This window comes from Nicotiana tabacum, chromosome 2, assembly GCF_000715075.1.
Source record: "Nicotiana tabacum cultivar K326 chromosome 2, ASM71507v2, whole genome shotgun sequence".
NCBI classification, from domain to species: domain Eukaryota; kingdom Viridiplantae; phylum Streptophyta; class Magnoliopsida; order Solanales; family Solanaceae; genus Nicotiana; species Nicotiana tabacum.
Genome location: NC_134081.1, coordinates 97775180 through 97847268, shown reverse-complemented (window position 1 = coordinate 97847268; position 72089 = coordinate 97775180). Strand labels below are relative to the sequence as shown.

The window sequence follows — 72089 nt, the reverse complement described above, 5'->3', positions numbered from 1 at the left end:
AGTGGCAATGCCACGCACCACTAGTACATCAACCAGCAGAACCACTATATTCAATTACGTCCTCGTGGCCATTCATGGCATGGAGGATCGGCATGTCGGACCGCTACCACCTGCTCAGGTAAAGGTAAGATTTCTTTTAGTTTTTACTGACTATTTTTCCAAATAGTTAGAACAGGTCCTTACCAAATGATTGGAGAACGTGAAGTGGTCGACTTCCGGTGGGAAAATATAATATACAGGTTCGGAATACCGAAGGAGATTGCATGCGACAATGGGCCACAGTTGATCGGCGCAAAAGTTACTAAGCTCCTTGAAAATCTGAAGATAAAAAGGATTACTACTTCACATTACCATCTGAGCACAAACGGACAAACGGAGTAGACAAACAAAACAATTGTGCAAAATCTAAAGAAAGGGCTAGATGCAGCGAAAGGCCGCTGGCCCAAAGATTTACCGGGGTACTATGGGCCTACCAAACAATGGCCAAAACAAGCACAGGAGAAACCCCTTTTTCCCTTGTGTACAGCGCAGAAGCTTTGATACCAGTGGAAATAGGGGAGCCCACTTTAAGGTATTCCCAAGCAAACTAAGAATCAAACAATGAGGCAACGCTAATCAACTTAGAATTGATCGAGGAACGTAGAGACCTGGCACATATAAGAATGGCAACTCAAAAGTAGAAGATGGAGCAGTATTACAATCAAACAACCAACCTTCGTTACATCAAAGTAGGAGACTTGGTCTTGAAGAAGGTGACTCAAAACACCCGAGAACTCAACGCCGGCAAGTTAGCCTCTACATAGTAAGGCCCTTACCGAGTTTCAGCTATCACTAGTAAAGGGTCATACGAGTTGGAAAACCACAACGGAGACAAGTTGCCCATCAACTAGAACGTGGCTCATCTCAAAAAATATTACTGCTAAAAAACAATAGTCAGACGGAAAGCAAGGTTTTTAACGAGGCAACGACCGCAAGCATACTATAAAAAAATATGTAATAAGACCTTTGATGACATGGCAAACAAACAAGTCTCCGCTCGGGGACGATAACATAATCTTTTCTTCGGTAGCAAATTCCCACCAGGAAGTTAAGTTTGCTACCTAACAAAGGTTATACGATCGTTCACGAGCACAAAGCACTAGAGGATTGTCAGGTATCCTTTCGCTTGACAGCACAAATTCCTAAGGGGAAAGAAAAATAGGTTGTCGAGTGAAGGGTTACATAGCAATTAATCAGTGGAACCTTCAAAGATACAAGAATTCCAGTATTCCAACTCACATTCTTCGCATTAGAACATTGGGGGGGATAATGATATGATTACAAGGCAACACTGAATGCCACATCAACCGGGAATGAAAATTCGGCAAGGCAACACCGAATGCCACATCAACCGGGAACGAAAATCCAGCAAGGCAACACTGAATGCCGCGCATCATCAGGACCGGGGACTGCACAGCCAGCCCCTGAAGAAACAAGTTATACAATATGGCCACAAGTCATGGCAACTTCTTTTCTACATAGAAAAATGCCTATGTAAACTATGAAAATAGAAGGAATGAAATGAAATCCTTTTGCTTTTATCTTTTTTCTTGTCTGCACGATGAGCTATTTTTTTCATTTGAAAATTAAATAAGTACTTCAAATGACGTCCTCTTCAAGAGCACCGTAAACATAAGAGGGCCCTCTCTTATAAAAACCTTCCTGTTAAAGGGCTAGTTCCGGAAGAATATATCCCCGAAACCAAAAATGTTATCGGTAAAAATACACCCGAAGCCGCATATGAAAAAGACGCAGAAACCAATCTTGTGCAAACACTTATAAAAACCCTCATGTCAAAGGGTTACTTTCGGAGGAATATATCTTCGGAACCAAAAATATTATCTGAAAAAATACACCCGAAGCCGCATATGAAAAAAACGCAGAAACCAAACTTGTGCAAATACTTATTAAAACCCTCATGTAAAAGGGATAATTCTCGGAGACAGAAGTGTATCGAAGAAAATGCACCCGAGACCACATGCAGAAAAGCAGGAAGATGTGCACAAGGGTTAAAAAACTTGCATAGATATCCAAGCAAAGTAAGACTCAGCCAAATAGTTGAGCAACGATACGTCTTTATTTATAAGAATGTACCAAAAGGAAATACAAATAGGGAAAGGAAGAGTTAAGCTACAACATCACTGGAATCGGGAGGAAGAGAAGTATCCATATCCCTGGGAGCAGTAGCCAGTTCAACCGGTGGCTCAACATATTTCCTAGCTTGATCTTCGGCATCATCGCCTTCTGATTTCTCTTCAATGTCTGAAATATCGAAACCAGAATCAGAAGCACCTGGAGCATCAGACAGCGCTGGGAGTTCTTTATTTGCATCCAATTCAAGCTCACGTGCCTTAGCAATTTCAGTATCAATATAAAAAATGCCAGCTTTGGCTCCTTCCAAGGTCTTCCTCCTCATGTTGTACATGGTGTAAGTGTTTTCAACAATGAGGGAAGCCTCTTGGTGCCTGAGTTCTTCGTTGATTTGAGTGATCTCAAAAGAAATATTGTCCCGGGCGGACCTAGCAGATCGGAGACTGACATCGAGATCATGGACAGTTGAACTATAGACCATGTTAAGCTTGATAGTTTCTTATACTTCTCCTCTAACCGGGCATATCTCGGCTCTGCAGCAGTAAGCTCTCCGGTCTTAGAATTCAAGGTTGCTTCTAAGTTTGTTACCCTTTCAGCAGCAGCAGCCTCTCGGTCACTGGCAGCAAGAATGGCATCCTGGACCTCAGCCCACTTAGCTTTGACTTCATCAAAACTAGTCCTCAATGGCCCAATTTCCTAGCTAAGGATCTATACTTCATGCTCACTTTTCTGCAAGCGGGCTTCCAAAACGACGACCTCAGAGGCCCTGGTTTACAGTTCCGAGAGGCGAAGAACAGTCTGATCCCATTCAGCCAAAAGTTGATCCCGTTCAGAAGAAAGTTCCCCCTTCTCACGGATTAACCTCTGTAGCCCCTTGGAAGCAAGAACATTGGCCTCCAAGATAAGAAGATGTAAAATTTAAAATGCACTCATTCAGATGCTAAGAATTAACAGAGAAAGACAAAAACATACCGTTGCGGCATTATGCATGGTATTTTTCAACAAACACTCTCGCGAGATTGTCTGAATCTTCTCCCAATCCTTCTGTGAAGCCAAAGGCTTCATGTAATTTGCAAGCTCCACCGTCTGTGAAAGAAAGTTTCACTCGGTAGAGACCGAGAGGGTAACATTCCTCCTCCTCTGAGGATCTTCAGAAGGGGCAGCATAATTGTGCCCCAAATTCCCATGAACAGGAGATTGGGGAAGAGGAACGCTTTCATAACGGTCGGGTGTGGATGTTGGAGATGATTTTGTTGGGGGAAGTGTAGATGAAAATGGAAAAGATGTAGCAGTTGCCGGTGTCGAATTAGGTGCTGATAAAGCTGATGAAGAAGAAGAAGAAGAAGAACGGGAAGCAGTTGTACCCGAAGGAAGCACTGATTGTTGGGTGCTCACCAACCGAGGACGGGAAGGACCGGTACTCTGCCTCAATGTACCGAGCAGAACGATTGGGGCCCAAGAACGGGAGTTGCCATTTTCCACCAAATCAAACTCTCCCCAAATTGCCGAGACATCATCCTCGGCGGGTGTGACTCCATCAACATGTTGATCATCCTGTTGAGATAGTAAGGATCGTTGTATTCTATGAAGAGAAGCTACCTCATCACTACCGGCCAACATCGCTACCTGGGATTATTCGGGGGAATTAACCTTTGCCCTCTTATTCTTCTCCCCGGCTGCAGAGGAACGCCATCTTTTTGGTTGCTTGTTCTTTGGTCGAGAATTCCGTGAAAAAATATTTATGCCCAAAGTAGACCCGTAGGCACCCGTTCGAGCAAGAGCCTCCTGGAGAAGTCTCGCCGTATCAGCAGGGTCGGCTAAAACATCCTCTTCAAGGATCTCGACTGAGCCCGGGGGTAGACCTAATTCGACAAATAAGCCAGGAGATTTAGCCAAATTCCACATATACAAAAACTAAAGCAAAACAAATTATAGTTACCATGATTTTTGGCCTTCCACCTATATTTGATGGACAGCTCTTACCACAAGCGGATTTCGGGCGTGGTAACGTCCAAGATTGTTTTAACCCACCGGTCCAAGCCTTCTACTACCAGTAGGACCTATCAGGTCGCTATAACATACAAGAGTTGAAAGATCAATACAGGCATAAAAAACATTTAGGAGGGGAGAACGTATTGGAAGAAACTTACGGGAACGGTTCCAGGCAACCGGAAAGGACGAGGTCGTTGTGGGAATAATGTTACCAGAGGCAACTGCAACGAACCATTCCATCCACCCTCGGTCATTTTCATTATCCATGACGGATATCAAAGCATGGTGACCACGCTTGCAGAGATTTATCATTCCCCCACAAAATATTTTGGGGGAGTACAAATTCATCATATAAGCCAATGATAACTCTTCTTTGGTTTCCAGGCACAAACGTTGGAGGCAGGCGACCGTCCTCCATATAGAAGGACTTACCTATGCCAAACACACTTGATAACAGAGACAAAATTCTGCTATCACGGTATCAAGTTCTCCATCCAAAGAAAAGGCACCTAAAATAAAAATGTACGTGTAAAAATATGTGAAACCCTCTCTAGGAAGGGTCATCCGCTCCGATAGATCGGGAGCGATGATGTCCAAGTTTTGGCAGCATCAGTCTTCCTTCACAGTAGGGACACTGAAAGGATGAATGGAAGATGGGTACCTGCTAACCGCCCATGTGCGGGGGTTATCAGTGAGAAATTTCTCCTCCAAATCCTTCAAAGTACTAAGTCTTCTAGGGATTATGGAACTTACTGTTGGAGGAACGGAATCCTCGTTCTTAATCTTGCTCTTCAAATAACTAGTGCGTTTAGATAAAGAAGCCATTGGATAAGGGAAAGAAAAAGTTCTATGTTGGGAGAAAGTTAGAGAAAAGATGCAAAACAAGAATGCATTTTGGAGGCTCAATCGACTGGTGAGACCCAAAGGAAAAGGGAGTTGATACGTATAGGTAAAATTTTGGGCGCCTAAAATGCTTGGCTCCAATTACCTCGATAACCGGCAAAAGGCGTGCTAAATCATAGGAGGACGTGTTCAAGGCATTAAATGTGGAGAGACACGCATCTAATCAACCGTCAGTAACCTTCAAAAGGAATTATAGTAATTCCCGCCAAAAGAAGATTCTCACCAACTTTCTGGTAACACAAAGTTATGTTACCGGAAAGCATGGGGACTATCTGTATTGGGTAAAATATGTTACGGTACGTGGACACCCAAAAAGGGGACACGTGAAATCAAAATCGGGAGGGCGAAAAACCGGGCACAACTACCACGTGTGTCACCGAGAAAGGAAAATCCATAAAGGCATTAAGCATGTTGCGCCCAGTAGCATTTAATAAAGAATATTCCATAGCATTAAAAAGTAACGGCTCATTACAGGAATTTGGGCATTTATGTTTACCGTTAGCCTTCCATTATCTCATTCCAATAATTATCATTAGTGGTGGGCCTGACCATTATGCCCACTGAGTTATAAATAATAAACTCAACTATCATTGTAACGCACGGCTTTTCTGAATTACATTGAATATATTCTTGATAGCATTTTTATACCTTCTCTCTCTCTCTCTCTCTCTCTCTCTCTCTCTCTCTCTCTCTCTCTCTCTCTCTCTCTCGCTTGTTGGTCTTATCAGCATTGTGCCCGAAAACTTTATTCTCAGGCTCTTAAAATCTATCGATTCATCTACGTTTTGAGCTAAATATTTTTCATCCAAATCGATTAATTCATTGTCTTTTGGGATCAAATTGATTCATCTGTCTATAAACCACGAACAAATTCAACTATATCATTTTCCCGGTAAATAACAATATTTTCATTAAAGAAGAAGAAAACTTTGGGGGGGATGTAATGGGAAAATGGAATGGGGTGGATTATGAGTTTTGCATCGGTATTGCTAAATGTAATATGTGTATATTTCTTTTACCTGGTGAAGTCTGAAGGTGTTTATCTTTTATAGTGCAAAAGGCACGAGGGGTGATGTTCGGTCAAAAATACATATATTTAACCATTGTTGTTTTACATTTCAGTACTTTTAATCATTTTTGGAGTGTTAATTATATTATTTTATGCTTAACATTATATTTTAATTGGGTAGGAATAAAGCAGTGGGAAGATAAAGAGATTTGAAGTAAAACTCAATAAAATGTGAAAGACAAAAAGAAAGAAAAATAAAGGAAGAAGACAAGGGGGGACACCCTTTGGTGTTTGGCCCCCCAAGTGGAAGACAAAAGAAAGAAGAGAAACAAAGCTAAGGCAAAAATTGAAAGAGGGAAAAAAACGTGAAACCTTTGTTTTAGCGCTAGGCGCTGGCCTGGAACCTGCGTGCGGTATTTTTTCTATTTCATCTGGGACGAGATTATTTTGGCTCTACACGGTCCCAACTCGTATAAAAGGGGTCCTAAATCTATTTTGGAGGGAGAGGACGTTTTTGAGAGTAACTTTGGACTAACAGAGAGCACAGAGCCGTCGTGGAGGCCGGAATTCATAAAATTTCATCTTTCTTCCGCCAAACTTAGTACTCCCTCCGTTCCAATTTATGTGAACCTATTTGACTGGGCACGGAGTTTATGAAAAAATGAAGACTTTTGGAATTTGTGGTCCTAAACAATTAAAAAAGGGGCCCAGAGTATTTGTGTGGTTATAAAAGTTTCTCATTAAGGGTAGAATTGTAAGTTCAAGCAAAATTATTTTCAAATATAGTAAGGGGTCATTCTTTTTGGAACGGACCAAAAAGGAAATAAGTTCACATAAACTGGAACAGAGGTAGTAATTTTTATGGTTCTTTGTATGATTTTTTATTTGGCTACCATGTCTATGTGAAGCTAAACTTCACGTTCTAGGGTTGTGGTTCTTTCATGACTATTGTTATTAGGATATTGATTTTGCTTTCTTGATTCATGATATTGGTTTATTTATTCAATCGTGTGCTTAATTAGTTAATTGCTTGATCACCAATTGAATACTATCTACGAATCTAGAATTGAACTTGAAAGTGGGAATTCTAGATTGCACATAGGATAGAGTAGAGCAAGTTCTTGAACCTGGCATCGGGGAACGGATTCGTAGTTAGGATAGACATATACCTAATTGCATTGCTTGGTTGATGTACAAGAATTATAAATGCATTCTTGTTAATTCTAACTTCATAGACATATAGGCATTAGCTTAGCTTGAATAAGCAAGTAAGAACTCGACAAATTCTTATGAGCAATATTAACCATGTCAATCAATAAACTAGATAAATTAGTTAGTCAATTCAATTGAAGAATATAATAGGATTGTTAGATAGCCCATAATCCTAGATCGTTTTCATTGCATTGGTAATATAAAAATCTGCTCTTCTTTTGTTCAACGTTCACTATTTGTTTTTCCTTCATTTTAATTAGTTTAGAGTCAAATACTTATAGGTTTAATTCATGTTTAGATAATTAGGATAATATAATTTAGTTAATAGTTAATCACAAGTCCTCGTGGGTTCGACATCCGACTTTTAGTCACTTTATTACTTAACGACCGCGTATACTTGCGTGTGCGTTTGGCCGCAACAATTTTTTTTTAGATTAGACTTTTACTTTTATCTTTACAAGTTTTTTTTTCCTTTTTGTAAATATTTTTATTTTCATAACAATTTGAACTTTCTCTTAGTGTATTTCTAGTTCTCTGAATGTGACATCTACAGATGAAATATCCGAAGGTAAGGTTATTGATGAAGACGCTTGGTTGACGGAAGACTTTTATGGCCCGTCTTTTTGGGCTTGTCTTGACCTGAACTCTGGGAGGTCTGAATTTAAATATGGGAGTAAGGATTGGTATTGGGATGAATATTCTCAATTAAAGGAATATACGAAATGACGTTGTCTTCTAACAATATTGGTGAATGATTGGTGTAAGGAGAGAGTTGATCGTGCATATAAAATTGACAATTTTGGCTTGGCTGTGCATAACTTGGATGCAGATTTGAGTGCAAAGGTTGATGCGTGTAACTCCCAATAATTTAATGATGAGTTGTGTGAAGCTAAAAAAATCTTCTAGACCAAATTGAGGAGCTAAAACAAGAATACCAATCATTAGACCATGTTTTTCTTGATGATGCCAATATTGAGAAGAGTGCTTGAGAGTCATATGAGAGAGTAAATAACATTACTTTTGGAGAATTAAGTGTGTGCATTGTCACGACCCCAATTTTTCCTCCGTAGGATGTCGTGACGACACCAAATCTCTAAGACTAGGTAAGCCTACCAAGCATGCAGAATAACTGAAATATTAAGTTAAAACTCAAAACGTCAGTGCCTATATTCTTGAATTTGTCATGCCAAAAAGGAAAAATTACATTCCTCATCTTGGCCAGGTTATAGTGAAAAATTTATTACTTGGCCTGGTTATCTTTGTAGCCCCACCACTGGAGCATAGCTGCAGACTGGATTCCATGTTAGGGGTACAATCCATAATTTCACGGGGGAGGAAAAATCAAGTCATATCGCGACGTTAAATTAGGTGCTTTTTGGGAGGCAACCCAGCTTTACTTATTTCTTTTATTTTTGTTGATTTTATTTTTATTATATTATTGTTATAGTATTTATTTTTATTTTGTAGGATTATGAGCATAGGAAGAAAGGCCACTGGAAGTGTGCAAAAGCGAGCCAGATGGTTGGAACTATTGTGAGGTACCCGCACAAAGGACCATACTTGGGAGAAGTTTGAGTACCCCGTGAGCTACTAGTGCTTCAGTCTTTGGCCTTTCAGAGAGTTTCTTGTCCACCCTTGTTATTGTTTTTGCTTTATTTTTGCATTGGGGACATTGCACTCTTTAAAGTGTGGGTGTTAGAATTCCTTTAGATCATTAGTAGTATTATATTAGTATGTTAAATTCTTATTTTTTTCAGTTTTGTATTTTTTTTTATAGTAGTGTAGTATTTTATGTGATTAATTTTAAAATGAAAAAAATGAAAAAAATCAAAAATATTGGACTTTTCCAGACGATGAATCTCCTAGACAGTTTTCTTGAGTGATTAAAGTTTAGTAAAGAAATTGAAAAAAACAATAATACAAAAGTATGTCTTTTTGTTTTTTAGGTAGTAATAATCACTCGTGGTTTTTCTATGTGCCTCAGTTCTTTTTCATGTGATGTAGTTTGAACCAGGTAGTAGTTTTTCTTTTTTACTTTTTAGAGTAGATTAACATTTAGGGAATAAATGGAGGAAGAATGATGAACCTAGGTGCCTTTGACTTGTTTGATAGTAGCATATATAGGTTTTGTCATGTGTAGTACCTTCCCTATATTTTAAAATTGATCATGATGACTTTATAAATTGGATAGCATGTTTTGTGGCGTTTATGTCTCGTTTACTTGACTTATGTTCACTTTGTGCTTAATGCTTAATATCTTGTGGCTTTGTGAATACTTGCATTAGTTGAGAGTCGGATTGAGACTGTCCCTTAGTGAGTCATGTGCCATGTGTGGTAAGGTTTTTGTGTAGTCTATGTATTATACTTGTGTCTAAAACTTGCCTGGTATATGAGTTGAAGCAAAATTTTAGGTGATACTCGGTTTGAAAAATGATTTTAGGCTTTCGAGAGTCTATCGGAAACAGCCTCTCTACCCCAGGGTAGGGGTAAGGTATGCGTACATATTACCCTTCCCAAACCCCACTAGTGGGATTATACTGGGTTGTTGTTGTTGTTGTTTGATATTTTTGTGCTTATTGCTTACCATAAACAAAATTTATCACTAGTTACTCCTTTTGAGCCTATAGACTTTTATTTGGAACCCACATTACGAGCCTATACCCTTTTGTTCTTAATTGATATTGTTTTGATCCTTTTATCTCTTAAAGCACATTAATTGTGAAATGAGCGCTAAAAGAAGTAAGAAGGGACAAAGTGTGAGGTGACTTTTGAGTGGAACCATTGAAAGAAAGAAGGGGGCACTTATTTTGTAAATTAATACACCACTACCAGAATTTGAAAAAGGAAAAAAAATCTGAAAAAAGAAGGAAAAATATAGATGAATAAATTGTTGTCTTGTTCTTGCTAGTGGGTGTGAATTAAAGTAGTGCTTAAGAAGAAGAGAATGTTTTGGGGGTTGATATTGTTTGTGAAATTGAAGGGATGTTGAAGAAAATACGCTTAAAGTAATTTTGTGATGTGTTAAAGTGCTTAGGAGGGTGAGTCACTATTCCTAAAATATATCCTACCCGTCCCTTAGCCCAATTACAACCATGAAAAATCCTAATTGATTTTAGATCGAACGATCCTACTGTAGGCATATAAATTTTATTAAAATTAAATCCATAAATAATTTGGACTATATTTTAAATTCAAGATATATTGGTACAAATAAATATTATGGACTAATATAATTGAATTAATTATATAAGTCCAATATATATGGATTAAATAAATAAGTCTTAATCCATTGGGCTAGCCCATTTGATTAGGCTAAAGTGATGAGCCCACTTCATTAAGCTCAAGTTGTCATCTTCCTAGAGGCCCAGTTTAGTGCCACGCGTCAAATAACATGGCGCACCAAGTCAAACAAAATAGCCAATAGGATCATGCCACGTGTTAAAATGACAAGGCATGCCAAGCCAAATTAAATGGCGAATGAAATCGCGCCATGTGTGTAAGTGACATGTTCTGGCCTATCAAATATGGCCTTGTCACACTTCAATTTGATTGGTCGGAAAGAGTTTGTTCTTATCATAACTCTTCTCTCCCACAACTATAAATAGGGGTCTTCATAACCCAGAAAATACACCAGAAGTTATAACAAGAAGCAAGAGAGAGCTCGTGGATCGAACACTGCAAATTTCTCCACAAGTTTCAATCTCCAAGCAATAAAGTTCAAGTTCAAGAAATCAAGTTCAAGTTCAAGAACGAAGAACAAATCAAGTTCAAGCTCCTCGATGTTACCTTTGGAAGCTTTGGACCAGTTACGAGGAGCAAAGCAAGCTCGTTAGGACAACAAGCACCCCAAGTGTCGTCTGCATCAACCCCTATTTTCGGATCTTCATCCTCAAAAGGAGCAAGATCTTTCACAAACGCACCCGAAAGAAGAAACGATGTTGCTGAAAATATCAAGAAAACTCTTGCTCTGCTAAACCTCTCCGGATCCAAGCACTATGCTGTGAAGGAAGATGATGATGCTTCAAGTGATGGATCCTCCCCACTTACACCACATAGCGTGAGCCAATCAAGGATCAATCTGTTAGAAAATCCATGCTACTCCCCATCGTCCACCACAATCATGCAAGCCATGGTGACAAACACTTCATCTTTGGAGGAGCAGTTGGCAAACATTACGGAACCAATCGCTGTCTTGACCAAGTGCATGCAAAATCAAGATGCTAGAATCGACAAGCTAACAGATACGGTGGGAATCTTGATGGAAGAAGAATCCACCCATGCACCTGGCAAACTCCCAGAAGTTCAAGAGATTTATCCTCCCCCATGACAAGTTACGTCCACTAAGGAAATTCCAATCTCTTCGAAAGGGATGATTCCAATCAATCAACTAAAGGAGTTCATTGAAGGGACTATAAAAATAATATGAAGTCGCTTCCAGGTCCTCCTTTACCTATGCAAAGTCGTACACTTCAAGGATCGATATGTTGAAGATGCATTCTCGCTATCAACCTCCAAAATTTCAACAGTTTGATGGAAAAGGCAACCCAAAGCAACATGTGGCGTACTTCGTTGAGACATGCAACAATGCTGGGACTTATGGAGATTACCCCATCAAGCAGTTTGTCCGCTCATTAAAAGGAAATGCTTTTGATTGGTACACAGACCTCGAGGATGGATTTGTTGATAGCTGGGATCAACTAGAGCAAGAATTCCTCAATCGCTTTTATAGCACGAGGTGTACTGTGAGTATGATAGAACTTGCAAATACTCGTCAACGAAAGGGTGAACCAGTTATCGACTTTATCAATCGTTGGACGAATGCAAGCCTCAACTGCAAAAACAGGATTAGTGAAGCTTCGGGCATAGAGATGTGCATCCAAGGCATGCATTGGGGATTGTGCTACATCTTGCAAGGTATCAAGCCTAGCACATTTGAAGAACTTGCAACTCATGCCCATAACATGGAATTGAGCATCGCCTCTGCTGGAAATGAAAGGCTGCCCATCTATGAACCTCGCAACGGGAACGACAAGCAAGAAGTCAGGAAGTGGGGCAAGTTCGTACCCAAGCCTGAAAGCAAAGAAGCTATGAATGTCAACACATCACCTGTAAAGTTCACGACGAAGGTGAGCAAGAAGCATAGTATGAAATCCACATTCTTTTCAAGATAAGCCAAGTGGAAAGTTGACTCTAAAAGAAATGCAAGAGAAAGAGAACCCATTTCTTTATTCTGATGTGCCAGCTATTTTTGAAGAACTCCTCGAGTTAAAACTCATTGAGCTTCCGGAGATAAAGCGACCAAGTGAAGCTGGGAAAACAAGTGACCCAAAATACTGCAAATACCATCGACTTGTGAGCCACCCTCTGGAGAAGTGCTCTGTCTTTAAGGACAAAGTTATGAACTTAGCTCGCTAAAAGAAGATCGTGCTTGAAAATAAGAAAGAAAGCGCAAACCAAGTCTCTATCACCTTTGGCTCATTCAGTCCGGATGAATTATGTGGTTTTAAAGAAAGTAAAGATGAATAATTACTGGAGAACGACAAAGCTGAAGTCAATCAACCTGATGATGATGAAGGTTGGACGTTGGTGACTCATCGTAGGCACCACAGAAGGAGCCCACGAAAAGAATCAGTAGAACAACTAATAACGAAAATTATGATAAAAATACCAAGCAGATGGAATCCGGTTAAGCACTTGAAGAAAGAAAAAGTGGAGGTGTACCACTCTCAAAAGCCACGAAATCCAGTGATCTTGGAGGAGTTTTTACCAAGTTGGTTCCGCGTGAAGATTTCCCATGGGGGTATCGATGCCTCTTGTTGCCATGCTGACGAAGGGAAAGAAAAAAGTGATGACCTACTGTTGGTACCATCTTCGGAAAAGCTCATCGCGTCCACTCCTCAAGAAGTTAATGCTTGTGAGGAAAAAGCCACGTTCACAAATGACGATCATCTGCTAGGTGACACTCTTCATAACCGCCCGTTGTACCTGGTTGGCTATATGCATGATGAAAAGGTAAATCAAATTTTGGTTGATGGAGGATCTTTAGTTAATATCTTGCCAATTTGCACTGTAAAAGAACTTGGTATTCCCATGAACGAACTCTTAGAAAGTCATGTGATGATCCAAGGATTCAACCAAGGGGGCAAAAAGCCATAGGTACAATCAGGCTGGAAATCATCATTGAAGATATGCAATCAAGTGCATGGATGCATTTGATCGATGCAAAGACTTCATACAACGTCTTGCTTGGAAGGCCTTAGATACATGAGAATAAAGTGGTTCCATCTACCTACCATCAATGTTTGAAATACTATGAAGGTGAAGTCGAGAAGAAGATAATTGTTGATGACGATCCATTCACTGAGGCTGAGTCACACTTCACCGCTGCAAAGTTCTACTTGAAGAACCGCATTGTAAAGGAGCTAAAAGTTGATGATGTCATGAATGACAAGGATGATGAGTCCATGACTAAGATAGCTGAGGTGGTTGCTGACAAAACCAAACCTGTTGCTGAGAAGGTACACCCCAACCCAAATAAGTCTCATAAAGGGAACATTGTGTCTCACGACAAGAAAGTAACTCCTCTACTCCAATACGTCCCTAAAAAGAAGAAAGATGAAGGTGAATCATCTAATCTCCAAACTAACATGCTAAAGGGGTTAACTCTTCCGGTCAAACGAATTGAGTCAGTAAAGTCATCCCCAATGCCGTTTGCAAGGTTTGTGGCCCAAAATTGTTTGTAGAATGTGGCACTCCCTACAAAGTGAACAGATGAAGGTTTTGATCCTAACGCTTATAGGCTATTTGCAAAAGCTGGATACAATCCTAATGAGCCGTCAAAGTTAGGGAAGCTACCATCAGAAGCTGTGACGAGACAACCACGTGAAGGTTTGGAATACAAGCAACTGTCACCAGTGTGCATCTCCATAAGAAGGGCGAGCAGCAATTATATCACTGTAGAAGATGAATTTGCCATTTCTAACAAACCTTCTGTCTTTGATCGACTTGGAAAATCAATCGTGAGGACTTCTGTGTTTGAGAGATTGGGTCTATTAAAGAAGGGGAACAAGTTCCAGAGAAATTTTCGAAGCATAAGAACACCCGCTTCGCCCAAAATCCAGAAGATCTCTAAGGATTTCCAAAGTTTGGTTCCTTTTAGAATGAGACGACAAATAAAACTTGTGGTTTCATATAAAGAAGTATTGAAGGTAAATCCATATACTGTCGTCTACACTAAGGAAAGTGACGAAGATGAAGAAAGTCTGGGTTCTTCATATCATATTACTGTGCAAGGCGAGAATGGTGTTCCATCTTCCATGGAGGATAATGCATATTGGAAGATGTTTCACCATGTTATCACATATCCTTCAACGATGGGGACCCTTAAGAAGATGAATATGAAAAAAATGCTCCGTCAGAACTTGAAGAAGGGGTGAAGGCAACGATTGATGCCCTAAAAGAAGTTAACCTTGGCACTAATGAAGAACCAAGACCCACCTACCTAAGTGGTTTACTAGAAATTGATGAAGAAAGCACTTATATTGAGTTACTCAAGGAGTTTAGGGATGTCTTTACTTGGATTTAAAAAGAAATGTCTGGCTTGGACCCTAAAGTAGCAGTCCATCACCTTGTGGTCAAGAATGGCGCTCGTCCTATTAAGCAAGCTCAAAGGCGCTTTAGGTCGGACTTGGTTCCCCAGATTGAAACCGATGTTAACAAACTCATTGAAGCTGGATTTTTCGGGAAGTTAAATACCCAACATGGGTTTCAAGTATTGTCCCTGTAAGGAAGAAGAATGGTCAGATTCGAGTATGCATTAACTTCAGGGATCTCAACAATGCGTGTCCCAACGATGAATTCCCGCTCCCTATTTCAGAGCTGATGATCGATGTTACTACTGGTTACGAGGCAATGTCTTTCATGGACGGTTCGTCAGGCTATAACCAAATTTGCATGGCACCAAAATATGAAGAGCTTATTGTATTCCGCACCCCCAAAGGTATTTATTGCTACAGGGTAATGCATTTTGGCTTGAAGAATGCTGGTGCTACTTACCAAAGGCTATGCAGAATATATTTGACGATCTTCTCCACAAGAATGTCGAATGCTATGTTGATGACTTGGTGGTAAAATCAAGAGAGAAGGGCGACCACTTGATAGACTTGAGACTGGTATTTGAGTTGCTCCGGAGGTACCAACTTAGGATGAATCCATTGAAATGTGCCTTTGGAGTTACTTCTGGAAAGTTCCTTGGTTTCATTGTCCGACATCGAGGGATCGAAATTGATCAAGCCAAAGTGGATGCCATTTTGAAAATGCCTGAGCCCCGAGATATTCATGAATTGAAAAGTCTGCAAGGAAAGCTAGCATACCTTAGAAGATTCATCTCGAACCTAGCTGTGAGGTGCCAACCATTTAGTTACCTCATGAAGAAAGGTGTTTCTTTCAAGTGGGACCAAGTTTCTAGAAATGCCTTTGAAAGTATCAAAACCTACTTGATGAAGCCTCCAGTTTTAGCAGCTCCTATACCTAGAAAGCCATTGATACTATACATTGCGGCGCAAGAAAGGTCTGTTGGAGTATTGTTGGCCTAAGAAAATAGTGAGGGGAAAGAGAACTCTCTTTACTACTTGAGCAGGATGATGACACCAAACGAGCTGAATTAATCACCAATTGAAAAGTTATGTTTGGTGCTAGTCTTCTCTATTCAAAAGTTGAAGCACTACTTTCAAGCTCATGTTATCCGTCTTGTTTCTAAAGAAAATCCCATCAAGTTCGTGATGTCAAAACCTGTTCTTAGTAATCGACTAGCGAGATGGTACCTCCAATTTCAATAATTCGAGATTTTATACATCCTTCAAAAGGATGTAAAAGGACAAGCATTGACAGACTTCTTGGCAAATCATCTGATACTTGATGATTGGGAGCTAACTGACGAACTACCTAATGAGGACGCAATGGTCGTTGAAGTTTAACCTCCATGGAAGATGTACTTTGATGGTGCTGCGCATCGTGGGGGAGCTGGTGATGGCGTAGTATTTGTCACTTCAAAAGGTGAAGTCTTGCCCTACTCCTTCACCTTGACACCACTTTGTTCCAACAATGTTGCTGAGTATCAAGCATTAATACTTGGGCTTGAATTGGCCATTGATATGAAGTCATTGCAATTGCAAGTCTTTGGTGACTCCTAGTTAGTGGTCAATCATCTTTTAGGTAGTTACGAGGTCAAGAAGCATGAACTACACCCATATCATAATCACGCTAAAATATTAATGGGGTGGCTCGGTGATGTGACTATTCAGCATGTGCCAAGGAAAGAAAATAAGAAGGCTGATGCTTTAGCTGCCCTAGCTTCATCGTTAACCCTGCCTGATCAAGCGCAAGTTACTGTCTGCCAAAAATGGGTAGTACTGCCGCCAAATGAGGTTGAAGGTGAAATAAATGAAGCATCTTGTCGCTATTTCTGAAGCTGAGAAAGAAGAATGGCGACAACCCATTATCGACTACTTAAGTTATGATATACTTTCAGAAAATCTGAGGAGAAGGACTGAAATCTGTCGTCATGCACCTCGCTTCCTTTACTACAAAGATACTCTATACAGAATGTCATTCGAGGGAGTACTCTTGCAATGCTTAGGGGGGAAAAGAAGCACTCCAAGCTTTGAAAGAGGCACATTCTGGGGTATGTGGGTCACATCAATCTGGACCAAAGCTCCACTTCCATATAAAAAGGATGGGATATTATTGGCAACCGATGGTAAAAGATTGCTTGGACTACACTCGAAGATGCAAGGCTTGTCAACTCCATGCGAATTTTATTCATCAACCTCCTAAAGTGCTGCACCCGACTGTGGCATCCTGGCCGTTTGACGCTTGGGGATTGGATGTTGTTGGATCACTACCAAAGTCCTCTGGTGGGCACCTATACATCTTGGCTGCAACTAACTACTTCTCAAAATGGGCTGAAGTTGTTGCTCATAAGGAGGTAAAGAAGGAAAATGTTGCGGGTTTCATCTAAGTAAACATAATTTTAAGTCGCTTTGGCATTCCTTGTTACATAATAACGGATAATGGAAAGCCATTCAATAATTGGTTGATGAACAAGATTTGTGATCTCTTTGGCTTCAAGCAACGTAACTCTTCGATGTACAATGTTGCCGCCAATGGTCTGGCTGAGGCATTCAACAAAACTCTATGCAACTTGTTAAAGAAAGTCGTCTCCAAATCCAAACGAGATTGGAATGACCGTTGTCGCACCTCCTTTTTCCCGAAGGCGGGTAGGGGATAAGGGAGTTTTTCCAATTAAAGTGACAATATTCGAAATGGGATTATTTATTAAATCAGAGTCAACACTTGGGATAATTTATGGTGTCCCAAGTCACCGGTTTATTTTAAATCCCAAATCGAGGAAATTTGACTCTATTTATGGTCCGCGAACACTGGAGATCGGGTAAGAAATTCTGTTAATCCGGGAGAAGGTGTGAGGCACTCCCGAATTCCGTGGTTTTAGCACGGTCGCTCAACTATCAATAATCGACCTAATTATCTGATTTAAAATCTATTGTGCTTTTTAGCTTTCTGACTGCTTTTAATATTTATGGAATTTATTTGAAACAAGTCACGATGTCGTACACTTATCGCTTTGGCACACGTCGCAAACCGCGCCACATGAAATGCACCCGCGAGTTACGACATGCTTATTTTATTATGGTTTAGAGTTATGGTCGGGTCACATGAAATGCACACCCGAATGGGATTTACATATCGTAACCATGCCATGGGAACGGTACCCATGGCCGCGATGATTTATTAATCGCGCCTAATTCAAGCTACGATATTTATGAATTATTTCTAAACTATTTTGAGATTATTGCTAGGCCGTGACTTATGGAAATCAATGTAGAAGAAAGGGTCGACTCCTGGAGCAATGATGGACTAATATCTAAATGCTCTTGCTTGGAATTTTGTTAGTACTCAAAAAAAAAAAAACAATCCAAAGACACTAAATGTCACGTTCTCAATAGCACAGCAAAATAATGTAGTAAGCCAAATACATATGAAAGAAATTGTGCCAAGAATTAGCAAAAAAAAAAAAACATAAAACCGGAACATATACTGCAATAAGATTAAATCTTCCAACAGCTTGTTTGGTCTCAAATAACTAATAAGTGAGATATATGGATAAGAACAAACGAACCAAAAAGAAACTAAAAAATAAAAATCGAAAAGAATGAAGGAAACGAAAATGATATTATAGCTAAATCCTATTATTTGTATCAATAAAAGATGCAGACCCCAAAACATTCCTAGTAAACCTTGCATTGACTTATATGACCCAATTTATTAACTTTAAAGTCCATGTTTGGAACAACACTATAAAATTATAAGCACAATAATAGAGGATAATGCATTAAAATCACTGCTAACACTCAAACAACAAAATCTTTGAGCCTTATAGTAGTTCTCTTTCAAATTATGTTAAGTAAAGATCCCAACATTATTACAACTTTGTACCACTATGTGGATAGAATGATGAATACATACATTTAATTCCGAATTTCAAACTTGCTAAACTAATGACCATATACAGAACACAATGAAAAAGAACATTGACAACAAAGATAAAACAAAATTCATGGCTGCACTTCACCCAAAATAATAGCAGATGGCTTCCAAACTTTCATATATAATTCAAGGATAAAACAGGTGTTCAACTCCATACCTGTTCACAGCAGATTTAGACTAAAAGAAAATAAAGCTCTGAAACTGAGAAGATGTAACAGCAAGGAGCAAAGCAACAGTAACAAACTAGCTCACAACAGCTTCAGATTTAACCCCGAAATCCAGAAATTGCTCCAAAACAGTATGATATGAGAGCAGAAAAATGAAAAATAAGAGGGAATTTTCTATTTTTCTTTTGAGAATGACTGCAGATTTTTTTTTGAAAAAAAAAACAAGGAAGAGACCCAAAACTAAACTGAAAATTTTCTTACTCCCTTTTGTATCCGTGAAACTAAAAAAACGAAAAGAAGAAACTCATCGATTAAAACCAACTCTCTGAAATTTTGTCCTCGAAATCTTTAACCGAAACTTTCTCTGATTTTTTCTCACCCCCTTTCTTCCTCAAGACCTTAGATATATATAGCACTGCCCTCCTTCCAAATCCGAAAATCCTCAACTCTTTGTGTGGACAATTTTTGGGACAAATGAAAGGCATGGATCGATTGTCAATCAATCTATGACCCCCATTCATCTAAAAACCGCCTCAAAAGAAAATTTTAAATGTTCAAAAATCCGAAAGGAATAATTTTGTTGTCAGAGTTAGTTACGCTACGTGGCAAGAGGAGAGATGAGGGAGCACGTGAGGCGAGTGTGTTGATTTTTCGTTGGGTTCGGGGGGTCGTTTGGCAACAGAGAGGTGGAGGAGGGGTGGGGGGCGCCGTGGGAGATTGAAGGATTAGGTTTAGGTTTTTTTTTTGGGTGGGTGTTATAATTGGTATTTTATATGGGGTGTGGGAGTTAATTGTGTCCATTGGATGGGGATGGGTTGAAGGGCTCAAATTGAAGAAGGGAGTGGGGCGGGTCGGCCGCTTTGGACGGGTCACGGGTTCAGGTGTTGAAGTGTTGGGCTGGGCGAACTGGACAATTCGGGGGAATTGGGCCACTGAATATGGTGGCCCAGGAGAGATTTTTTTTCTTGATTTTTTATCTTAATAAATTTAATTAAATTATCTATTTCTAACATAAAAATAATTAATTAACTTAAGACTAAGAAAATTACTAATTTGCAACTGAAAACTTAAAAATGTAAAAATGTCCAATATTTTTTTATTTTTGTTAAGTAATGCGATTAACTTATGTAATTAAATCCTAAATGCAATTAAGACCTAAAATGTTATGCACGAAATACTTTGGACATTTTGGTATTTTTTTTATGATTTTAGAATATTAAATATGCAGCTAAATGCAAGCAATATTTAACCAAAATTCCTACAAATTCTATAAAAACTAAAAACAATTAAGAAAAACTCTATTTGTGAATTTCTATAGGAATATTTTAGTCGGGCAAAAATCACGTGCTCACAGCTGCCCCTCTTTGCTTGGAAACACAAAGAGTTTTCAGGCAAAGATACATTGAGCAAATACGAGCGATTTTTGATCGTTTGGATACTCCATGGAAGCATTTTGAAAACGTCTGACCGAACCTTGCTTCCGAGGTTGCCTACATATCCTCGGCTGTGGAGGAATCAGATCAGTGTAGTTATGGAAGTTTTGGTAGTTGGAACTATCGGGAAGCTGTGATTTCACTGTTGTTGCTGCTGCTGCTCTTTCTTGCTGAGCTCCTTATTACACCAAAGTCAAAAAATGAAAAAGAAACTAACTAAGCTTATCAGCTACGAGTTACAAGATTCCTATCTATGAGTCTTCTGAAGCTTGATCTTGAGTCTTGAATGGTTCTTCATGTGGACTTTTGAGTAGAACCTTGATGCTTGCTAACTGCAGGTGCTAGTTCTTTCTTCTTCAGCTTTTCGGATCAAGATGGGACATGCCAAGCTTGCGACTTCAATCATGTCTTGAGCAGCCCATATCTTTTCATCTACTTCTGCATTTTGGATTCACTTCTTTTTTCTTTTCTTTTTTTTTATATTCTGGATTGAGACTTCTTCCTTTGGTCATCTCGGACTGTCAACTCGCATACTTGAGTTGAGCTTCTGCTACTTCTAACTTGAATTGAATCCTCAAATGGCTTCCCTCGTTCTCCAGGTGGGCACCTGATGACTTAAAACTCGAAATAAATTCCCTCATTCTCCAAGTGGGCGTCTGCTAACTTAAAAACTTGAAATAAATTTCCTCATTCTCCAGGTGAGCACCTGTGCTGACTTAAAATAAAAATGAATTCCCTCGTTTTCCAGGTGGGCGCCTGATGACTTAAAAACTTGAAATAAATTCCCTCGTTCTCCAGGTGGGTGCCTGATAATGACTTGAAAATTAAAACAAATTCTCTCATTCTCCAGGTGGGTGCCTGATGACTGACTTGAACTTAAAATAAATTCCCTCATTCTCCAGGTGGGTGCCTGATTACTCAAAACTGAAAATAAATTCTCTCGTTCTCCAGGTGGGCGCCTGATGACTTAAAACAGCAATGAATTCCCTCGTTTTCCAGGTGGGTGCCTGATGACTTAGAACTTGAATAAATTCCCTCATTCTCCAGGTGGGCGCCTGATTACTTAAAACTGAAAATAAATTCCCTCGTTCTCTAAGTGGGCGCCTGATGACTTAAAACAGAAATGAATTCCCTCATTTTCCAGGTGGGTGCCTGATGACTTAGAACTTGAATAAATTCCCTCATTCTCCAGGTGGGCGCCTGATTACTTAAAACTGAAAATAAATTCCCTCGTTCTCCAGGTGGGCGCCTGATGACTTAAAATAGAAATAAATTCCCTCGTTTTCCAGGTGGGTGCCTGGTGACTTAGAACTTGAATAAATTCCCTCATTCTCCAGGTGGGTGCCTGATGACTTAGAACTTGAATAAGTTTCCTTATTCTCCAGGTGGGCGCCTGATTACTTAAAACTGAAAATAAATTCCCTCGTTCTCCAGGTGGGCGCCTGATTACTTAAAACTGAAATAAATTCCCTCGTTCTCCAGGTGGGCACCTGCAATCATGACAATACACAAAACAGAGAAAAGTTTTTGCCCCAGTTTGTACCAGGAACATTCATTGATTGTTAGTTGCATCCCATTATCCAGGAGGGTCCTGAAAACTTAAAACTAGATCCCATTATCCAGGAGGGTCCTGAAAATTTGAAATTAAATCCCATTATCCAGGAGGGTCCTGAAAAGTTAAAATTAACTCCCATTATCCAGGAGGGTCCCGGAAACTTAAAACTGAACTTATCTGGAACATGCTTTCTCATGGAGGATTCTTGGCAAAGCAAACAAGATTTCTTGCCCCTGCTTGAAACAAAGAAAACTTTGTCAGTTTGAAACTGTGGCGGTTAGTTTATGGCATCCTTGCTGAAGGTGTCTGCTTCTGTCACTATCCTGCTTCATTCTGATTAGCTGCTTCGGGCTACAAAGAATTGTTTGACCTTTCAATCGGACCTTGAACACAAAATCTCTGAATGACTTGAATCCCTTACACTCAACTCGCCGTATGGCACTTTCATTCTGACAACTGTCGAACCTTTGCATTTCCTACAAATTCACGAATCACTTGACCACCTGAACTTCAGTTACCACCGCATTGCTAATTCTACATCATGTCACTTGGGATGTGCCTGGCCGAATTTCGCTTAGTGCAAATAAAAAGCTGGTAATGAGCTTTGAAGTCCTATCTTGCTTGCTTAACAACAGACTAATTTGACTGAGACTTAGAAAAATAGACCCAAAAGAAACGAAGCGAAGTGACTTCGAGAATTAGGAATAAAATAAAAGAAAAAACAGAGATGACTATTTGAAGAAAAATGGAAAAGAGACTTATCTGAATGAAGCAACTGGCTCCAATGATCATGACATGCATTTCGAACTGATCAGCCTAATCCATCCAACTAATCACATTTCAGTTCATGCCATGTCTTCATACTTCAAAACCGGGTTTTCCATATTTCAATTTATTTGTAAAGTCATGATCCTGATTCAGCTTGTAATGCCCCGAGGGGTTTTCACCAGCAAACCTCTCTCATTTGCTCCTCTCTCAACTCATTGTCGCCTTATAGTGCCCGTAAGGGTTTTCACCAATAAGACTCTCTCATTTGAATTTTCTCTCGACTCGCCATCGCCCTATGGTGCCTGTGAGGGTTTTCACCAATAAGACTCTCTCATTTGAATTTTCTCTCGACTCGCCATCGCCCTATGGTGCCCGTGAGGGTTTTCACCAATAAGACTCTCTCATTTGAATTTTCTCTCGACTCGCCATCGCCCTATGGTGCCTGTAAGGGTTTTCACCAATAAGACTCTCTCATTTGAATTTTCTCTCGACTCACCATCGCCCTATGGTGCCCGTGAGGGTTTTCACCAATAAGACTCTCTCATTTATTCATTTTTCCTTGTGCCCATGAACCAAGGTGCTACCCGTGATGTAAATCGCACCTCTATCTCATTTGGCTTGGCATCCTCAAAGTTGATCAGAAGGTCTTTCTTTGGACTGTAGTGTAGGGTTTGGACAGGGTTAGAAAGAAAGGGTAGCATGCGGGCTCAAAATAATTCAAGATGAAGGGGTTCAAAATTACAACTTTTGGAATCAGATCTTTTTACAAAAACTAAAACTTCTGCCCCAGTTTCTTCGAATCTGGGGAATTTTGGATTTTTATTTTGATGGGACCGAACCGTGTAAGGCTGCCTACGTATCCTTAAAAGGAATCAGGTCGAACGTAGTTCAAACATAAGAGTTTTGTTTTTGTTACTTTGCCTTTCTTTTTCTCCTTTCTTTTCTTTTTCTTTCTTTGCTTTTCTCTTTTCCTTCTCCTTTTTTTTCTTCTTCTTCTTTTTTCTTTTCTCTTTTTTTTTAATTCTTTTATATTTCTAACACTGCTTCTGATTCCAAAAGAGGGGTATGAAAGAAAAAAAATAAATAAGACTCAAAAAGGGGTAACAAATGATAAAAGTGTTTGGGATAGCAGAATAAAATGCCTTCGTCATTCCAACTTTAAACGTGTCTTGTACAAAATGCGATTGAAGATAAGCAAAGAAATCATATATAATATCTCTTGACTGCATCAGAATTGATAGCCATATCCACACATTTACCTTCTATGTCTGTTAAATACAAAGCACCATTGGGCAACACCTTTGTCACAATGAACGGCCCCTTCCAGTTTGGGGCTAACTTGCCTTTAGCTTCAGCCTGATGTGGAAGGATGCGTTTCAATACCAGCTGACCCACCTCAAATTTTCGGGGACGCACCTTCTTGTTGTATGCTCTTGCCATTCTTTTCTGAAACAATTGACCATGATATACTGCTGCCAATCTTTTTTCATCAATCAAACTCAATTGCTCTAGCCGGGTTTTGACCCACTCATCATCATCAATTTCAGCTTCAACAACGATCCGCAGGGATGGAATCTCAACTTCCGCAGGTATAACTGCCTCGGTTCCATATACCAGCAAATAGGGAGTTGCGCCTATTGAAGTGCGAACAGTAGTGCGATAACCTAGTAAAGCAAAAGGTAACTTTCCATGCCATTGCCTAGAACCTTGCACCATCTTACGAAGTATCTTCTTTATGTTCTTGTTAGCAGCCTCAACAGCTCCATTTGCCTTAGGACGATACGGAGTGGAGTTTCGATGCATGATCTTGAACTGTTGGCAAACCTCTTTCATCAAATGACTGTTGAGGTTGGAAGCATTATCTGTGATGATTACCTTGGGAATTCCGAACCGGCAAATGATGTTTGAATGAACAAAATCTACCACCGCCTTCTTGGTCACGGACTTGAAAGTTACAGCTTCGACCCACTTGGTAAAGTAATCAATGGCCACCAGAATAAACCTATGTCCGTTTGACGCTGCCGGCTCAATCGGTCCAATGACATCCATGCCCCAAGCAACAAAGGGCCAAGGTGCCGACATTGTGTGCAGCTCAGATGGCGGGGAATGAATCAAATCACCGTGCACCTGGCATTGATGACATTTGCGAACAAAGCTGATGCAATCACGTTCCATGGTGAGCCAATAATAACCTGCTCGAAGAATCTTCTTCGCCAAGACATACCCACTCATATGTGGCCCACAAACCCCGGAATGCACTTCGGCCATGATAGTCGAGGCTTGTTTAGCATCTATACACCTTAGTAATCCTAGATCTGGAGTTCTCTTGTACAATATTCCCCCACTTAAGAAAAATCCACTAGCCAGACGTCGAATGGTTCTCTTTTGATCGCCTGTGGCATGTGCTGGATATACCCCTGATTTGATGTATTCCTTGACATCATGGAACCAAGGCTCGCCATCAAGTTCCTCCTCAACCACATTGCAATAGGCATGCTGATCACGGATTTGGATTTGCAGAGGGTCGACGTAAGTCTTATCTGGATGGTGTAACATTGACGCCAGAGTAGCCAGGGCGTCGGCAATCTCATTATGAATCCTGGGAATATGCCTGAATTCTACCGACCTGAATCGTTGACAAAGATCATGCAGACATTGTCGATACGGTATGAGCTTCAAATCCCGAGTCTCCCATTCTCCCTGAATCTGGTGAACCAACAAATCTGAATCTCCCAAAACCAATATTTCTTGAACTCCCATGTCTATAGCTAGCCTCAAACCCAAAATGCATGCCTTGTATTCAGCCATGTTGTTAGTGCAATAAAATCGAAGTTGAGCTGTTACGGGGTAGTGATGCCTTGTTTTAGAAATGAGTACAGCCCCTATTCCGACACCCTTCATGTTAGCAGCTCCATCAAAGAAGAGTTTCCAACTTGGCTTTTCATCATGATCAGCCTCGTCAACATACATCACTTCTTCATCAGGAAAATAAGTCTTCAGTGGCTCATATACTTCATCCACCAGATTCTCGGCCAAATGATCGGCTAGGGCTTGGGCTTTCATCGCGGTCCGAGTTACATAAATGATGTCAAACTCTGTGAGTAAAATCTGCCACTTCGCCAATCTTCCTGTGGGCATAGGCTTCTGAAAGATATACTTTAAAGGATCCATGCGAGAAATGAGGTAAGTAGTGTAAGATGACAGATAATGCTTCAACTTTTGCGCCACCCAAGTCAGGGCGCAACATGTCCTTTCAAGAAGAGTATACTTAACCTCATAAGGAATGAACTTCTTGCTGAGGTAATAAATGGCTTGCTCTTTCTTGCCCGTGATGTCGTGTTGACCCAACACACAACCAAAAGAATTATCCGTGACTGTCAAATAGAGGATTAAAGGTCTCCCAGGTTCTGGCGGGACCAACACAGGGGGTTCAGCAGGTAATTCTTGATCTTATCAAATGCTTCCTGACACTCATCGGTCCACTTAATCGCAGCATTCTTCTTTAGTAACTTAAAGATGGGCTCACAAGTTGTCGTGAGTTGAGCAATAAACCTGCTGATGTAGTTTAACCTCCCGAGCAGGCTCATCACCTCAGTTTTATTCTTTGGTGGTGGTAGTTCTTGGATGGCCTTAATCTTTGACGGATCCAACTCGATGTCGCGTCGACTGACTATGAATCCCAACAGTTTCCCCGACGGGACACCAAATGCACATTTCGCCGGATTGAGCTTGAGGTTGTACCTGCGGAGCCTTTGGAAAAACTTTCTCAAATCCCCAACATGGTCGGACTGCTTCTTTGACTTTATGATCACATCATCTACATAAACCTCAATTTCCTTGTGTATCATGTCATGAAATATAGTAGTCATTGCCCTCATGTAAGTTGCCCCAGCATTCTTTAAACCGAATGGCATTACCCGGTAGCAATACGTCCCCCATGGCGTGATGAATGCTGTCTTTTCTGCATCTTCCTCGTCCATCAGGATCTGATGATATCCCGCATAACAATCCACGAAAGACCCGATCTCATGCTTGGCACAATTATCAATCAGAATGTGGATATTCGGCAATGGAAAGTTATCATTTGGACTTGCCTTGCTGAGATCACGATAATTAACACACACCCTCGTCTTACCATCCTTCTTTGGTACTGGTACCACATTAGCTAACCAAGTGGGATACTAAGTGACCCGAATGACCTTTGCCTCCAGTTGCTTTGTGATTTCTTCTTTAATCTTCACACTCATATCAGTCTTGAACTTTCTTAACTTTTGCTTGACAGGAGGGAATGTAGGGTCGGTTGGCAATTTATGAGCTACCAAATCAGTACTCAAGCCCGGCATGTCGTCATATGACCATGCAAAGACATCTTTGTATGCAAATAGTGTTTTGATTATTTCTTCCTTGATTTGCGGTTCCAGATGCACACTTATCTTGGTTTCTCTGACATTATTTTGATCCCCTAAATTGATTGCTTCGGTTTCATTCAAATTAGGCTTGGGTTTTTCTTCGAAGTGTTTTAGTTCTCTACTGACTTCCTCAAATGCCGCCTCTTCATCGTATTCTGTTTCATCATCACCCTCTACTTCTTGGATCGTTATTTCAGAATTAGATTGGCTTTTAAGATTTGGCTAAAAATTCCTCATGCATGTCATGTCATTGAAACCAGCATAAAAGGAACTGTACAGAAAGAAAAGCAAAAACAAAAATGAAACGCTATCAGGATTAATGGAAAACGGGAAATTGTATTTCATTGAAAATAAAAGGATAGGAGGGTTTGTACATCAAAACAAACAAAAAATAAAAAATCTGGATTACAACCCTGGAATAACCCAGATAGCAGAAAGGAAAACAAAGCAAACTACCAAAACTCCTTCCGGGCGGGGAGAGGAGTAGCTTTCCAATTGCTAAGCTTCACATTTGGCCCAACGAGCTGCACATCGGCATTACTGGAACTTTTCCCGATTTCTACCATATTAACCTCATCAAACAAACTCTGGAACCTCTTGATCAACTCTTCATCAAAGTCGACCACAGGTTTTGGGACCGCTGATATTGGGCGTTTTGCGACCCCTGGCTTGACAAAAGACTTGGAGATATGTGGAACAGGCTTAGGAAGTGACCATGCCTTTCCTTTCAAACTTTTAGCCTTTTTCACGTCCTTCCCTGTGAGTGTGAATCCCAAACCAAATGTACCAAAACTTTCACGTGGACACACCGGATGTACAATTCCCTGCAGAGATGAACCCAGACCTTTGCCCGGCAGAAAACCATTCTTTAACATTTCATTTGCTACCATGACAGACGCGGATGGTATCTTCGGACCTAGGATGCGTTCTCCTTCGGGAATTTTCCCGACAGACACTATTTTGAACATTTGGTAAACCCAAGGCCCTTTATCATCTTCAACTTCAATAAATGGAACGATTGTGTCATTGTAAGCAGATAAGTTCTCATCACCGTGCACAACTATTTCCTGTCTGTCCCATTCGAACTTTACCATTTGATGCAGAGAAGACGGGATTGCCTTGGCAGCGTGAATCCAAGGCCTGCCCAACAACAAGTTATAAGAGGCAGCCACATCTAGCACTTGGAACTCCATAGTGAACTCAACCGGCCCTATTGACAAATTTAGCATTATATCACCGACAGAATCTTTCCCTCCTCCATCGAAGCCTCGAACGCATACATTATTAATGTGGATCCTTTCGGTGCCAATCTTCAACTTTTGCAAAGTGGACAGAGGGCAAATATTCGCACTAGAACCTTTATCCACCAGTACCCTTGAGACAGCAAAATCCTCGCACTTCACTGTGAGATAAAGAGCTCGATTGTGTTCTGTACCCTCTATAGGGAGTTCATCATCTGAGAAAGTGATCCTATTCGCTTCGAAAATCTTGTTAGCAATCTTTTCCAAGTGGTTCACCGTGATCTTATCAGGAACATGGGCCTCGTTTAAAATCTTCATCAGGGCTTTGCGGTGTTCATCTGAATGTATCAGCAAAGATAGAAGAGAGATCTGAGCTGGTGTTTTCCTCAACTGTTCTACAATGGAATAGTCTTGCATTTTCATCTTTTTCAGGAATTCCTCAGCCTCTTCTTCGGTGACCGGCTTTTTTACTGGGATGTGGCCGTCCTTGGATGGCTTGGTTTTCCTCAGTTCTTCTGGGGTAAAACATCTCCCGGAACGAGTCAACCCTCCGGTTCCATTGACTTCTTCCTCTACTTCTTTCCCTTTGTACGTTACTATCACCTGTTTGTAATTCCACGGGACGGCCTTTGTGTCAACCATTGGCAACTGGGTCACTTGCTTAATAATAACGGGGGTAACACGAGCCCCTTCCACGATTATGACAGGCTTGCCCGGGGCCCTTGGCACGACCACCTTTTGCCTCTCCTGGTTCGCTTCAACATCAACCGGAGGCCCTTTCACAACCAATACAGAAGGCTTCACGTTGAGCGCGCTTGGCTTCTTCGACACCCCTTTAATTGCCAAGGACATTGCTGTTGCAGAATCTAGAGCTTTGATTGGATTACTTTCGCTAGCCCGGATCATCATGACAGACTTGGAAAAGATTTTGGGCTCCCCATCTTTATGAACTATCTCGATCATATGTGTCTCTGCATGGGTCGGCAACGGATTTTGGTTGATGTTTGGCGCCTCCGGGCTCTGGACCACAATTTGATTTGTATCAATGAGCTCTTGGATCGCCCTCTTCAAATGCCAGCACTTCTCTGTGCCGTGCCCCGGGGCATCAGAACAATATGTGCATCTGAGGGAATAGTCAAGGTTCCTTGGAGGCGGATTTGGTATCTTGGGCTCAATCGGCCTCAAAACGTCTAACTGCCTCAACCTCTGAAACAAACTGGTATAGGACTCTCCAAGAGGGGTGAAGGTTTTTTTCCGCTGTTGCCTCTCTTTTCTGTAATCTGGCCTTGTTCGAAAACTTGGACCAGTAGGGTTTTGGTATGGTTGTGGGGGTGTATAAATATTTTGTGGAGTTGGAGCACTCCATTGCGGGTAAGGAGGGGGTTGAGCATATGACTGTGTGTGGTGAACATGGTATTGGGGTAGCTCGACAGAATATCTAGGTTCTTGTGGCCGGAGATAGTGCTGAGATGGATTATATGGAGCTTGGGTGTAGGCTTGAGGTTGGGGTCGAGTTTGGGTGTACTGGTGAGGCGGACCCCTTGGGCCACGCCACGATCCAGAGACAAACATAGCGACATCTTCTTTCTTCTTTTTGCCTAACAGGCTTCCGGTGCCACTTTGAATTGCCTGTGTGGTCGCTTTTATGGTAGAGTAGCTCATGATCTTGCTTGACTTGAGTCCCTCTTCCACCATTCCTCCCATCTTTACCACATCGTTGAAGGACTTACCTATGGCTGAGATCAAATGGCCAAAGTAAGTGGGCTCTAGGGCTTGAAGAAAGTACTCGACCATCTCATCTTCCTCCATTGGAGGGTAGACTCGTGCAGCTTGTTCTCTCCATCTGAAACCATATTCCCTAAAGCTTTCATTGGGCCTCTTCTCTACCTTGGTCAAAGATAGGCGATCCGGGACAATGTCTATATTGTACTGAAAGTGCCGAGCAAAGGCCTGAGCCAAGTCATCCCATGTGTACCACTTGCTAGTGTCTTGGCGGGTGTACCACTCTAAAGCTGCCCCACTCAGACTCTGACTGAAATATGCCATTAATAATTCATCTTTCCCACCGGCGCCTCTCATATTACTGCAGAAGCCTCTCAAATGGGCCACGGGATCTCCATGTCCATCGTACGGGTCAAACTTGGGCATCTTGAACCCAGCGGGCAGTTGAACATCCGGAAATAAGCATAAATCCTTGTAAGCCACACTTACTTGGCTTCCTATCCCTTGCATATTCTTCAAAGATTGCTCTAGGCTCTTCACTTTCCTGAACATCTCATCCTGCTCCACATTCCGGGATGGTTTCTCAATTTCGACAAGAGGTTCAAAGTGAGGGGCATGGGAATAAGGATCCGCGACTTTGAAAGTTGGTTCCGGAACATAATATTGGGTATCTGGAGCTTGGAATGCGGGTTCACTAGAAGATCTGTGAAGGGTAGCTCGCGGAGGGGCTACGAAAACAGGAGCGGATGTCGGAGCAGGATATGCAGTTGTTTTGGCTGGTGGAGCATGAAAGGTTTGGGACGAGGTGCCAGGGTAGTGGCGATAAGGGGTAAAGCCTGGTGCGTGCTGAGGGGAAAGATCAATGGTAATGGGATCTTGGGCTTGTGACAGTGGTGGGATGAAAGCGGGATTTTTTGGGTAGTTAGCGAGGAATGAAGGTGGAGGATGCCCCCTGACCCAGGCTTGATACATTTCTGCCATTTGATGCTTCAACCTGTAGACCTCCTCTTTCAATTCAGACTCCGATTCTACAATCTCCCTTGGCGGGTCGACAACACCCGTGTCCAATTCTTTGCTAGTCATGACTGCCTTGCACTTTGATCTGGTGTTATAAGGGTGACTTGCCAGGATGCCAACAAACTAACCACCTAAAACAAAACCTGTCTATGTGCACACAAAAACTTGGTCAGTTTTAAAAGCAATTTACAGATAGTTAATCGCACATTGGGTATGCAATGCACCTGAGCAGTTAACATTCCTAAATGCTTTGCGACGGCTCGTATGTTTCATCCCGGCTTTTCCAAATTCTCCAATCCTGATTTTCCCTCTCTCCTTTGCTATGTTTCGCTCTTTTAATACTTATTCTTTCCTCTTTTCTTTAGTTCGACCCCTCTTTTCTTTCTTCCCTCATTTTCTCTCTTTTTCTCTCTCTTCTTTTCTATTTTCTTTTCTATTTTCTTTTAAGAATATGATCGAATCCTATGGGGATTGCCTACGTATCATGACGCCGCATGAATCAGATTATTACGTAGTTCAGAGAAATAGATACGAAATAATTTATTTCATTAATAAAAGACATCTTTTTGGATTTTCAATTACAAGGACTAAAAGTAGCGATGACTGCAAAAGGAAAATCTACAGACTCGAAATAAAGTAATAGACAACCTTGACAAAGACGAACAAGACTCGGAGAAAGTAAAATACAGACTACTAAAGGAAATCAAAAATACATAAGAGCCTCCACTGGTACTCCGGAGGCTTGCGGGACATCAGCCGGTCTCCGCACGGGCCTGCGGGCAATATCTTCTTGAAGGCGGTCTAGGTCAACCATCACCTGTCGGACGAATGTCATTACAGAAGCAAAAAACATAGACTTGGTCATGTCTTCACATTCATGGCATTTCATTACAACATAATCAGCTATCTCTTTAATCCTCATTCTGATGACACCCTTTTCTTGAAGCAAACGTCCAATCTGCTGGGCCCGAGCCTCTAACACTTGTGTATTTGTGTTGCTTTGGTCTTGTAACTACTTCAGGCTTTCTTGTAGTTGGTAAATCAGTGCATAGCAATGCTCTCTTTCTGTCTTGAAATCCTTTGTTTGCTTGATCATTTCATTTTCCAAGGCAGCCAGCTTTTTCTGTAAAATTGCTACTTCTTTGTCATATTTCTGCTTCAACTGGTGGGCTAATCTAGCGTGTTCTTCCGCACCTTTCGCCAGCCTTGCCTGAGCATTGAACAAGTCCCTTTCGGCCTTTGTCAAGTCAAAACTATAATCATGCACTTTCCGCCTCAGGTTGGTTATAATTTTCTCATCTCTCTCACTTCTTGCTGGTGTCTCGGCGGCTATTTTCATTCTCTGGATCTGGGCTCGAAGGGCTTCATTTTCCTTGGCCAACCTCTTCTTTTCCCCTTCATCTTCAGCTGCCTGCAAACTACTATCAAATTTGATTTTTTCAATTTGTTCTTCTAGCTTGTTTATAGTAGTTCGGTATTCCTTTTCTTTAGCCAACCAAACCCATTGCTCTCGTGCTCCATCGGTGAATTGTTGGACATGGGGCCTTTTGGCGGGCTGTTCTGGCTCTTGACCGACCCAACTTCTTTTCCTGTACCACGTGGCGTAGTTGGATCCTACTTCACCTATGGACAAATCTCGTACTTGAGTCTGTGGTTCCAGGAACCTGCATTGGTGCCAAATCTGGCGAACCCTTTCTTCTGGAAACATGGCTTTCGGGCATATTTCAATAACATGTGGACTCAAATCTTCGTCATAGGGGATTGTTTGGTATCTGCCCAACTGGCGTAGGACCCGATGTGGGGCATATGGCTGAATACTCCGAAGACCCATTAATAAAAGAAAGCACACTCCGGCGGACATGTAGATAACTTCGTCGACCGGGAGCCAACCAAAAGCCCACTCAATTCGATTTGCGTTTAAAGAAACCAAATACGCGAACCATGCCTCAGTACCTTCTGGAAACTCATGACCGTTTAATCGATTTTCATATTCTTCGATGCAATTGAGTCCGGTCAGACCGTAGTTCATGTAACCTGGGCGATGACAAAGATGTTCTACTAACCACATTTGTAAAAGCAAGTTGCAACCCTCAAAAAACTTTGTCCCGGCTCGACAAGCGGTTAAAGCTCGATAAATTTCTGCGAGAATCATCGGTATGATAGTGCCATTGGCCCTTTTGACCATAAAGTCGGCCACTCCTGCGAGCCCCAATTCTATATGTTTGTCACTCCTTGGGCATATCAGAGTGCCTAAAAATGCCACCACAAAGGCCAGACCCCTACGTGCTTCCCATTTGTCTTTATTCCCTTGATGATTCAAACCAGTGTCCGGAGCCTCAAATCCGTGGGGGTCCCCATACCGGCTGTATAAGAAACGGAATGTGCAGAATCCTCCGGCTAAATTTTCATCTTTAACCTGCCGGCTAATACTGAGGAGGTCCAAAAACTTATGAGGGGTTACAGTTCTTGGTGCTACTGGATATTGATGCCTTAACTTCCCTTCGAAACCAACATAACCTGCTACCTCCTCTAGTGTAGGGGTCAACTCGAAATCGGAGAAGTGGAAAACATTGTGTGTCGGGTCCCAAAACGGTATCAAAGCTTCGATTATATCAACCCTTGGTTTAATTTCCAGAAGACCAGTGAGCCCACCTAAAGCCTTTGTCACAGAAGCTTGCTGACCTCCCCCAGGTCGTTCCACCACATATGGAGTCCTAGTGGAATCTCGTCTATGACTCGAAAAGGTATATTTTCAACAGTGCTCATCCTGCACATTTTATTTAAGGCGACCGGTTAAAAACAAGTGATTTTTGATTTTTATTTTTATTTTTGGCCCCAAAAGAAAGATTATTTGTGCAAAATAAAACTCAAACAACTCAAGGCCACCTTTGCAAATACGGCCCTTCAGCCCTTCAGAAATGAAGATTTTAAAGTTGTGCTTGCTAAGTGGCCAAAATTAGAAAAAGAGCCATAGGTGGCTATTCTGGTAAAACAAACTTCCTGCGTCCCGTCGGGATGTTTCTGGCTATTTGGACAGAAAGTGACATCCCCTAAATTTATTTATGACAAAATGATGCACTTTCATATTTTCTAGTTATTTTTGCAAAAACGGGGCCGGACCCGATGAAGGTTGCTTACGTATCTCACATCCGGTGAGAATCAAACCCGCGTAATTCGGTCAATTTTGATGCACAGAAAGATATGATTTGTTTTGAAATGATTTTCTTCTTTTTTTTTTGTCTTTTTTTTTTTGGTAGAGCAACGGGATTTTTTTTTGAATATCAGGATTATCAAAACCGGGCATTTTTCTATCCTACCTCACTCTTGATTTTTCTTTTTTTTCTTTTTTTTTTCTTTTTTTGATTTTCTTTCCTTACTCTAGAAACCGGTCAACATACAAGCCAAACAAATTAATGCACAAGTAGCACGTAAAGGATGCATCATGATGGTCTCTTAATTTTTGGGTGCACCTATCCTAGACGGACCCAACCCCTGTGTTGAGTCCCCTAAGTCAAATGCACGTGATGCAAGCAAACGTGCCTACTAGGGATCCGGCATGAGGCTGTGTTATTCTATGTTTTAAATCCTGGGTGTATTGTTCTAGACCTGGCTTACCCGAGCGGACAACTCGGGCCGGGGGGGCAGCGTACCGGGAATACAGAAGCTTCACCGGCTTTGCAACTTGTCCGAACCTCATTCTAAAATTAGGATATGACTCTAACAGAAAAGAAGCCACGCGAAGCGCACGCTCCCCAGAAGATTTAGAAGACTCAGAGAGAAGGAGGGTTTCGTAGCAATTTATATACAGTTCAAACAATATCAAAGCGGTAAAAAGCGGCATTTAGCACATTAGGTTCAAACACGTAAAAATCAGATAATAGACAAAAGTCAAGTATAACAGTTATTCTAAGCTCGAATTCTGAACCCTGAACCAGAGATTCTGGGTTCGGTCCCCAGCAGAGTCGCCAGAGCTGTCGTACCTCCTTTTTCCCGAAGGCGGGTAGGGGATAAGGAAGTTTTTCGAATTAAAGTGACAATATTCGAAATGGGATTATTTATTAAATCAGAGTCGCCACTTGGGATAATTTATGGTGTCCCAAGTCACCGGTTTATTTTAAATCCCAAATCGAGGAAATTTGACTCTATTTATGGTCCGCGAACATAGGAGAGCGGGTAAGGAATTCTGTTAATCCGGGAGAAGGTGTGAGACACTTTCGAATTCCGTGGTTTTAGCACGGTCGCTCTACTATCAATAATCGGCCTAATTATCTGATTTAAAATCTATTGTGCTTTTTAGCTTTCTGACTGCTTTTAATATTTATGGAATTTATTTGAAACAAGTCACGATGTCGTACACTTGTCGCTTTGGCACACGTCGCAAACCGCGCCACATGAAATGCACCCTCGAGTTACGACATGCTTATTTTATTATGGTTTAGAGTTATGGTCGGGTCACATGAAATGCACACCCGAATGGGATTTACATATCGTAACCATGCCATGGGAACGGTACCCATGTCCGCGATGATTTATTAATCGCGCCTAATTCAAGCTACGATATTTATGAATTATTTCTAAACTATTTTGAGATTATTGCTAGGCCGTGACTTATGGAAATCAATGTAGAAGAATGGGTCGACTCCTGGAGCAGTGATGGACTAATATCTAAATGCTCTTGCTTGGAAGTTTGTTAGTACTCAAAAAAAAAAAACAATCCAAAGACACTAAATGTCACGTTCTCAATAGCACAGCAAAATAATGTAGTAAGCCAAATACATATGAAATAAATTGTGCCAAGAATTAGAAAAAAAAAAAAAAAAAAAAAAAAAAAACTGGAACATATACTGCAATAAGATTAAATCTTCCAACAGCTTGTTTGGTCTCAAATAACTAATAAGTGAGATATATGGATAAGAACAAATGAACCAAAAAGAAACTAAAAAATAAAAATCGAAAAGAATGAAGGAAACGAAAATGATATTATAGCTAAATCCTATTATTTGTATCAATAAAAGATGCAGACCCCAAAACATTCCTAGTAAACCTTGCATTGACTTATATGACCCAATTTATTAACTTTAAAGTCCATGTTTGGAACAACACTATAAAATTATAAGCACAATAATAGAGGATGATGCATTAAAATCACTGCTAACACTCAAACAACAAAATCTTTGAGCCTTATAGTAGTTCACTTTCAAATTATGTTAAGTAAAGATCCCAACATTATTACAACTTTGTACCACTATGTGGATAGAATGATGAATACATACATTTAATTCCGAATTTCAAACTTGCTAAGCTAATGACCATATACAGAACACAATGAAAAAGAACATTGACATCAAAGATAAAATAAAATTCATGGCTGCACTTCACCCAAAATAATAGCAGATGGCTTCCAAACTTTCATATATAATTCAAGGATAAAACAGGTGTTCAACTCCATACATGTTCACAGCAGATTTAGACTAAAAGAAAATAAAGCTCTGAAACTGAGAAGATGTAACAGCAAGGAGCAAAGCAACAGTAACAAACTAGCTCACAACAGCTTCAGACTTAACCCCGAAATCCAAAAATTGCTCCAAAACAGTATGATATGAGAGCAGAAAAATAAAAAATAAGAAGGAATTTTCTATTTTTTTTTAAGAATGACTGCAGATTTTTTTTCGAAAAAAAAACAAGAGACCCAAAACTAAACTGAAAATTTTCTTACTCCCTTTTGTATCCGTGAAACTAAAAAAACGAAAAGAAGAAACTCATCGATTAAAACCAACTCTCTGAAATTTTGTCCTCGAAATCTTTAACCGAAACTTTCTCTAATTTTTTCTCACCCCCTTTCTTCCTCAAGACCTCAGATATATATAGCACTGCCCTCCTTCCAAATCCGAAAATCCTCAACTCTTTGTGTGAATAATTTTTGGGACAAATGAAAGGCATGGATCGATTGTCAATCAATCTATGGCCCCCATTCATCTAAAAACCGCCTCAAAAGAAAAATCTAAATGTTCAAAAATCCAGAAGGAATAATTCCGTTATCAGAGTTAGTTATGCTACGTGGCAAAAGGAGAGATGAGGGAGCACGTGAGGCGAGTGTGTTGATTTTTCGTTGGGTTCGGGGGGTCGTTTGGCAGCAGAGAGGTGGAGGAGGGGTGGGGGGTGCCGTGGGAGATTGAAGGATTAGGTTTAGGTTTTTTTTTTTGTGGGTGTTATAATTGGTATTTTATATGGGGTGTGGGAGTTGATTGTGTCCATTAGATGGGGATGGGTTGAAGGGCTCAGATTGAAGAAGGGAGTGGGGCGGGTCGGCCGCTTTGGACGGGTCACGGGTTCAGGTGTTGAAGTGTTGGGCTGGGCGAACTGGACAATTCGGGGGAATTGGGCCACTGAATATGGTGGCCCAAGAGAGATTTTTTTTCTTGATTTTTTATCTTAATAAATTTAATTAAATTATCTATTTCTAACATAAAAATAATTAATTAACTTAAGACTAAGAAAATTACTAATTTGCAACTGAAAACTTAAAAATGTAAAAATGTCCAATATTTTTTTATTTTTGTTAAGTAATGCGATTAACTTATGTAATTAAATCCTAAATGCAATTAAGACCTAAAATGTTATGCACGAAATACTTTGGACATTTTGGTATTTTTTTTTTTTATGATTTTAGAATATTAAATATGCAGCTAAATGCAAGCAATATTTAACCAAAATTCCTACAAATTCTATAAAAACTAAAAACAATTAAGAAAAACTCTATTTGTGAATTTCTATAGGAATATTTTAGTCGGGCAAAAATCACGTGCTCACAACCGTATGGAAGAAGCTCTATGGGCATATAGGACGAATCACCGCACGTCAACACAAGGCGACTCCCTATTCACACGTTTATGGAGTCGAAGCTGTCTTGCCACTCAAGCGTCAAATACCTTCATTACGATTGGCTATTCAAGAAGGTATCACTGATGAAGAAAATGCTAGACTTCGATTAGCAGAGTTGGAGGCTCTTGATGAGAAGAGGTTGGAAGCTCAACAGAGTTTTGAATGTTATCAAGCTCGATTGTCTCACACCTTCAAAAAAAGAGTTCGCCCGAGATCCTTTCAAATAGGAGATCAAGTCCTTGCCGTACGAAGACCCATTATTACTTCCAATAAACCTGTAGGGAAGTTCACTTCAAAATGGGATGAACCATATGTCGTACAAGAAACTTATTCAAGTGGGGCTTACAAGCTAGTTGATGCAGATGGCATGAGAATCGACCATATCAATGGTAAGTTTTTGAAGAAGTATTATCCTTGAAGATGCAACACTCCTTGACGCATGAGCCTAAACTGCATGTTCCTACACTCCTGGCCCGCATGAGTCTAAACTGTGTACGGCCCACCCCAAAAAATAAAGTCCGCTAGGTTGAAAACCTCAAAAAAAAAAGGGGGGGCCTAGGCAAAAGTTAGGATATAAAAAAAAGTCTGCTAGGTTGAAAACCTCGAAATGGGCGGCCTAAGCAAAAGTTAGGACATAAAAAATAAAAAATAAATAAAAAAATATTCACCCATTCTGAACTACGGTATGACTTGATCCTCTTCACCGAGGTACGTAGGCAGCTTAGAGTTTCATTCTGAGTTCAATCGCATAAGTTCAAAAGATACATATTGCCCTAGTCGTTGTCCAAATGAAGTATGATGGAAGTAATTCATTCAAACAACACTTGAAAATCAAGCTGAAATTTCATTCTTCTTTTGAACTTTGGATATCATATGACTTAGAGAGGGCAACCCTTCATGATAAACCAGTGTCTTCAATAGGGCGAGTATAGTATTTTAGGAGGCTACCAAGTATTTGCACTAAAGTTTAGGGATTTATTATGTCTTCATGCTCACCAAATCTTTAAGTCCTCCGGTCTTCAAGTATGCTGCTCTTCAAGTTGAAATGTTTAAACTCTCCAAGTCTCCAAGTTGAAGTCTTCAATTCCGTCAGTATTCAAGTTGAAGTCTCCAAGTTGAAATCTTCAAATCTGTCGGTCTTCAAGTTGAAGTCTTCACGTTCGCCACTCTTCAAGTTGAAGTCTGCAAAGTCCACCAAATCTTCAAAGTTTTCAAATATTCAAGTCAATGCCGTCAAGTCCACAAAGTCTTCGAGTTGAAACTATAACTTTTCAATCTTAAGATGGACATATGAGTCCCTTTGCACCTTAAACTGGCTGCTTCGTGGGTTTGTCCTTAAAAGGAAACCATAATTTTCCAAACTTAAGGTGGACATATAAGTCCCTTTGCACCTTAAGTTGGCATCTTCGTGGGTTTGTCCTTAAAAGGAAACTTTATTTTCCAATCTTAAGGTGGACATGTAAGTTTCTTGAGAGTAATCTCTCCGATAGTCGGAGCACATTGAGAGTAATCTCTCCGATACTCGGGGCACATTGAGAGTAATCTCTCCGATAGTCGAGATACATTGAAAGAAATCTCTCTGATATTCAAGTCACATTGAGAGTAATCTCTCTGATAGCCAAGCTACATTGAGAGTAATCTCGACAATAGTCGAGCCACCTTAAAAGTAATCTCTCCGATATTCGGAGAGGGACGAGTATACATCCCTCACACCCTAAGACTGTCTTCTTCATGCATGGATCATCTCATTAACCAAGAATACATCCTTCTTGATGGACCTACCAAAAAATAAAAGACTAAAAAAAACGCAACCAAAAAAAAAAAAAACTTTACCTGCCAGATGTGAATTCGAGCAGGTGTACAAGTTACAAATCTATGCTTAATAAACGTGGGAGCATGGGTTTATGTAGATGACAAAAGGTGGCTGTCAAACAGTGATTTCGATGTAGGACGTTGCGAGAATTGGTTTTTGAAAAGGACTCGGATTGTTGGGCGGCAACAGTTACTCTAATTAGAGTTGGCGTGGGATGGAATCCTAGCAAGACAATAATATGTCAAGTGGAGTTCTTACCACATTGTTGCCAGCGTGTAAAAAGGCCAAAAAGAAACCAAATTCAATTTCCATTTGACAATCCAAATGCAAAATCAATTCCATTTAAGTTTGTTTTCTTTATCCAAACATATAAGACTAGTGCAAGCTTTAAGAAATTGAAGCTAAGAATCTGTTAGTACATGCTCTCAACTTTAGCAAGAAATAAAATGTTATTTTCGAAGGTTGGTGTATTAATTCACTGATACTTCAAGTCTAGCCTTCGAAATTAACAAAGTTAATGTCTTGACAAGTCTTGAAGTAGGGGCATTTATAGGCATATAAATTTTATTAAAATTAAATTCATAAAATAATTTGAAATATATTTTAAATTCAAGATATATTGGTCCAAATAAATATTATGGGCTAATATAATTGAATTAATTAGATAAGTCCAATATATATAGATTAAATAAATAAGTCTTAATACATTGGGCTAGCCCATTTGATTGGACTAAAGTGATGAGCCCACTCCATTAAGTCCAAGTTGTCATCTTCCTAGAGGCCCATTTTGGCGTCACGCGTCAAATGACGTGGCGCGCCAAGTCAAATAAAAGAACCAATGGGATCATGCCACGTGTCAAAATGACAAAGCATGCCCAGCCAAATTAAATGGCCAATGAAATCGCATCACGTGTACAAGTGACATGTTCTGGCCAATCAAATGTGGCTTTGTCACACTTTAATTTGATTGGTCGGAAAGAATTTATTCTCATCATAATTCTTCTCTCCCCACAACTATAAATAGGGGTATTCATAACCCAGAAAAGACACCAGAAGTTATAATAAGAAGCAAGAAAGAGCTCGTGGATCAAACACTGCAAATTTCTCCACAAGTTTCAAGCTCCATGCAATCAAGTTCAAGTTCAAGAACGAAGAACAAATCAAGGTCAAGTTCAAGCAACCAAGCTAAAGCTCAAGAACAAGACCATCGTTCGTGGCGATAACCACATATTCAAGATCAAGCTCAAAGGCCCTTGAATTTATTTATTATTGAAAAGAAGAATTAGAGGATTCATAGAGATTGTACACTCAAATATTTAAAATAAAATACTACGATTGTTGCAATATTTTCCGATCTTGATTTTATTTTCTCGACACAATTAATTATCTATACCTACATTAGTAGAGATTTACATTAAGGGCAAGCATATGATATCTTTTGCATGCATGTGACTTCTTTGTGAGAGTGAGCGACTTTTTTTGATATATGTGAGTCTTTAAAATATATTTGAGCATGAGATTCGAATGTGTGAATTCTTTTTACTCTCTTTCATTTTGTCGTGTGGGCACATGGTTTCACGAGGGATAGGTAACGTTATTAGGCTTCTCGACTATGTTGAGTGTTCAAGCCATGAATGCATTGTGACATTGAGTCGGATTTTGAGCTTAGAATTGTTATGAGCGCGTTGTCTTTATTATGTATATTTTTTAAGAATGGCATAAGTAAAGGAAAGTGTAAGTGATTGCATATGCTACCTTTTAATTGTTGCTATCAACCATGGTCATTGATATGGTATGCTTCAAATGTGTAAATATAAAGTACTCAAGAATATTGTGAATTGTTGATGGACTCAAGGACGAGCAACGTTTAAGTGTGGGGTGGTGATGTTCGGTCAAAAATACATATATTTAATCATTGTTGCCTCATATTTTAGAACTTTTAATCATCTTTTGAGTGTTAATTATATTATTTTATGCTTAATATTAGATTTTAATTGTGTGAGAATAAAGCGGTGTGAAGATAAAGAGATTTGGAGCAAAACTAAAAAAAACGTGAAAGAAAAAAAAGAAAGAAAAATAAAGGAAGAAGACAATGGAAACACCCTTTGGTGTTTGTCCCCCAAATAGAAAGCTAAGGCAAAAATTGAAAGAGGGAAAAAAACGAGAAACCTTTCTGGTTTTAGCGCTAGGGCATGCGCCTCGCGCTGGCTTGAACCTTACAGGCGGTATTTTTTCTATTTCACCCAGGACATGGTTATTTCGGCCATATACGGTCTCATCTCGTATAAAAGAGGTCCTAAACCTATTTTGGATGGGAAGACGTTTTTAGAGTAACTTTGGACCAAGAGAGAGCACAGAGCCACCTTAGAGGCCGGAATTCATCAAATTTTATCTTTCTTCCGCCAAACTTAGTATTTTTTATGGTTCTTTGTATGTTTTGTTGTTTGGCTATCATATCGATGCGAAACTAAACTTCACGTTCTAGGGTTGTGGTTCATTCATGACTATTGTTATTCAGATATTGATTTTGCTTTCTTAATTTATTATTGGTTTATTTATTCAATCTTACGCTTAATTATTTAATTGATTGATCACCAATTGAATACTATCTACAAATCTAGAATTGAACTCGAAAGTGGGAATTCTAGATTGCACATAGGATTGAGTAGAGCAAGTTCATGAACCTAGGCATCGGGGAACAGATTCGTAGTTAGTATAGACATATACCTAATTGCTTGCTTGGTTGATATACATGAACTATAAATATGTTCTTGTTAATTCTAACTCCATAGACATATAGGCATTAGGTTAGCTTGAATAGGCGAGTAAGAACTTGACAGGTTCTTATGAGTAATATCAACCCTGTCAATCAATAAACTAGACAAATTAGTTAGTCAATTCAATTGAATAATACAATAGGATTGTTAGATATCCCATAACCCTAGATCGTTTTCATCGCATTGATAACATAAACATCTGCTCTTCTTTTGTTCAACGTTCACTATTTGTTTTTCCTTTATTTTAATTAGTTTAGAGTTAAATACTTCTAGGTTTAATTCTTGTTTAGATAATTAGAAAAATCTAATTTAGTTAATAGTTATTCACAAGTCCTCGTAGGTACTTGCATGTGCGTTTGGCCACAACAAGGGGGTTTGATAGAACATCGCAGTCGAGATATTTGAATGTGTTGGAACGCGATAATCTAAACAGATTAGATAGCTCGTAAATCTTAAAACGAGAACTTATTCGTTCTTGTGTAGAAGCGGAAGCGGAAGATTGAACGAACCGTGACTAGAATCATTGGTCAACGGTGATTGTCACGGTGTGTTAAAACAATTCCAATATCGCATGTAAATTCTAATCTAATTTTAGGAGAAGAGAATGTACAATATATTTAATTATACAGTGTCTTAGTATAGAAAATATTAGAGTTAAATTTAATGAGCCTTAGAGCACCCCTTGCGGGTGGAAATATGAGGGTGAACCCAAATTTCCTACGGAATTAAATATTGTCTATGTATTTGATCATTCTTATTTGAATAAGATCAACAAAAGATTTCTCGTGTCTTGAATCTTAATGTCGAGTAAATTTTGTCTTGGTGAATAATTATATTTTCTTTATCGTCCTTTTTACCATAATTAGTCATGATTTTGAGAAATTAACCATGATGTATATCTATACATGTAATTAGATTTTTTTCACCATATACATGTAATTAGTCACTATGATTTGTTGAACATAATCTCCGGAATTAGGATTATGAACGTCGTTTTACAGTTAGGGAAAAAGCAAATTAAACCGCCAATTTTACTCCCAATATTTCGCAGTTAACGAACGTGGTGCATACTGCCTACACGCATAAACCACTCTCTCCTTCCTCGTTAAATCTCCCTTATATCTTTCTTATTTTCGCGCGCTGTCATTTATTAGACAAATGGCTTGCTCATTAATTAATTATTATTCTCTTTCCTTCATAAATCTCACACATTAAATCCTCCACCATTACCTGTAGCAACTTGGCCTTATGCTTCTTTTTTCTTCTCTATCATCTGCCCTTCACTTCTAACATGAAGGGTTGTGTGTTTTTCCCTTGGTTTGTGAAAATAGTAGTGATAACCAACATTATTTGCTTAATTAGCAATAATGTTGATTTAGCAGAAGCCAAGCAAAAGAAGCTGCCACCTAAAAATATGGCTGCACAGTGCGATTTGTATGATGGAAGATGGGTTTTAGATTATAAGTACCCACTTTATAATGCCAAAGATTGTCCATTCCTTTTACAGCAGTTTGATTGTGTAAGAAATGGCAGACCGGACAGAGCGTATCTCGAGTATAGATGGCAACCGCGAAATTGTGACTTGACCAGGTAACAGTCCTATCTTTCCATTTCTTTTGGTAAGGAATATGAGTGCAATTGAAATTCTTTGGGATCCAGTTATGTTAATACATTTTTGTATTCATAAGACTGTTTAGTATTTCTTGAGTTCTTAATCTTTAGCCAAGAGAAATTATGAACTAGAATAGTAGAGCTTGCGGCCCGTCAGTATTTCGTAGTAGCCTCATTAGATCATAACTCCAATAGATAGGACCATAAATTGGGTGGCTTCAAAAATGGTTGTTAAATCGTTAGCATTATTAACTGTTTGATTATCTATGAAAAATCAAACTTCCATAGTAGATATGTTAAATCGTTAGCATTATTAACTGTTTGATTATCTATGAAAAATCAAACTTCCATAGTAGATATGATAATTAACTTTAATTTGAAACGTCAGACAAAAAATGTTTATCATCTCCTAAATGTTTGAGCATCTTGTTAGTTCTATTTAAAGATTAATCAGTTGAGCAGCTGTTGTATGTATTATGTAATTCATTTTACCGGCTAAGGAAAGAGTAATTAATTACTCCCTATAGTATTATTTTCTAGACAAAGAGAAGAAATTTTTGGGCGGCGGGAAGAAAACTGTGTGTTTTCAGAAATTCAAATTTTTAGCTTAAAAACGAAAATTCTGAGAACTTAGGACCATGGCAAAGTTTGTCTCATCTATATCGTGCTTTGTAAATATTCGTTTTATCTAGGGTGGACAGGTTTTGCTCGATAATATGAATATTAGTTTTCGTGCATTGTGTCTTTTGCCATTTAGGTATTTTTGTATGAAATGAGTGATTGAAATTCGAGAAGCAAATGATTAAACAAAAGGTTCCTTTCTTAGTAATATAGTTACTTGTCATTTGTGAACTTGATGAATATTAATCTGACAAGTACTGCTGTATTCCCGCGTTGAGTATTAAATGAATGGAAGATTATTTAATCTTGTGATCTCGTGAAGATCATTTATTATAGTACTATATTTTTATTACACGCACATCCAATGAAACATTAGCAAAAATGTTTTTATCTTTGGGTTTTTGGATACGTAGGTGGGATGGAAAGGATTTCGTGAGAAGAATTAAAAATAAGAAGGTGCTTTTCGTGGGAGATTCATTGAGCTTGAATCAATGGCAATCCTTGGCTTGCATGCTTCATTCTGCCTTCCCTTGTGCATATTACAATGTCACCAGAAATGGAGCTCTCATGTCAACTTTTTCTATACCAGTAAGTCGTCAATATTGAGGGGAATTCAGATTTTAGAGTCGAACTGTTCGAAATAAATGTGATATATTATATATACATATTTTAAACTCTTTTAGTACATATAAGTGAACCGACTTAACTCACTAATCCGCTCTAGTCGGAGGTCGACCAACAAGATAGGGAAACTTCGGCAAAAACTACATATATATACTTGCAAATATTTTCAAAAAATAGGCAAATATTAACGGAGGTCATCATACTAATCTTTATGAGCAATGATAAATTTATATTGAACGTAATGATGCCCCGTGACCGTCAACTCTCGGGTCCGCCTCCAGCTCTAGTTTGGCCTATGGATTCATCCATCCTCTTTTTTTCCGCTAACATTTGGCTTTTAATATTGTCAGTGTCAAATAGATTATAATTGCTAATAATCTCTCCATTTTAATGTTTGATTGAATTTAGTCGAAGCAAGTGACAGTGAGTTACGTGAGAAATGCACTGCTGGTTGACAAAGTGAGGCAGAAATCAAAAAGAGTGCTAAAGCTAGACTCGGTTGCAGGTTCGTCAAAGCTGTGGATGGGTTATGACATCTTGATCTTTGATACTTGGCATTGGTGGCTTCACACTGGAAGAAAACAACCGTGAGTTATATAATTCTCGTTATTAATACTCGTCCGTTCATTATCATATGATCTTATTTCTATATATTTTGCTTCACTCTGAACCCTGTCATTATGTTTTTGGTCTTTTAACAAATTTAGCCAAGTATGCAAAAAATATATATTTATAATTATAGCCGCTAATCAAACATACAAAAATGTACACTGTAGATATAAAATATGTATATTATACGTCAATATACAAAAGATATATATTTGTCGTCTATTATTTTGGGAGGCTGCTATACTGAATAAAAATCCCTTTTTTTCAAAACGAGATGAGTACTAATAAGAAGTAGCTACATGAATTTTATGTATTAGATACTAAAAATGGTACTAAATTTTGCAGATGGGATGTGATTCAAGATGGGAAATACGTGCGCAAAGATATGGATCGTTTAAAAGCTTACGAAAAAGCCTTGGTAACATGGGGTAGATGGGTTTCCGACAACATTAATTTCAAGAAAGTTCAGGTCTTCTTCCAGGGTATCTCCCCTGATCACAGCAAGTAAGTTTTTTTTTTTAATTATTATTTAACAGAATTAAATAAGAATCTCCAACTTCCATTAGAGTAATATATCCTAATGTTTTTATTTGTCTAATAAATGTTATTAACAGTGCCACCGAATGGGGGAGAAAGACCAACAAAATGCAATGTTGGGGAGAAAAGAAACCCATAAAAAAGCTAAGGTATGGAAGTAAAGTTCAAGCAAACATGCTGTTGGACCAAGTGTTGGGAAAAACAGGAAAGCCAGTTCATTTGCTGAGTATAAGCAAAATGTCACAATATAGAGTGGATGGTCATCCTTCTATTTATGGAAGCCCTAGGTATAAAGGCATGGATTGTACACATTGGTGTCTTCCTGGTATTCCTGATACTTGGAATCAACTTCTTTATTCTAATCTCATGTAAATTGATAATTGTTATACTGAGGAACTCAGAAAATATTTGAAAGAATTATATCAAAATTATAATACAAATTTATATTGTACTTACTATCTAATAGTGTTGGTAATTGTGGTTGAATTTCAATAATATTTGTTCATTTGGTTACTTGTGCGAGCTCGAAGAAATGTACACTTCCAATCGGTTTAATCGTTTAATAATGTTATTTTGCGGTTTTAAAATTTTCCATTTATTTGACAAGAAAATAGTTGTCATTCTTTTTTTATTTCAACAATCTTGGGGTTTTGGATTGCTTTTGGTTTAATATTTGGAAAAGTTAAAGCTTTTTAGACAACAGTCAAAAGATTAGCTTTTAGCTTTCTTCTATTTTCATCTCGCTGATTATCCTAGATCAATATCGTCATCATATGTCAAATGTAAAGACGGTTTTACTGTATTCGACTCTTTAATTAGGACTTAGGAGCGGGTTGTTTATAAAAATCCGAAAACCGAACCAAATCAAAAATCGAACAAAACCGACCAAAAAAATAGATATATTTCAGGTTTGGTTTGGTTTGGTTTTGGTTTTGAATTTTAAAAACCGATCAAATTTGATTTGGTTTTGGTTTTAATAAAAAAATAACCGAAAAAACCCGAACCAAACCGACTATAGAAGTAGCTATTTAAATTTATTATTATACCTATATATATGTATATTTTTATATAAAGTTTCTAAAATTTTATGGTACATATTAGTCGTTTATATTTTTAGTCTAGTTTTTTGAATTTTTTTAGTCTAGTCCTTTGCTATTATAATAATTTAATTCTTTGCCTTTACATTCTAGTTTGATTTGTAGTTTTCTTTTGCTATATAAAAGAATTTATTTCATGTTAAAAATAATCGATTTTTAATTGAGTACTTAAAGTATTCATCACTATTTGATTCAATTATCATCAATATATCTTGGTAAATGATAGATTTCTCAAAGAGCAATTGATTTGATAGTGTTACGTTGAAAATGTAGTCACCGGAATATGTGTTTGGTAGTGTATATCTCATATTTAAGAAAAAACCGATAAATAACTAAAAAAACCGAAAAACCATCAAAAATCGAATCGATAAAAAACGACTTAATTAGTTTGGTTTGGTTCCAATATTTTAAGAACCGACTTACTTGGTTTGGTTCTTCGTTGCCACCACACTAAGTAGGCGTTTGGACATAAGAATTATAAAATTCGAAAAAATTGTGAAAAATTTTTTCAAGTGAAAATGGTATTTGGAATTTAGAGTTGTGTTTGGACATAAATTTCAGTTTGAGTTATTTTTGAAGTTTTGTGAGTGATTTGAGTGAAAATTTTGAAATTTTTTTTTTTGCAGTGTTTCAAATTTTTGAAAATTTTCAAAATGTATCTTCAAGTGAAAATTAAAAATTTTATGAACAAACGCTGATTTCGAAAAAAAGTAAATTTTTTTTGGAAAAATCTTCCATCAAATTTTATGTCCAAACGGGCTCTAAATTCTCTCCCCACCGCCTCTCGCTTCTTTCTCTCTAACCCACACAGATCCCCTCAACCTCTCTTAACCTAGCCCCCGCAACTCTCCCTCCCTTTACGCAGTTCTGCCATCAATGGCTCGAAGAAAGCTCAGGCTCCTCCTCCATCTTTCAAGCCCGTCAAGTCTGATGGTGGCAAGCAGAAGAAAATTAAAGATTTTAAAAGAAAAATAAAAATACACACAAATCTGAAAATAAATAGCTCTCAAACTTGATTTGCACCAAAAAATAATCACTAATTTTGGAAGATTTTGAAGTTTGAAATTCGGGTCATCATTGTTATACCTTGAAGTCTCATATCTGAAACTGGATGTATCTTGTCTGGGTGTTGAATTCGGAATCGTTGGCGCAAAGTTGTTGACCTATTGATGAGTTGAACCATTCAATACCTTCTGCTACAACTCGAAGTTTGGATAAAAAAATCATATTATGTAATAGTTTGTATCAACATTGTATAATAATGTATAATTGTGTATATGGATGTACAAACACCTCTTATATATGTTTATACAAGTTGATACATTATTTACGGTAAGTGTAGTGTTGGACATAATGTGTTTTCTAGTGGAAATATTGTATGAGTGATATTTATATCCACTTATACAATATTGTATAATTATGTATAATTGTGTATAAATGTATTTATTAGTGTATAATTATAGATTTTTTCAGTTTACAAGGATGGATATACATTGTCACTGTATAAGAGACCTCTATGAAAGTTTGACACTTTCCTCTCTTCTTTTTTGTGTATGTGCTATATGAAAAAGATCTTGTACGCGTTGGAGGGATTCTACAATTCATTTACCAAATTTTAATTTTTCTGAAATATGTAAAGAGGGAAGTAAAAGAAAGAAAAAGGAGAAAAGGAAAAGATAAAAAGGTGGAATCTGATTTAGATGTGAAACTAATGGTAAAAGGAAAAAGGAAATCACAATGAGTAAACGATGGGCGAAGTTTGACTTGTTTTCAGAAATGTTTGTGGGCTATCGGGTGAAAACTGTATTTTTGGGTTAGACGGGTGAAAAGGTAAAAATTGCATGGGCCGCCTTATTTGGTCGTTCCATTTAACGTATACCTATATTTTTAAAATTATTTAATATATACCCTAATTTTAACAACATTAAATCCTGCGAGCTATGCGCTCCTTTCTTTCTCCTCTTCTTTTCCTCTTCTTCTTCTTTTCTCTCTCAAACATGTTATCATATAAGTTACACATATTATCGTTTCTGGAAATTGGACAAAGCAACAAATCAAGAAGAAAGAAAGACTCGTCACTGCCACTCAAACATTAATACATCCCAACACAAAATACGTAAATAATAAAACAAGAGTTTATTGTCAAAACTCGAAGAAGCGTCAACTGAAGTTTGGGACTGCAGGGACAAACTTCAGACATTACCAGGTTAAATTTTGTCTGAAGTTTGGAACTATCATGCCAGGAAAAATTATCTTAAGTTCAAATATAACAAGCTGATTTTGTCTGAAGTTTGCACTACAAACCGAAAAACTTCAGACTAATTTATCTGAAATTTGCACTACAAACTGAAGAACTTCAGACTAATTTGTCTGAAGTTTGCACTACGAACTGAAATTTTTTTGATTGCTTTTGCAAGTCAGGCCAAACTTCAGACGAAAATATCTGAAGTTTTACTTTGATAAGGTCACACTTCCGGCAAAAAATTCTGAAGTTCAAACTTCAAACATAAATTCTTGCTATTTCGGGCCCCGTATGTCTGAAGTTACCCGAAAAGTGGGTACGCTTGTAATTTTTTTGCAAAACGGGTGTAAGTTAAATTGTGACCCAAAAGCTGGGTATAGATGCAAATCCCCGGTGAAAAGTGCTTCCTCTAACAGTATTTTTGTGTAAATTTCCCCAAAAAAACACCAACAATCTCAAAGTATGTCACTGACTATCCGCCAGGATTAGTGGCAATGTAAGTTTTGCCAATCATGAAACTCTTAGTGATCTATCGAGATTTGTATTTTGACCTCATTAAGAAAAGTTTTAGTAAAATAACCTTACGTTGAAATTTTAAAGTTCATGGCCAAAATTTGAAAGCACGTAGCCAGTATTTAGTTCTAGCAAATTCTGGCAGTGTGCTTCAAAATTTTGGTAGCATACTTTAAAATTTTGTTACGTGCTTCAAACTTTTAGCAGCATGCTTTAAAATCTGACAGTATACTTTAAAATTCCTACTTTTCAATTCTGTCAGCATGCTTAAAATTCTGACAGCGGGGCTATATTCTAATTTCTTTTCTTAATAAGGTTAAAATATAAATGGTGGCACTAAATGATCCTACTTGTACAAATCTCCATAGAATATGTAGCACACAGATGTAAAAAATTTCGCAAGGCACCTGATTTGGTCACCTCTATTTAACTTGTACTCACTTTTTAAATAAAAATTTAACCGATACTCAATTTTGGGATAACTTCAAATATTTTTGGTTTCTTCTTAGTTGTAAAATACCATTGCAGGTTGTTGTTGTTCTTCTTCTTCTTCTATTATTATTTTGATAATTTGATGATTAGGATTTGTTCTTTATGATATTTGAAAGTTATGTTTCAAACCTGAGCTCATTTGGATTAGATTTAGGCATTAAATCATGTGTTGTATTGTTAAAAGGGATTGTTACAAAAATAGCCGGCCAGATTCAATATTTATATTTTTTAGCCGATATACATAAATTATACATTGATTATACATATATTATATATGAATTTAGCATATATTATATATCTACCAGCTATTTTTAGTTTAAAAGGTTAGGTAGATGACTATTTGTGTTAAATCTTCTTGTAAAATTTCGAAGAACAAAGTTATGTTTCAGAACTTAAGATTCAAAATGTGAAGTTGCATTGAAGAGATTGAACTACTTAAATTTTGAATTTTCTAAAGTTACATTTAAAATATAGAAGAACTTAAAATTTGATTTCTGAAGACACATTGAAGAGTTTGAATTTGAAGTTGCACTTGAAAGATAAAAGAAATTAAGATTTTATTTTTGAAATTGCATTGAAGAGATTGAACTACTTAAGATTTGAATTTTCTGTAGTTGTATTAAAGAGATAAAACTACTTTAAATTCCAAATAGTAAATTTTGTAAATTTAAGTATTACTTCATTGGATCCCCAAAAGTTATATGCAAATGCCCCACGATTTCTCGAACTAGGCCCAAACTGATGGGCCTCTGATTGGGTTGTGAACAAAAGCATAGTTGAGGCTGGGACAGAAAATTCTTAGCCGACGAGGTGATTGTGACAGGTTGCGGTTGCCGATGTGAAGCTAAACAACGCATGTGACCAAAGGCTGAAAAGCCAATTTTTTTTATTTTTTTTGAAAAAGATTTTCATTTAAAAACTTAAAAACCAAAACATACATTTCTTCCAAAAATCATTTTGATGTCAAAACATGTACTAAAATCCAACTTATATAGACACTGCTTTAACATGCAAATGCATTTTGTAAAATGTTTGTAAATTTTAAAAGTTATTTCGTTTAGTAGAAATATTAACGAAAAAAAACTTCTCTCAGATGTTTGGAATTGCTTTTGGGACAAAAATTTAGACACCATATGCGAATTCGATTCCCTGTTACCTAAAGTAATAAAATTTCCATTTGAGGTTAATTAGACAAAAAAAAAAGGCTTTACTACTGAATTGAAGTGCTTAAACAAAATTAGTAAAAATACTTTGCCATTTGAAAGCATTGTTAGAACATTTCCAAAAATAACAATTACTACTCCATAAGAAAGAAGATCGCACTTTTTCGTATGTCATTTCTCTATAAATTGAAATGATCAACGGCATTGCTCTCTATTATTTTATTAAATAAAAAATCAGGCTATGTCAAATAATGAAGACATTAAATAGAATCATGTTTTAACTACTGAAGATTTCATAAATCAGTTATAAATCAAGATATTTATTAAGTAATTAATACTAACAAACCATAGAGCTTCTTCTAATAGGTAATACTAAAAGTTTGTAGACCATCATATATCATGAACTTTTCGTTGAGATAATTTGTAACCTGATTACACTAAGGTCTAATATTAGTTTTAAATTCTTTCCGTTCTCTTTTCCTTTTATTTCATTTATTATTCAATAATATTACTCATTATCTTTTCTTGTTCATATTCTTTATCTGTAGGCAAACAAATTAAAACTACTAACCTTTTCTCCATCAAGAAATCTACAAGTCTATAATTGCTAAAATAGGTGTTAGGACCATTAGTATCATTTCTAACTAACACGTGACCTTTCTTTTTCATACTTAAATTTTCTTTCTCATATTCTCAGCGTTTCGTTTTTACTCTCTGGCTACCTTCCTTTATATTGCTTCCTTATGTGCGTATAATAGGAGTCTCACTACACTTGAGCCTTATTTCTCCACACATTTGAGGAAAAAAAGAGTAGCAAAAAGAAAGAAAAATTAAACCATGTCTTGTTTATTGTCTTTTCTCGTGGTTTTTTCTCTATTGGTTCTTGTTTCCATGTTGAGCCATGTACATGGAAAGTTGATCAATGATGTAAACCAGTTGGGAACCAACGGCTGTGATTTATTTGAAGGGAGTTGGGTTTATGATGATTCTTATCCTCTTTACGATTCATCAGTGTGTCCGTTTATTGAAAAACAGTTTGATTGTCTAAAAAATGGAAGGCCAGACAAAGATTATCTCAAATATAGATGGCAGCCCATTGAGTGCAATTTACCCAGGTACGTACTCTTCTTCAATTGATGATGTTTAATAATTTCTTTTTTTCTTTTTGTCCTTACATTGTGTGATAAGGGCGGAGTTAGGCGGGCAGCACGGGGTTTAGCTGAACCCATTCGCGCGAAAATTATAGTGTGTATATAAAGTCATTATTTTGAATCACTTTAGCTTGTTCGCATTTTTTATTTTTTTTATTTTTCATGTTTTGAATACCTTTGGTGAAAATTTTGATTCCGTGTTTTAACCTCGTTCATGGCTGTTTTTATGTTTTAGTAACAGCTTGTGTTTTCTGTTAATGTACTTTTGTGTCTGCACAGCTTCCAATTAATAGCTGCCTCTTTTCATGGCGGAAACGTTTTAATCCGTGACTTTTTGTTTGTCTTTTTTGCTGTTTGTTTTTATTACTCTGTCTTTTCGGTTAATATTGGTTATTAAATGCAACTTTAATGAGGAGCAGCCTTATGCTTAATCTTGCATTTGATCACCTTTCATCTCGAAAGGTCTCTCTCTCTATATGTGTTAACCATTGTTTTAAAATACATGTTTTAACCATTGTTTTAAAACGTTTTTACGTGGGGCATAAGCTTCATAAGTATTTAATTTTTATTATTTTATAAAATAATATAATTATAATAAATAATTTTAAATAGGTAAAATTGCTTATAAATTGAAGAAAGTTATAAATAAATGAAATATATATATATAGATGTGCTCCATCCCCACAAAAAATTAGTTAAAATAATTCATTATATGCTTCTTACAAGCACAAATAATTTGAATTGAAAAAAATAAAGTTTTCTACATGGAGGAACAAAAAAGATAACTACCATGAAATTTGAACTTTGAACTTGCTGCTATGAAGGATAATAGAATTTTCTTTTGTATTTGAAAAAAAATTGACCGTTTGTTGCTTTTGGGAGATAGTAGCACACTGGCGGACAAGATAGAAAGTTGGGAAAGACTATAAATTAGGGCTTCTAGCAATAAAAAAAAAGTTCTTGACTTTTAAATTTATTTTTTCAGTTCTTCTTTAATATTTTTGAGTAATTACAAGCTGACTTTTGAAATTTTGAATGTTATATTAAGGACTTATTTAGCAAATTTTATTTTTATTTGAAAAAGTCTCTTGGGCTTACGCCTCATTGCAAAAACGTGACTCTAATGCCCATACTTACGGCCCTAGTTGTTGGGCGTACGCCTATCGAGACTTCCCCCAATCGCCTCGGGGCGTTTTTGTGCCTTTTAAAACACCGGTGTTAACAAATATTACTCTTTGATTAATATTGTCTGTTTTTTTTATTTTTTTGCGCATATTTTTAAAAAGATATTTAGTCGCCTTATAAGAATAATTGTCTAAACTATCTTTTATCACTCTATGAAATGTTTCAAATTCACTTCCATCGTACAAGGTTAAATTTCTTCAAAAAAAAATTCAATTTGCTAAAGCCATTTCTAATTGGAATGAAGAGAGCAATAGTTGATGTTAAAAGAACCTGGAAATTACGAAAGAAGAAAGAAAATATCAAATATTATAAGTAAATAAATGGTATATTGGTATATATGCGAATTAGGTTGGGTTCAAAAGTCATAAGTCACAAGATTGTGGGGCGAAATGGTTTTGTATTTTGATCCGTCAAATCACTTTTAATTGGAAAATAACGTGAACGTGCATATTATTAATTCTTGGATGATGAAATGCTAGAGAGATACCTCCCACTTTCCCTGAAAAAGAAGTATTAGAACTTTTTCTCTCAAAAACTATATTGCATTTTAGGCTAATTCATTCCAAAAACTTTAGGATAGACAATTATTAGATACCACTTGCTTCTGCAATACAATTATTTGGAAAAGATTCTCTCTTTTTTCCAACATTACTTTTAGTGCCACTTCCTTTTTGCAATAAGCACTTAAAAAGATTTACCATAAGTAAATAAGTTCTTGAAAAAATCATGGGACTTGTGGATTTTCTGTTTTTGTTTTTTCTTTTACTTTTCCTTGCTAGTTTCGTTATGAGTGTTAAAAGACTTTACTTCCAAGTTTGGGTTTTTTTTAATTAAATCTGCAATAATCACAATTCACGTGTTAATAACTGGCACTCTTAATCAGAAAAGGAAATTAGCATTGACAGATGCAAAGACAGTTGGATTTTGTCGGTCAAAATCTAGAAAACAACGTAATCTAATCAAACACGATGATGAAGTTTAAGATTTTCCAAGCTGGCGGATCATGTGCAAACTGTCTGTGCTTTATTTGGATTTGATTTATTTGTTTCATTCAGAGCATAAAAAGAAAGGATGTTTTATAAATGTTATTTGTTAAATTTTAATAATGTCACTACGTTTAATTTAGTTTCAATGTACTTTGTTAAAAATCTTTGATTTTGTTAGAGATTTATAGACTATTATTAAAAGATGTAGAGAAATTCTAATGTTAGAAATGTTTATAATTTGGATTGAGAATGCTTAAATAAGAGAGATTTCAAGAATACAACCCAACATATTACATTACACCTGTGTAGCCATATTTTAAGTTTACAGCCTCATAGCCGATTATATATTTCAACAGTATTTATACACCCGGTACACAATATTTTATAAGATTACATAATACACAATTATTATAATATAATATTATCAGATTCTAACACATATCTTTTTAATAGTTATTAATTGGTGAATTGAAATTTTATATTATATACAAAATTGGCTAAATTAGGTAACATAAAATACAGGGTAAAATTGGTTGAGGGAAGTGTCCCACCTTTATTTCCCCGCATTTGTTTCCAAAATAAATAATGTGAAAGTAATGATTCATACGATAAACTCTAAAATCAAAGCGTAATTATTGTTGATTACGACAGATTGATTCATGGACCCTCCAGTGGCAACCCCGCTAGTGTCGGTCCTCATTTGCTCTTTATCAGCTCAAGCAACAAATATATTCATAGACAAATTACCATGGTAAAAGTCACATTTTTTTTATTGTGAGAATTCACTATTTGTGTAATAATATTGTCTAAACAAATCGTTCTAATTCGCTCCGCTTAGTTGCCATCCCTAGAAATTAGAGGCGGGTTTAGGATTGTAAAACATTAATCTCTATTATTTTGTGTAGGTTTAATGCTATAGAATTTCAGCAGAAATTCAAGGGGAAGCAGATGATGTTTGTAGGAGATTCAATTAGCCTAAATCAATGGCAGTCTCTCACTTGTATGCTATATGCTGCTGAACCTCAAGCTAAATATGTCTCCAAAAGGATTGGAGGCACTTCTATCTTCACATTCCCGGTACATTTTGTGATTATCAATTTTTCAATAATATTCTCTTCTTCCTAATATATTACTACCATATTTCTAAGGAAATCATTTCCCAAGAATTATAACACCTTTAATTTGAAAACTTGTTTCCTTTTTGTTTTATATATTGCTACAAATATGACATATGTTTCTCAATCTTCAAAAAAGATGCACTTAAGAGTTAAGATTTAAGATTTAAGCTGATGATTAAAATTTCAACTAAATTTTACATGTAAGTTGTTTTTTACTAATAGAAATTGTTTATGAGACCTCGAATTCCCATGTTCTAGTGTGCATTATGCCAACAGGTTCCTATCAACTCTATATAAGGTTCGGTCATTTTTTCTTTTCAAGAAATGCTAAAGTAAAAAAAATGAGGTAGTCTATATATTATATATCGATTAGGGATGTTCAAATCGAAACGAAAAATCGCACCAAACCGATTAAAAATCCGACTAGGTTTGGTTTGGTATTGAGTAAAAAAATCCAAACCAAACCGACATATAAATATATAATTTTTATATATACTTTTAAGACTTTATATTGAATTTTCTTTAAAAAATATGTAGAAATATTTGAGATCCTCTCATGGGATGTATTTAATAGAACTATGGAGTGCATTCATTTTTATTTACTATAAATAATGAGTTGTATCACTTTCTTATCAAATGTTACTGAAATGCGTCAATCATCTCTTTGTTCTTCCATATTCATAAGTCAAGTTTTCTTATATTTTTTTTGAATTTGAAATAGTATTTCGATAATTTAAAATTAAATAGAATATATCATTACTTAGGTATCATCTTGATTTTTATGTTTAATTATTAAATTCGGTTAACCTCAAAAGCGTATATTAACTAAAAATTATTGTTAGACAACTAAGAAATAACTATCATGTGTTACCAAAAAATATTTTCCAGAAGAACATTTTAATCGATCATATATGTTTGTCATTTTTTAAAATTTTTACTAAACATATGTTCACTTATCAAAATTTTATCTATAACTTTAATAAAGTAAAATTGAAAAATATTCATGTAACAAAAAAATTCAAAAACCCGAAAAGTCCGATAAAATCGAACCAATCCAAACCGATATAGTTAACTTGATTTGATTTTGATAAAAATCGAATGGGTGTTGTCCATGTACAACCCTAATATCGATTATACGATCAATGGGTCATTTTTATATATGTCCTTGTCGACTTTATCTAAGCCATAGTTGTTGGGTTTTTGAGTAAAGATGTGAATAAGCCATAGTTGTTGGGTTTTTAAGTGAGGATGTGAATAGGAAATGTGGAGGGAAAGGAAATTTTAAATTGGTTTCTTTTATAAAGGAACTTTGTCCATGGTTGGATATGAAGAGGAAGATTTTTGGGCTTATATATACAATCACTTCTTCTAAATTTTAAAGAGACTTTGGATTTTAATTTTAATTTGGATTTGGTCAAATGATTAAAATTTGAGGTGGGTATTTCCCAACGGTCATTTCCGAACACAATTTATTTTTCTTCAAAAACTAATTTTTTCTGATTTACGAACACAAATTTACTAACAATAGTTGGAGAGCAACCTTTTCCTAGGCATATTTAGATCTTGAATACATTTTCAAAATGCAGAAATACAACACGTCGTACGTGCTGTTCCGAAATGCTTTTCTGGTAGACATTACAACAGAGAACAATGGGACACGAGTTTTAAATCTTGACTCTCTCAGTTCAGCTGCTCAATGGAAAGATATGGATGTTCTAATCTTTGATTCTTGGCATTGGTGGCTTCATACTGGCAGGAAACAACCGTAAGTTCTCTTCTAATCATTTGTTAATTAGACATTGTCTAATAAGAATCGTATGCATTGGAATTTTTACCATCCCTTGTTCTAATTATGATTATGTTGCAGTTGGGATCTTGTTCAAGATGGAAACTCTACATACAAAGATGGAAATCGGTTAACCTTATATGAGAAAGCACTGAATACGTGGGCAAAATGGGTAGATTCTGAAGTAGATACTACAAAGACTAAAGTATTTTTCCAAGGAGTTTCTCCTGACCATGACAAGTGAGTTCAACGAATATTTTATACTACTTTGTTACATATTCTAAAACAACAACATAGGCGTTTAAGTTCTATACACTGATACTTAATTGCAAAATTAGCCCTGCGAGTTCAGGTTCAAAGACATGTGAAGGAGTAACACAACCATTGAAAAGTACAGAAGAAGTTCATCAAGAAGAATTGGTACTGGAAAAGGTTTTGAGAGGGATGAATAAATCAGTTAATTTATTAAACATAACAAAGTTGTCGCAGTATAGAGCAGATGGGCATCCTTCTGTTTATGGACATGGTGGACATAGGGACTTGGACTGCACCCATTGGTGTTTGGCTGGTGTTGTTGATGCTTGGAATTTATTCTTAAATGCACTCCTTGGATTATGAAAATAGGCTAGGGTTCATAAACTCCCAAGCCAAAAGATTAAATTTTTTTTATTTCTATTTTCATATCTAGCGCTTTTCCTGTACTAATATCCTGATCATATGTTAAATATAATATTTATTAAATTTTATTACACTGGTTCGACTAGAGACTTTACGTAAAAAGGTTTGATGTTCATTTCAAGGAAAAAAACTTTGTAGACCAACTACTAAATCTAAGCCCAAAATAAAGGGCCTATGCATTGGTCCAAAGTAAAAGTATTACAAGAAGCCTTGGGCCATAATCTCTTTACAATCAGGATGAAAGTGAATTCGGCTACCAGAAGGGGTGATTTGCACAAATAGTGGAAATGACACCAGCTAACAATTTTTAAGCATGTTATTTAAAATATTTTATAAAATTTAAAGAATTTATATTTAAGATTACCGATCAAAGTTGGTCAGTCAAAGCAACTTTTTGATTACCGACCAACTTTGGTCGGTAATGTGGACCCAATTTTTTAAATTTTAATAATTATATTATTATTTAAAATATTTTATAAAATTTAAAGAATTTATATTTAAGATTACCGACCAAAGTTGGTCGGTTAATTCAGGGGAAGCATTTACCGACCAACTTTGGTCGGTATATTTTAATTTCTGGAAAATAACCGACCAAAGTTGGTCGGTTATTAGGTCAACATTGGTCAAACTTTTGAATCACTTTAATATTTACTATCTAAATAATATAAATGTAATCCGTTAACACTTTATTTTGTAATACAAATAATGAATACACTAACATATACTATAACAAGCTATATATAGTTAAAGTAGTACAATGAAGTGTGTGTGTGTGTGTGTGTAGGTGTGTGTGTCTCTATATATATATATATATATATATATATATATATATATATATATATATATATATATATATATATATATAGAGAGAGAGAGAGAGAGAGAGAGAGAGAGAGAGAGCACATGGTCGGGTTCTTTTGGGGATACACTTGTGAAAAAGTAATAATCTAATTAGTATATATAATTGATCATCATCAAATATATCTATTTGTAAATTGATTCATCAACTTATAGCTTACTTAGATACATCGATGAATATTAAAAATAAAATATTTTGACCTATATCGATTAATATTAAAAACAAAATATCTCGACCTATATCGATTAATCTATGTCATGCATTATTAGTGATGAATGAATGAAAAATAGAAGAATTAATACTAAACATCTTTGACATGTATATATATATATATGGATCACAAATTAAAGAAACAAAAGAAGTTATTAGCATTAAGTAAACGAGTTAATAGGTCAAACATGGTCAAACTTTTAATTTGAATCACATTAATATTTACTAAATAATATAAATGTAATCCGTTAACACTTTTGTAATACAAATAAAGAATACACTAACATAATACTATATGTAACGACTCTGCCAGTCGTTTTGAGTATTACAGACCCGTTTCCCTATTTACTGCTCAATTTATGCCTTACAATTGATTTATGACTTACCGGGTTAGTTAGTTCGGGTTCAGAAAGAATTCGAAGTGAAATGAGACACTTAGCCTTATAATTAAAAATTTTAAGTTAGAAAAGTGACCGGATGTAGACTTATGTGTAAACGACTTCAGATTTGAATTTTGATGATTTCAATAGCTCCGTATGGTGCTTTTGAACTTAGGAGCGTGTCCGAAAAAATATTTGGAGGTCCGTAGTGGAATTAGGCTTGAAATGGCGAAAGTTGAATTCTTGAAAAGTTTGAACGGGGGTTGACTTTTTGATATCGGGGTCGAAATCCGATTTTAAAAATTGAAATACCTCTGTTATGTCATTTATGACTTGTGTGCAAAATTTGAGGTCAATCACACTTGATTTGATAGGTTCCGACGTCACTTGTAGAAATTAGAAATTTCAAAGTTCATTAGGCTTGTATTGTGGTATGATTCATGGTTTTAGCGTTGTTTGAGTTGATTTGAGGATTCGACTAAGTTCGTATGATATTTTAGAACTTGGTGGTATATTTGGTTGAGGTCCCGGGGGCCTCGGATGAGTTTCGGATGGTTAACTGATCGAATTCGGACTTAAGACCACTGCTGGACATTTTGCTTATGGTATTTTCACACCCGCGGAGGTCTGATCGCAGGTGCGAAGTCGCATGTGCGCACCAGCCACCGTAGAAGCGACCAGACATGAAGAGGAGAAGTAGACGCACGTGCGAAGCAATTTCCGCACCCGCGAGGTCGCAGGTGCGAAAAGGAACGCGTAGAAGCGGAGGGAACCTTTTGGGGGATCGCAGATGCAGACATTTAGTCGCACCTGCGAGACTACAGATGCGAATAAGCTGGTCGCAGGTGCGACGGGGCCTGGACAGAATAAAATTAGAGGAGTTCCGAGCTTTTGTCATTTTTGGGCATTTCAAGCTCGGGTTGGGCGATTTTGAGCGAGGCATGGGAGAACTTGAGGTAAGTCCCTTGTTATCATTTCACGGGAGAACTTGAATTAATTCCCTTATGATCATTTCTACTCCATATTATTGAATTATCATCAAATAATCCGACTAGATTACATGATTTTGAGGTGTAAATCGGGGGTTTAAAAATAAGATTTGATGATTTGGAGGTCGAGTTGATGTCGGATTTTGGTAAAATTAGTATGATTAGACTCGTGGTTGAATGAGCTTTCGGATTTTATAACTTTTGTCGGTTTCCGAGACGTGGGCCTCACAGACGATTTTTGAGTTAAATTTCGGATTCATATAGAAAAATTATATTTTCATATGTAATTAATTCTAATAAATTTTATTGATTGAAACGAATTATTTGTGGTTAGATTCGAGACATTCGGAGGCCAATTTGCAAGGCAAAGGCATAACAAAGTATAGAATTTTACGTTTTGAGGTAAGTAACAATTATAAATCTGGTCCTGAGGGTATAAAACCCCGGATTTTGGTATCATGTGATTACTTTGGAGGTGATGCACATGCTAGGTGACGGACGTGTGGGTGTGCACCGAGGGGATTGTGACTTGGTCCGTCCCGTGAAAAAACTGTAAAGTTGAATAACTTGTTGTTAGCTATGTGCTCTCTATGTGTTGCGGAAATTTGACTGTAAGTCACATTAGAAACCATGTTTAGGCTATATATTGTTACTGTTGGGACCCACAGAGGTCGTGCTCATGTTGAACTATCTGCTTAATTGTTATTTTGTACTCAGTCACAGTTTACTTATTTATTTTATCGCAGTCTCTATTGTTCATTATTGATGCATCATATCATTGTTGTTTGGGTTGATTTCATGATTATTGAGAGCTTGAGAGACTAGAGAGATTTATGACTGAGTGAGGCCGAGGGCCTGATTGTGAGATATTATATTATAGCACGTGAGTTATCCGTGCGGGATATTATAGCACGCGAGTTGTCCGTGCGGGATATTATAGCACGTGAGTTGTCCGTGCGGGATATTATAGCGCGTGAGTTGTCCGTGCGGGATATTATAGCACGTGAGTTGTCCATGCAGCACTTGAGTTATCAGTACAGATTATAGCGCTTGGGCTGTAGGAGCCCCTCCGGAGTCTGTACACCCTAGTGAGCGTGGATACCCATTAAGTGTGAGTGCTGAGGGCTGAGAGCCGAGTGGTTGAGCTGTTGTGATGAGTCGAGTGACTGTTGCCCTGAGAGGCTGTACTTGCTTTTCATTTGTTGTTGCATTTAGTTGCTATATGTCATTGTTGTTAAATTCTCTGAAAGATTCTATATCCGGATTACATGAACATGAATTGTATAAAATTGATTTGACTTAAACTGCTAGATTTGAAAGCATGCCTATTCTTTGATGGAATTACTGAAAGTGAACTATAATTGTGTAGCTCGTCACTATCTTCAATTCCTTATTTATTATTATTACTTAGTGAATTGGTTGTACTCATACTACACCATGCACTTCATAGTAGATAGATTCAGGATTCGTGGGGCACATGTCACTCGTGTGACTGTTACCACATAATTCACAGCAAGTAGACATCTGTTGTACATGTTGCATCTATTGTTATACTTTCAAAATAGTGCATATGCACCATCATTTGATCTACAAGCATATACAAGCATTTTTCATAATTTTCTATGATTTTTAAAGGCTTTAAATCAATTTATTCCTACATTTTATTATATAAATATCTATTAATTACCTTATAAATTATTTTTATGATGATTTTAATCATCTAATTTCATCATTTACACCCAGATTAGGTTTTAAATATATTAACATATTTATCATAAATACATTTGCATTTTAAAGGCTAAAATTGCACATTTTGCAATAATAGCCCATATATACTTATAATTACTTTATTTATGCAAAAAATAACTTTTTATATTTTTAAAGTGTTGAATAATTGTTTTTAATTATTTGCATGCACAAATAATACGTTTTGTTATTTATCTATTATTTTTATAAATTATTATTTATTAAAATCGGGTATTTAAAATCTGGCCCTAATTCTATAACTAATTCAGATCTAAAATACCCAAACCAGACCAAGCCCAATACCCCTAACCCAATTACCCTTACACATTCATTAAACCCAACCTCAATCAGCCTAAATCCTAACCGTTGATTAAAAATGTTCAACGGCCCACAACTAACAACCCTCTTCCCTTATATCCCTCCTCTCTACTCTAATCCTCACTTTTCTAAATACCGTCGCTCTAATTTCCCCTCCCCTGTTGAACCCTAACGCTCCCGACTCACCCAAATCCTCTCAAATCCCGATCCTAATGGGATTTTTACCCTATTCCCTTACCATTTTAGGGTTCTTCCCTTATTTGGTGCTAGATTCCGGAGTAACTTAGGTACTTGCCTAAATATGGCAAGTACCCCGATTTGATTCCGTCCAAATCTGTGTTTATCTTTTGAATCCGGACAAATCTCGAGTCCAAGTACGTTTTTTGTGATGATTATCTCATATCTCTCTTGATTCGCACTAAGCCCTAAATGTTAGGGTTTCAGATCTTCTTTGATTTGAACCAAATCTAGTTCAAACTCTATTTTTTAACATTTCTTCGTCTATATTTGCTCTATTACTTATGGGTCTGTTGATTTTTGCCAATTTTGTGACTTACCTAATTTAGGGTTTCAAACCCCTATTACTTGAACCAAATCTGGTTCAATTATAAGTATCCTTTTTTAAGTTCCTATATATCTTTATTTTATGCTAATATGTGTTCTTTTCCTTTATTCTTGTTGATTTTGTGTTTTACCCAAAATTAGGGTTTCAGTCCATTTTTACTCGAACTAATCTGGTTCAATTTCATGTCTCTTTTGAATAATCCTTATCTACGTTCATTTGTATGTGTTAACACATGATTTTTTGCCATTATTCTATGCTAATTTCGGGGTTTACCTAATTTAGGATTTCCAACCCTTTTTACTTAAATCAAATCCGGCTCGATTGAGTATTCCTTTTACAATGATCTGTTATCTGCGTGATGTGATTCTTTACCTTATTTCCTACTGGTTTTGTGAATTTTTTTACCTAAAACTTAGGGTTCAACCCTACTGTTTTAAACACTGACCTCAGTATTTAAGTGAGGAATTCTTTAATGCTAGGACATTATTCGAACCCCTCCCCACTTCCCTTTGAAATAAAGTTTAGAACTCAAGTTCTTTCACTCCTAGCAATACTACTCTGTGCTTTTGATTCCTGGCCGGCTGGAAACCAAGGCCAGAAATCTTCAACTGTTTTGCTTCTGTTGGTAACAATTGCTACATTGTTGGATTCTTTTTTCCTGTTTCATCTTAGCTGGTGAGTTTATTGAATCCTTTGCTATTCCATTATGATTACCTGCTTAATGTGTTACTGTTATCAAACCATGTTACCCCAAATGCTATTACCTGTATTTAAGACATGTTGAACTCAATTTGAATCTGCCTAACTCTGTGTAATTTAGGGCTATTATTTAGCCTTAAATGCCTTCATACCTTCCTAAAGACTGTTTAGCTATGTGTGCCTTAACAAATTCATCAGTTTGTTTATTGAACCTGTCACCATGTGACTTGTTTGGTTCTGTTCTCACCATGTTTATGATACCTCTACTAAATTGTTTAATCAGTTCCTAATACTAATTAGTGTGTTCCTGACCTACTGTTAATCAATGAGCTTTCTTTCTTTGACTTAGTCTGATCTGCAGTCTTTGGTATCACTGTGAACATGTTTATGAACTGGTCTTATTAGCATGTGATTGTGTTAACTTCTAAAAACTGGATTAAGTCTGCCTAGGTTCAAATGTGTTGCTATTTGTTTGTATTCTTTATGTGATTCTGTACCCCCTAATCCCATCCTACTCTCCTGAATTCTCACTCTTTGCTGGCTGAAAGCCAAAGCAATTTAGGTTCTATCCCTTGGTCTCCCTAGTGTGAGCACTGCTCAGGGTTCATATGGGACCCTCGTGAACTCTGACACACTAGAATTTGGTCCCTAGTCTTCTTTGAACTGTTCTGATCATTCTTCTCTAGTGTGAGCACTGCCCTGGGTTCTTGAAGCCCTTGGGAACTCTGACACACTAGAGATTTGGGTTTTGTATGCTTTTTCTTGAGATATGGGTGAATCATTCACCGCTGGTTACTGTGTCTCTATGAACATGGGATTTTGGAGCTACTGTGAGTTGAAGGCCTGGCCTGTACAAGTGTATTTCGGCCTACTGCAGGCTTCCTATAGTTTTTATCCTTTGTAATTCATTCATTCAATTCTGGTCTGTAATAATTATTTGTAATAACAATTGGGATATTAGTAAATTGGGAAACTGGGTTTATTTTAACATTTGCATGAGAATGGGTAGAAATCCTGCCTATAGGTGTTTACGTTGATCATTCTGGTATTGTGTTAGATAACCTGCCTATAGGTGTTTACTTTGCTCATCTTGCTATTATATGTTAGATAACCTGCCTATAGGTGTTTACTTTGCTCAAATACATTCTGCTATTATATGTTAGATAACCTGCCTATAGGTGTTTATTTTGCTCGAATATGCTCAGTAGATAACCTGCCTATAGGTGTTTACTTGCTCGAATAAGCTCTGTGGATAACCTGTCTATTCTGTTTTTTAGATACCATGCCTATAGGGAATAAAATAACTAAAGTTCAATTTGCATTGCAGCATATTCATTAGGCATCATGATCATAGGGTCATTTATAAATCTGCATTTTTAGAAGTCATGCCCATAGGGTTCTTAATTGATTGATGTCCTATTGTCATACTTGCTCATTTAGTATATACGAACTAAAACCAGTTTCAATCATCAAGGATAGGAATCATGTTTATAGGGTAATAACTATCTGTGTTAAGCACTAAAATCAGGCTTTAAAATACTGCCTCGTCGAACGTTAGTAGAAAGCATGCCTATAGGAACAACTGAGTAATTCTGAATATCTCTCGTTTTTATTACTGCCAAATACTGAGTAAATCACCTAGATAGCATATTTATAGGTTTCAACCGCTTATACTTATAATCAGTAGACCACTGTGCAGTCACTTAGAAATTACTTTGCATAACTGCTCGCATGATTAAAATCCAGAATCATATAGAAATCATGTCTATAGGGCCTAACGACTTCAATTGTTGAAACTGTCAAAATGCCTAATTTGTTTGCGTGCATTTGCTGCCAAAGCGTGGAGGCTAACCTGAGCCCTTATTTGCTTTTACATGAAAGTTCAATTTGTTTTGTATGTTGCCTAGTTTTTATCATTTTTGAGCAACCTAAGTTAAGTCTAGAACCATCCAAAAATAGAGGTCTAAACGCCTCTTGGGCCATAGGCAAGGAACGGGTAGTGCACGCATAGGGTATGATTTAGAATTGATTAGAGCGCTTTAGGTAAATAACTTAAAGATAGTAATCGGGTAGCAGGAGATGATAGTCTATGCCCGCTGAATAATATGAGTAACACCCCCTTCTTGGGGGAGTTATGAAGTATTATTTATGTTGCACGGGGTGATCCTTTAGGCTAAAAATCATAGGACCCCCACTCCTTTTAAAATAATTCTTTCTTTATGTTTCTCTTCTCTCTTAGACTAATTCACATGATTTAAGTTCGGCCGGGACCCATCGTTGTGGACCTCGAGGAATGCCTAACACCTTCTTCTCGAGGTAATTTGAGCCCTTACCCGATCTTTGGTGACGCAAACTAGTAAACCCGAGTCATTTGCAATAGGTGCCCTAACGCACCTTAATCCGTTAGGTGGCAACTCTCTTTTAATAACCCTTCCTCCCTTTTTAAAAGAGTTGTCAATGTCGAAACTCGATTTCGCGAGAAAAAGGGAACGCGACAGTATGGCGACTCTGCTGGGGATATCCTTAGGTTCTTACCATAATGAACTTGGCCTGTGTGATTTAGTCTTCCTCGATAAGCATGTCTTTATTATTTTATGCTCAAATTCACTATTTATTTGCTACATGCACACCCCCTTCCCTATTTTTCATTTTACATGAATTTACATACAACTTTTCGTTTAACCTTGTTCGCTGGCTTCAATATTTATGTCTTTCCCAATCACTACCCCTTTTACCGCTTTATTATAATTTTTTTCATTATGCGAACTAACTCCTTCTTTATTTTTCTTTCTTTCATGTCTTTACATTTATTAAATACCGCATTTATCTCTTTCATCATGCAAAATACTTGACAATGTGTTGTTTTATTTTTTACATAATTACATGCTCTGCATCATATTCTACTCGTGCGCAATTAATACCATAGCGGCACTTGATGAGTGTTCGCGCTCTTCCTATATTACCCTTTTTAAATTTGGAAAAGGCTTATTTACGGTAAAACTAGTCGATCAGCGGTGCAGTCGATGGTTCCGTGCCTTTCCCTCTCAAGTTGTCCGCTTGAGGGTACTGGTCTAGACTTCTATAGAAAACCCTACTCTGATGGTAACTTTGCATGCATCATGTCCAAATCTAGCATGAGTTAGAATGTTGTCCGCATAATAACTCTCTAAGGAAAGCCTTGTCCAAAGTCCATCGGGATTTCCATAATCCCAATGGGTACGATCATGATATGTGCATTATTTGGAGAAAACGTGCCGATATGCTAATCATTAATGTGTAAGTAGTCAAACCCGGAGGGGAAAGGGCTAACTTTATTTGCTTGCAGAAATGAGGCATGAAGTCCCCATGTTCGGCATGGTCCGAAGTATCTCACCTCTATTGCTAGACTGGTGGGAAAATCTCTCGCCAAGCGACAAGAACCATATGAAAAGAATTCTTGGAAATTTACCTTCTTTGCTAGACATTCAGCCAAACAATGTACTGATCGAGGCCGCTACTATGTTCTGGGATGAAAAGAGGGTTGTTTTCCATTTTGGTAACATAGAGATGACTCCCCTTCCTGAGGAAATAGAAGATTTTGCCGGGCAACCCTGGGATAGCCCTGGTCTGCTGGTACCAGAAAATTGTACTTCTAGGGGAGTTCTGAAAATGATGGGTCTTAGAAAGAATGACGAGTTAGTCTGCCTGAAGAAGTCCTACATACCTTTCGACTTCCTCTACGAGCGTTATGGGCACATCACATCCTACCATATCTATCATGATGAGTTTGCCATCACTTCCCTGGGCTGGACTCATCGTCGGATTTTTGTGTTCATCGTCTATTTTTTTGGGTATGATAGTATTTCCAATTCAAGGAGACAGGATTCACACTTGTTTGGCTATGGTTACCAATACCTTAATAGAAGGGATTGAGGGACAAACTTATAATTTTGTCCCAATGATTGTGGCAGAGATATACCGAGCTTTGGACCGATGTAAGAAGGGATTCAGACATTTTGAGGGTTGTAATTTGTTACTGCAAATATAGTTGTTGGAGCATCTTCAAAGAGGACAGTACGGTCAGGAATTTCCACGGTGACCATGGAATGACCACATAGCCTTTCACCATCCAAAAAGAATGACTTTCATTCCAGACAGGTTTGCACAACCGGAAAACGCCGTGGATTGGGTATACTTCTTTAGCAATTTGACTGATGACAAGGTCCATTAGATGTTCGAGTGGTTCCCTACTAATGATTTCATCATCAGGTCCAGGGATGTTCCTCAATTAGTGTTGATTGTGTTAAGGGGTATCTACCCTTATGCTCCTATCAGGTTCATGAGACAGGCTGAGAGAAAACAAGTCATACCGCGAGTTTATAAGATAGTTCACTATAAAGCAGACTTTCATGGTGGTGCCATTCCATTCAAGTGTGAGGCCCAACACATGTGGCATTTGAAGATTATTGTGTAAAAAGATACCATCGAACCAGATCGGTACCACGCCGGTCATGTGTATTTCTACCTATCATGGTTGGATGATGACATAGCAGGAGAAGTCGAGCTAGGGATCGATCGAGGAAACAAGGTTATAAACGATGCTGCTGAAGCACAAGTAAAATACAAGAGGTTGTACAAGAGAATCCTTTAGTCTGAAGCCAGATATTTGGAACAACACAATATAGACATGGAATCAATTAATGAATGGAGGGAAGTTGCTACAAAATCAACAGAGAGGTTGGAGTACTTAGAGCAGGGTCTGATGGAACTTGAAGGGAAGATGAGGAAAAGGATCGTGGATTATCAGAATGTAGAGGGCAACAAATGAGGACACCTAGCAAGGGCATATCTGCTGTTGGACATGCGCGACCTTGGGAATCTGATCGATGGGGCCAAGAAGGCCAAGCTTGGAGAGGGTCCCTCCGGGACCAAATAGAATAGAATTGTTGTTTATTTGCTTTTCTAGAGTCATTTTAGAAATTGATTGTAATAAGGCAAATGCCACTAGCAACTCTTTTAATTATTGTAATTTTAGAAGTTTGATCTCTTTATTACATTAATGAAATGAGGCAGTTATCGGCATCAAGTTTCTCCAAATCTATGTGTCGCTAGGCCTACCTCAAGCACAATGAGGTCCCCAAAATTAGGATGCGAATTTATAATTCTGCAATACATGTTTAAATACTGCAAATATCCTTCTGAAATCCCCTACTGACTTGTTTTCTAGTTTTGCTTTTCTTTGTTTTGATTATTCCCATCCCCTAAGTTTGGTTCTTGCATACTAGCATCGTCAGCATATCATACTAGATCCAGAGGCCCTCCACCTCCTCCTCCTCCAAGTGATCCTAAAAGTAAGGCAAATGCTAAGATGAATGACATGAGTGGTATCAGGAAAGATAACGTTGCGCATGTGAAAAATGTTGCAACTTCAGATGGTCGGAGTACTCTGGCACAAAATGATTTGGTTCTACAGTTAGAGCAGAAAATACTGGAATTGCAAGGGGAACTTGAGCAGGTCCGCAACTTGGCAAACCTCTCCCTCACCTTAAAAGTCCTGGATATTAACTAATAGAATGCCCAAAACCCAGCACCTCCTCAAAACACACCAAACCAACATCCACAAAATCCTCTTGTACCTCATCAATACGCCACACCTCCTCAAAATCCTAACCCTCCACCAGTGCCAACTCCTCCTCAACACCAACATCTTCTGACTCAGTATCCACAAACTACTACCTACCATACTCCTCAAAATACACCGCAACCTACCCCCGATCTGCAGAACTCAACCAATGATCATCACTACACCCAAATCCCTGGTATCCACCAAAGTAACCCCATATACGTAAAAACTCTACCTCACCCCACTCAACAAACCCCATACACATCAGTATCCGCCGAGAAGGACCTGCTCATCAAGAGTATAACAGAGGAACTTAAGAAGCTCACAAGCCGAGTCCAGGGTGTCAAAGGGGGTAAAGGCATTGAGGATTTGAACTATGAAGATCTGTGTATTCAGCCAGACGTAGAACTGTCGAAGGGTTACAAACCTCCCAAGTTCGAGATGTTTGACGGAACAAGCGACCCAAAGGTGCATCTAAGGATATACTATGACAAGCTCATAGGAGTTGGAAAAGATGAAAGGATTCACATGAAACTGTTCATGAGAAGCCTCACTGGAGACGCCCTATTATGGTACATCAGCCAAAATCCAAAGAAGTGGGTTAGCTGGGTAAGCATGGCATCAAATTTCATGGATCGGTTCAGGTTTAATACGGAGAATGCGCCAGATGTCTTCTATATCCAGAACGCCCTATTGTGGTACATCAGCCAAAATCCAAAGAAGTGGGTTAGATGGGTAAGCATGACATCGAATTTCATGGATCGGTTTAGGTTTAATACGGAGAATGCGCTAGATGTCTTCTATATCCAGAATCTCAAGAAGAAACCAACAGAGACTTTCCATGAGTATGCTACTCGATGGAGATCAGAAGCTGCGAAAGTAAGGCTGGCATTGGAAGAAGAGCAGATGAACAAGTTCTTCGTACGGGCCCAAGATCCACAATACTACGAAAGGTTAATGGTTATCGAGAATCACAAATTCTCCGAAATCATCAAATTGGGGGAAAAGATTGAAGAAGGGATCAAGAGCAGAATGGTAACTATTTTTGAGGCATTACAGGCTACGAATAAAGCTTTGCTGTTAGGGGATATATCCAAGAAGAAAGAAGTAGGGGCCATGATGGTAGCTCAAGGTCCAAAATCTCCTCTTACATACCAAACACCTCTACCCACATATCAGCCTTTACCTCCCAGATATCCACAACCCGCCACTGCCTACCATACTTATAACACCCAACCCGCATACTACCACTCACCACCAGCCCGCCAAAACTTCCAAAAACCTAGACCAAGTTTCGACCGCAGACCACCCAAAAAATACACCCCAGTTGCCGAACCTATAGACCAACTGTACAAGAGACTGAAGGTTGCCGGTTATATCACTCCCATTCCCATTGTCGCCATGGAAAATTCCTCTCAATGGGTCAATCCAAATAAGACATATGCCTATCACTCAGACATGAAAGGTCATACTATTGACGAGTGTCTTACTTTGAAGGATAAGATTCAGACATTAATTGACACTAAAGTTATACATGCAAAGGAGGCTACACCCAATGTCCGTAACAATCCCCTCCCGGATCACATGAGCGAAGGGGTGAATGTGATAGAGACCGATGAAGAATGGGACTCAGAGGGGTCAATTAGACTCATTCGAGAAGGGGATAATCCTGAAACATCTCCAGTCACTCTCACACCTATCATGGTACAAACT

At 37.8% G+C, this 72089-nt stretch overlaps 2 protein-coding genes across 2 annotated transcripts; both read left to right on the top strand.

Moving 5' to 3' along the window:
- Nucleotides 1–43774: 43774 nt before the first annotated feature.
- Nucleotides 43775–46998, top strand: LOC107795477 (protein trichome birefringence-like 43). The gene is made up of 5 exons (XM_016618119.2): nucleotides 43775–44185; nucleotides 45241–45415; nucleotides 45860–46038; nucleotides 46406–46564; nucleotides 46675–46998. Exons 1-5 carry the CDS (start codon nucleotides 43887–43889, stop codon nucleotides 46967–46969), a joined length of 1107 nt encoding a protein of 368 aa, XP_016473605.1. The 5' UTR covers nucleotides 43775–43886; the 3' UTR covers nucleotides 46970–46998.
- Nucleotides 46999–52827: 5829 nt separating this feature from the next.
- Nucleotides 52828–59091, top strand: LOC107795476 (protein trichome birefringence-like 43). The gene is made up of 5 exons (XM_016618118.2): nucleotides 52828–53219; nucleotides 56332–56503; nucleotides 58131–58309; nucleotides 58412–58570; nucleotides 58669–59091. Exons 1-5 carry the CDS (start codon nucleotides 52942–52944, stop codon nucleotides 58946–58948), a joined length of 1068 nt encoding a protein of 355 aa, XP_016473604.2. The 5' UTR covers nucleotides 52828–52941; the 3' UTR covers nucleotides 58949–59091.
- The last annotated feature ends 12998 nt before the right edge of the window (nucleotides 59092–72089 follow it).

Bases quoted from the DNA above. Each gene is read 5' to 3' on its own strand.
- LOC107795476 (XM_016618118.2), top strand. From the start codon at position 52,942: ATGTCTTGTTTATTGTCTTTTCTCGTGGTTTTTTCTCTATTGGTTCTT. The intron at 53,220-56,331 runs GTACGTACTCTT...TATTTTGTGTAG, and splicing joins ATTGAGTGCAATTTACCCAG to GTTTAATGCTATAGAATTTC. The intron at 56,504-58,130 runs GTACATTTTGTG...TTCAAAATGCAG, and splicing joins CTTCTATCTTCACATTCCCG to AAATACAACACGTCGTACGT.
- LOC107795477 (XM_016618119.2), top strand. From the start codon at position 43,887: ATGAAGGGTTGTGTGTTTTTCCCTTGGTTTGTGAAAATAGTAGTGATA. The intron at 44,186-45,240 runs GTAACAGTCCTA...TTGGATACGTAG, and splicing joins CGAAATTGTGACTTGACCAG to GTGGGATGGAAAGGATTTCG. The intron at 46,565-46,674 runs GTAAGTTTTTTT...TGTTATTAACAG, and splicing joins ATCTCCCCTGATCACAGCAA to TGCCACCGAATGGGGGAGAA.